This window comes from Mesocricetus auratus, unplaced genomic scaffold (genome assembly GCF_017639785.1).
Source record: "Mesocricetus auratus isolate SY011 unplaced genomic scaffold, BCM_Maur_2.0 Super-Scaffold_100009, whole genome shotgun sequence".
NCBI classification, from domain to species: Eukaryota; Metazoa; Chordata; class Mammalia; order Rodentia; family Cricetidae; genus Mesocricetus; species Mesocricetus auratus.
Genome location: NW_024429193.1, coordinates 7,745,813 through 7,817,901, shown reverse-complemented (window position 1 = coordinate 7,817,901; position 72,089 = coordinate 7,745,813). Strand labels below are relative to the sequence as shown.

The following is a 72,089-nucleotide window of genomic DNA, read 5'->3' as shown; positions in this document are numbered from 1 at the left end:
CATGCCGTTCTTTCATATGGCATGGATGAAGATTTATAATGCAGTTTGGTTACATAAACAGTCCAAATGGAATTATAAAATTGACAGATGCCTTGTATCTGCTCCAACAGAAAACAGAAAACTGCCCTTAACTGACTTGTGCATATCATACGTTAAAACTTTTAATAACTTTAAAAGTTTGTGTGTTTTCAAACAAAAAACAGAGAATAAAACACCAATGAAGACATGTACCTGGTGATCCAGCATCTCAGAATGCCTCTGTTATAGTTTCCTCAAAAATCAGCATCCAGAACAACGTCAAAGAGGCTAGCTAAGATGGTCCAGCCTCACAAACTACTCCAGCCAGAACAGCAGGTAAGCTCTACACTTTCTTGTCACATACAAAATGACAACAAGTGATACTCTCCCAGGACTTGACTGTTATTCCAAATTTCTCAGAGTCCCCTAAAGATGCCATCACCATAAGACAGCAGGAAGTAGTGTTAAGAACACAGTGTCCACATTCCCAAGAAAGGGATTTGGTGAGCTAGAGATATTTGTTATTGTTTAGGGGATTGGTTGCAAGTTGTTGTTAGTAATGGTCAGGGAAGAAACTAAACAAGGAGGTTGGATTAAGATATTCTTTTTCTTCCATTTTCCTCTTCTCTATCCTATCTAATGAAAAAAGGGGGAATATAGGAAAGATATGATAAAAGGGCAGACAATTGAGTCTACTTCTAAACTAAAAACTCATCTTGCATATTTTATATTGATATAGATTTATGTACATTGATACAAATTGAATGTTATTTTTATAACATATACATATATATCCTTGTTTAAGGTACTGTCCCTATGCAGCTATGATTACTAACTGCTTGGGAAAATTCAGAAAGGTGGATTAGTAGTTAGTCATCTATAACAATCAAACTTGTAGTCATGCTATGAATGTTTTCAAGGATAAACAGAGATATTTTAGATGGTAGACAGATGGGCTTCAAACACTTCGGAGATTGATAGAACATGGCATTTAAAATGTTCAAGGACATAAAGTTTTTCATGCCAGTGAGACATACTCTGCTCCTGTCTGTCCAGGAACATGATTTGTAGACCAGGCTGGCCTTGAACTCACTGAGGTCTTCCCGCTCAAGTGCTGGAATTAAAAGTATATGCCACCACTGCCTGGCTTAATTTAAGTTTGAAGAGCTGGTTGACATCCCCTTGCTCGTGACTGGGAAAACCACAAGGACAGCTGACTGACTCAAGCTAGTGAGAGCTCATGGACTCTGAAAGCTGGGGATCCTGCATGGAACCAAAGCCCTCTGAATGTGGGTGAAACTTATGTGGCTCAATCTGTTGGGTGTGTCTGGAAGTGGGTCATGATTTTTTGGAGCCCATTCCCTATGGTGGGATATCTTGCTCAGCTTTGAAACAGGAGTGAGGGGGCTTTGTCCTGCCTCATCGTGGTATACCAGACATTGTTGACCCCCCCAAAGGAGGCCTTACATACTCAAAGGAGTAAGTGGAGGTGGATGGGGGGCAACAGAAGGGGAAGGAGGGGAACTGAGGCTAGTATGTGAAATGAAAAAAAAATCAATTTAAAACTTTGGTTTGCAAAATCGTAAGAGCTAGTTGGGAACAAGCTTAAGCTAAGGCAAAGCTTTCATAATTTAAAAACGAAACAAAAAAAAAACAACTCTGTGTCATTAGGCAGGAACTGGTAGTCCAAAGAAAGTCTAACTACACACTTCTCCTGTAATTCCAGATCCAAGAGATCTGATGGCCACTTTTGATGTTCTTCGGCCCAAACACACATGGCATTCACTCACACACACGCACCACACACACACACACACACACACACACACACACACACACATATTTTTAAAGGGCCTGGAGATATGGCTCATGGTTCAAATGATCTTGCTTCCAAGCCTGTGGACCTTGCTTCCATCCCTGGGATCCACCAGGTAGAAGGATAGAAGCAACCCCCTCAAGTGGTTCTCTTACTGATATGTGTGCACCTTGTTGAGCAATAACAGCAAAAATGTCATTGGTCTCAGAATTTATCTGTGCAAATCGCTGACTGTGCTACAAATAGTGGCAATTTGTACTAGTGTTGCAAATTTTACATAGTTTATCATCAGTTTTTTCACACACTCACTACGTTTATATGGACTTGCATATTTTATGCATGTGTGTGTGTGTGTGTGTGTGTGTGTGTGTGTGTGTACTTGCATGTTTGCTTAAGGAGACCATCCTGATTTGCTTCAAATGTTACAACAGCCACATCCTTACCAATGATCACAGGAAGAGGCTTCTCCATGAGCTCAGCATCGCCATCTGTCTCCCTAGGGTGCTGTAATTATTAAGAGACATAATGTATGAGGGTATTGTGTTCCTGTGTGGCATGATAAATAGTGAGAGTCATGACTGAAATGGCAATGTAGATTCCTTTAAATTAACTCATCTAAATGGGACAAAGTGCACATCAGAATTCTAAAGGAAATCCTCTATCCATGTAGAAATATAACTTGATAGAAAGCTCTTAAAAGTGTCTGTGTGTATTCTTACACATTCAATTTCATCATAATTTTGTAAAATAAGGTATCATTTAGCTGCACATACCACAGAATTTTATTAAGCCAAAAGTTAGATTAAAAAACATAAAAGAAGTTACATATATATTTTTGTGTGTGTTCCAAAAACCCAATTATCAAAGACAAAAATATTTTAATAAGTAGTCAAAGTTGGTGCTCCCGAAAGACCTAGACATAAAAGTGTTTTTCCTTCGAGCCCTGGGAAGTACATTCAGCTATTCTTTCATCCGGTATGTATTTTCACAACCAAGCACAGACAGATGTGTCTACTAATGGCCCTTGTTTCTTCCTTGTTCTCAGAGCATTCATTTTTCCAAGACTGATGAAGTTTTGTTTTACACTTTTGTATTCTATTGACACCCGTGCACATGCACAGTGATTATTCTTTCAGTCAAGCAATGCGTTATATTAAATAGCCACTGGTATATATCACAATTTCATTAGATTCCTTCCTTGTAATAACAACAAAAATATATCTATTGGGGAATATGTGAGCAGCCCTGCCTATGCATCAGTCTCCCCTAAAGGGAGATGTGTGCAACTCTAAGACCTTAAACTACAAAAAGGAAAGAGAATTTTAGCTTCTGAAATGTCAAAAGCTCCTGTAATGTCAGCGTGTGTTTGTGTGTGTGTGTGTGTGTGTGTGTGCATGAGTGCCTGTGCGCACACACACATACACATGCAGGGGTACTTCCAGGCATGTGCATTTGTGTAGATGCATGGGTTGACAGTATCTCCAAGACACTGGGTAAATAACTATAACAGGAATAGAGAGGCTGGCATTTCTCATCACTGATATTAACATTCCACAGCCTACTCCATTCCTGTCTCGTGTCCAAAGCCTAGCAGCAAGCTTCCCCACATGCGTTTTCACTGTCACTCCCACATCAGGCTCCATGATCTGTACATATTGCTACATGTTCTGTGTCCAACTGTAGGTTTCTTGAAACAGCAACTTTGTTCCACATTGAAGACTGCTAGTTTGTTTCTTGTGGACCAAATCCAGACCATTATGTATTAGACCATTGTCTAATGTAGATCAAAGGTAATAGGAACATGGCAATCAAGAGTCATTTGTTTTTTTCCTCTGACTTCTGGTGACTACAAGTCATAACTCAAGAGGGGCCACAAGGAATAATTGGCCCAATAGGTATACATTGTGCGTTTTGGGCATCGTTGCATCAGCACTATACCTAGCTCATGGCTGTTTCTTTGGAGACCTCGTAACTAAAAGTCACGTTGGTTCCTTTCTTCTGCTGCAACCCTTAGACTATAATTACCAGTTGAGTAACAACAGCTAGCTACTTATTTCCTGTGCACTAAAACATTCCCTCCAAGGGAAGCACTGCAAGACTCAAGACAGTAAAATAAACTCACGCAGTAAGCTGCTGAAACTCCTAAGAGTCACGTGGTTCTTCCAGAGCAGTAATACTTTCAGGGAGAGAAGACTTCTGCTGGAAAACTGCCTGTAGGTCCTGCTGGGAGCTCCAGAGATGTAGGTTCCAAGCTGGACTGAGCCTTTTGGGTGATATAGTATCTTTAAATCATCCATAGTACCATAAGTAGTCCCTCACTAAGATTCCAGTAAGTAATACTAATAAACTTGCTGGTTCAATAAGTTAGACTTGAGTGGACACATTTATTTGGTCTGTCATTGTTCACCTGCGTAGGCTGAATAGGCATTGGTTGACATTTCCCCTAGAAAGGTGGCATCCCTCAGTCTCTCTTCCACTCACGTCTTCTGCCTACAGAGTTGATATTCCTTTTGGGATTCACCTGTTGCTAAGGCCTATAGGAATTGTAGAAAAATTTGATGGTGGTTTCTTTGTTGTTTTTTATTACCTTTTTGTTTGAAATTGGTTGGCTGTATGAAAACAGCAGTATAGCATGTGTCCCGGTACACTGGTTGTACGTGCTAGTATCATTATATTTATCTGTCTAATTTTTCCTTAATAAGTCACATTTTTTCTGAGTTAAGACAACAGCTAGTATCCACTCAGTCATGTTACTTTCCCAAAGCAAAAGATATGGAAAATGATGTTCTTTTTAGCAGAATTCTGTCAAGAGAGTAAAGTGGTTTTGGACGGCTGATGGTAAAAGCCCCCAATAAAAGTTGTCTTTTCCTAAGTCCACCCACAGCTCTTCACTCAGGGTGATGTTTAAGTCACTGGAAGATTTGCACAGATCATTTAATACTTATATCAAAACTAAGGATGAACAGACTGAGGTCTGTAAGTTCTCAGAAGTCATCTGTGTTGGTTACATTTTACTTAGGATTCCAGCTTAAAAAATATTTGTTTGATAGAGGAAAGAGGGTTATAAGATGAAAGCAAACTGAGTACACAGTAAGAATCTGTCAAAAGAATTTTTTCAGGTAAATTCACCTTAGTTTGTTGTCTGTACTACTATCCGTAGGAAGATAGTACTATAAGCCTCTGGAAGCTAGGAAACATCTTGCATACACGGTAGGTTTTCAACACTCAGACAGAATTTCCTGAAGGGTACATTTTACAAGTGAAAAGGTCCCATGAGTTTTAAATGGGCTAATAAGTGATTACCCTGACCTCCAAATACAACCCTGATTAATGAATTTCCAAGTAGCCAATCTCTCTTTTCTCTCTCTAGGCATGACATTTACTCCCAGATAACAACTTAACTTAAAAGTTTCTCCTGAACTTAGATGAACAAAAGACAGGACAAGAAAGGACTTTCATTTTCGTATTTATCTTTTTAAAAATAGTTATTGCCAGTTTGTACAATGGCTACTCTGTTTGCCTACCTAGTCCTACTCTAACAGTAGCTCATTCATTATTTATAGCACACATTAGGATACTTTGAGTATGGACAGTGCTAGGAAAACCAATTCTCCTCTTCTTATTGTGTTAATCCTGGATTAAAATTAATGAATTTTATAGCAGAAAGAAAATGAAATAATGCATAAAGCTAATATGACAAATGCAATGGAATTCAGAAAATTAAATTTTAATACTCTGATTTTGTAACTCCTTGCTTGAGTATGATGCAATGTCTGCTTTTATTCTGTTATTTCTACAAACCTTGTGGTTAAAAGTCATTACAGGCTACACTCTGTCTTCACAAACCCAGCAGTAGAGAGGTGTCCAAAAATGAAATGTGAATTTAACCACAGCAGTGAATCATACTGGCTTGGTCTTTGCTGGTCCCCTTGCTCCTGCAGCATCCGTGTTCTTCATATTTCTGTCTGGCAGCTTGATGCTCATGTGCATATAACTAGACATTATTTTACAGCATTGGAGCCACAGCACATGTGACAAAAGTCTGTGTCCATGAAGTCTTGTCTTGTATAGGACATCATGACCAACCATAACAAATTTGCATTAATTTCCAGTATGTTTGCAGCATTTACTAGAATAGAACAATGTCATTTGCAAATAACTCATCAAATTTTAAGATATTCAACACATACAAAGTATGTTCTGTGATTCCTAGAGAAGAATTAGGAGACCAAAACTGGAAAGAATGCCAATAAATACACACAGCCACTTGTTTCCAGCTCTTTGAAAAATAATGTATCTGTGTTAACCACATACAACAATAAAAATCTTCACTTACGAATGCTGGAAACAGCACAAAGCTATAGACTTAGGAAGCAGATTGACAATGTTCTCTCCATAATCTTCATATCCATTGTTTTGGAGCAAATGTACATCAGGCATTAATTCCCTTCTACGGAAAGAGATTTGAATCTAATCAATTTATCCCCATAAACAATCTTCACCATTCAGCAAGAAAGTTCCAGTGATGGAAAAGGGCATTGAAATTTTTGCTCATCTGCTCATACAGCATCTTCAAGCTCTATGTTTGATAATAAGCAATAAGTGGAACTTTTCCAGTCAGTTCAAGACTGACTTCTATATTTCCTTCAAGCAAAGTATATATTTTCTTGAGCAAAAGATCCTTACAATCCACTTATGATGGACCACCAAGACTAGTGAAGACAGCCTGTGTTGCTAAGGACCTTTATAAACAAAACCTATGAATTCTGTGCCTGGTACAAAGATTTGTATTTAATAACCAATCCAAAATTTTCTATGAGGTGTTGGATATGTGCCTCGCTATGAGAAACACTGTACATCCATGAAGGGCACCTCTTTTCAAATTCCATTATTTGTAGTGACTTCTTTCTCTGACTGTAGATTTGAGATACCAGCCTTAGGGTGTGGCTTCCATGTACAGACGTGATCCCTTATAAGGAAGAGGAGGTGCCTCTGTTTCTCTCTTAGGCGACGGTCTGAGCATTCTGGATCACAGCATCCCATGCCTCCAAGGGCAGGAGACCACGACAGCTATTTAACTTTCTTGTGTGAGTGTTCCCTAAATAAATATATGTTATTATTTTATTCAGGTGTTCGTGGACTTCCTCAGTTCTCCCTTCAATTATTTTTTCTGTTTGTTTAACATAAAATTTTTACTCATAAGATATATCATGGCTTTGATTTTCCTTCCCTCTACTTGCCAGGTTACTTTGCCTAGCCCCCATCTCCTCTTCTCTGTCTATAATTGGAGAACAAACAAGCTTCAAAGGAATAATAACAAAACAAAAGATGGTAAAACAAAAACTAATGATTTGAAATAGAACAAGACAATGAAACAGAAGTGAAAAAAGCCAAAGAAATACCACAAGAAACAGATATAGCTACAGAGACCCATCCACTTAGGCATCTGATGAAACAGTAACTGGAAGCCATAATTTATCCTCAACTCCAGAATACAGTACACACATACATACACAATTTGTTATCTGGCCTGTAAAACTGTTAGAAAGCATAGTCAAAAGAATTTTACAACCTGGGATGCTTAGGCAGTTACAAGTGGGTACAGAGAGTAGTGTTGCCATCAGGTTTACACACCTTTAAATATTTTTACCTCAAATTAGTATCTCTCTCTCCCAACTTGCAACCCTTAATTCCCTTCAAACACTTTTTAGTTATTAGGAATCAACTCTACCCGAGGCAGTCCACAAGCATGTCCTAATAACAAAGCCTGAATACAGGTCCCCACCAACAGGTCAGGAATGAAGTCCTAGCATCAAATGACGAATTGGTCTCACACAACAACCAGAGAATCATTTATGAAGAGAGCTCAGAAACAGGCTCTAAGATTTCTGAAACTAGGGCTGAAGAGATGATGACATAGACAAGACAACCCTTCCGAGGGACCTGAGTTCACTCCCAGGTACACACAAGGCAGCTCACAATCACATAAAACTCAACTTCCAGGGGACCTGAAGAACTCTTCAGACATGCACAGTCATTGCATATCCATGGTTATGTGCATAAATGCAAGCAAAACACTTGGACACATAAAACACAAATGGATAAATATTTTAATATCAGTATTAGGTGGCTGCTGAGAAAGACAGAATCCATTTTCCAAGACAGCCTACACTTGAGTATTCCAACACAAACTGAGATATATGAGTGTGAAGAGGAGGAGGAGGAGGAGAGAGAAGGAGAGATTCAAAGACATAGACAGAGACAGAGAGAGGAAGTTTAGTGGATAGGGATACGGGGGAGTATCTGAGTGGAGCTGGGGGAAAGTGAATATGATCAAAATACACTAGATGAAATTCTCAAATAAATAAAAAGATTTTTCTGAAATACATCTGAAATTTCATTTCAATCTCTAGGAACTATGCTGCAAATGAAAATTTATGGTACAAGGGAACTTAATCTTTCCAGTTTCAGGCTTGGGAAACATTGCTTATGACCAATTTCAGACCTACAATTACTCTTACAATAGTATCAAAGAAAAATTCATGGGAGGACTCAACTAACAGATACAGCAGTGTTCACCATGAAATCACAACACATCCACTAGCCATTTATTGTCTTTCCTAAATCATATGGCAAGAACTGTCAAGTCAATCAGAGAACTCCATGCTAATTTCACCTCTCATATCTGAGATGTTTTCTTCTCCTGCATGCCATCACAGTAAAAGCCTCATATTTTGAATGAAGATTATATAGTACACACTTACTTCTATTTTTTCAATGCAAACCACTTTTCAGTCCATCAATATACTTCTTGTCTCTCTGGTTTTGATTCTTGTCTAAGATGGTTTGGGGAAAATAAGCTACCATGCACTTAATCCATAGGGAGTAGGAAGCAGGTACATGTGTTTTTAATGCATTGTGTTCAAACAAGAAGTTTTGCTTAGCACTTGGTCATTTAAGACATTGCCTTAATGGATGGAGATGTGGCTTCAGTGCCATCAGTCACTTAGCAAAACATAAGAGGGTTACAGAGTCCTGGGACAGGTCATATACACAGCCTCCCAGAACCATTTAAACAGCTAACAGTAAATTACTCTGAAAGAAACTAGGATACCAGAGAGACAGCAGAGTATCATTGCTAAGAGAGCAGACTTTAGATTATCTGCTTCGCTAGACATTGTGCCATTCAGTAGCTCATGGCTTTTGCCAAAATGTTTTATCTTCATATAGAGGACAGCATTAGTCACCAACTTAAATTATTAAGATTGTTACATGACGCCACACACATAAAAGGCTCACAGAAATGGCTGTCACATGGCTTGGCTAACATGATTTCATTGAACTAAATAGTACTCTATGTGCAATGGAGAAGGAAGAACATGAATGATAACGGAAGGAAATAACTTGACAAGCTAAATATAACTCAGCATGCCACACACTGACCCTTCATACAATGTTTCTATCCCAGTAATTCAGTGGAAAGGGAACACAATGTGTCAGTAGTGTCAAACTCAAACCAACAAACACAAACAAAATACTAATATTTTGGCTGAGACAACATGGATGAATAATTTTCAACATAAGCACAAAATTTAGATATTTAATCAGACATTTCTTAAAAATGAGGAAAAGGAGATTTTAATGGTGTTGGCATAAGGGCAAAAGGAAATTTAAATGCCCTGTTCACAGAGCAGAACGATCATCTTCTCATAGTTCCTGCTTCCCCCAACTCTTCCTGAAAATCCACTCCAATCACAAGGCAGTCAGCCCCAGGAGCCCACTGCACAACACCCAGCAAACACAAAGTCAGCTAGAACATGGCACCTTCTCTCAAGACAACATTGATGGCTCATCTAGCCCTTTAAGATGGTGTAGGGGGCAACAGGGAAGAAGTTGCTTACTGGTGGAATGAGCTGGAGTGTATAGTGACATAGGACAGATGGATGTGAAAAGAGGAACAGGAAATGACAGATTCCCTCTTCGGCAGAAGACAGATGGTTGGCTTTTGGTTGTTGCAAACTACAGACAGGATCTGGAACAGGTCAAGAAAGACAGGATCTTTCCCCTAGAGCTGACATCATAACACAGATGTCATCTGGAAAGATTAGAAAGACAAAGGAAAGGTCATGCTGTCACTAAGTTCACTTGACTTGATGCTTGAATCTGCAAAATGTAGTTTGAAACCTCCTGGGATCTACAGTTTCCTGTGGGAGAGCTGTTGCTTTAGAATCTATGGAAGTGAAAAATGAGCAGGCTCTCCTTCTGTAGCATACAGCTTCTATTCTGGGTAAATCAGAGGCCTGGGGCATGAATATCCACAAAAAAATCCTGGTGTCACATTTCTGTTCTACATGCCCTGCCTACAATAGGACAGTCACTTTCTCCAATCTGCTTCCCTGTTTATGAGACTAAATAACAAAGCATTCCATTGCCTTCTGCAGGAATTCCCTGTTGTTAACCCTTTCCACTCTTGAAGAAAAAGCATTCCCTGTGGGGTAATGTGGAGGAGGGAGGCAAATCTGTGAGAGAAAGAGGTCCTTACCTTCCAGTGAGTAACGATCTTGATTAAAATGATTAATAAAATAATACATTTTCTTGAATCAATATTCATTGAAGGCTACTTATAAAGAGGAATGTTTCTCTTTAGACAGTGATTGTAGCAATAATCTTTTATCCATTTTCCCAGAAATACCTATTTTCTCAAACATTGATTCTTAAAACACTCACCATGCCTATTTACACTTTTTTAGCTTCACCTTTGCGATTTCAAAAGATACTTCTGCCACAAGACCTGGCCGCTTCATCCTAACAGTGCAGGTGGCCCCTTGAAGTAACACAAAATAAATAGCCGTGTTTGAACAGCAATTACATCTTCTTGGTGAAGAAGGTAACCACAGCGACTAACTTTAAATAGCTTTGAACAAGTCATAATGAAATGCCATGCATTATGTACTTGGAGAGCCCACCCCTGTCCACCATCTAGAAGAGGAATAAAGATTACACTGAGAGGAAAACCCCCAGTAGTGTGGAGAGAGGCAGAAGACTACATCTCCTAGACAAATGTGCTTCCCATGTCAAAGACAGTGCTCATCTTGCCTTATCTAGTGATTTCCACACAAAAGCCCAATCAGTTCAGTCTGTAGTCAGGGTTCAGAATAAGAGTACTTAGAATTTAAAAACCTGCTTTCTTTTAGTTGGTAGCAATTTGAGCTAAGCGTCATATGACAGGTGTTTTTATATCATCAATCATGTGTGTGTGTGTGTGTATGTGTATGTATGTGTATGTCTGTGTGTGTGTGTGTGAGAGAGAGAGAGAGAGAGAGAGAGAGAGAGAGAGAGAGAGAGAGAAAGCTCTGAGGAGAACTTAAGGTTGCACCCATTTAAGCATACATTCTACTGCTACAGTATACACTTAGACCCTAAAGTTGTTTGAATAAAGTTGTTTACATTTGCTATCTACTGGGTAATTGACTGACATTTACAAAGTGATATACAGACCAATCTCTCTTCTAAGATTAACTAATTGAATAAAGTAGGTTTAACAGTGTTGGATTATAGTCCTCTATAATTGAACTTAAGAAAGCCAACCTTTCAAGGCATAGTGCTATATGCTCCTTCAAAGATAGTATTGAAAGTTTCAATTCAAGGAATAATTATGTATAATACGAATGTACTGCATTTTATTTCCTCAAACTTGGATTTACTTTTTGAAATAAATTTTATTGTAAAATCCATATTCTTAAATTATGTTCAGGCTAATTAATAAAGTGTTCTGTTGGAGTTTTAAAGTAGAACTTTAAGTGGCTATACTGTATTTTTTGCAATTCTATAGATGGAAATAATTATTGTTATAGACATTTTATCAAGTTTGAACCTTTTGTATAATTTTTCATGAATAAGGCTGTGGATAGAGACCAGGAAACCAGCATGTTCTAGTTAGTCATTGATCAAGAAGAGTGTGCGGAGTGTAAGAAGCTATGGAATGTTTTATTTATTATAAATTTTAGTTTTTAAGATATCTAACATTATTGTCAGAGCAACACGTTCTCAGTGTGGCTCACAGCAGTCTGTCTCAGGAGTGCAGTGTTTGCTGAATGACCGAATTACTTTTACCCCAGACAAACAATGTGTTTGATGAAGGGACACTAGCTCCCTGGAACATGTGGCCCAGGTAGCCTTTGCCCCTCCCTCCCCCATTGCCCTCTGCCTTGCTAAAAACACTTAGATGACACTCCTGAAGCCAGCCACCAAGGTCCATTTCTTTATTCAGCCACTTCTTCCTCCTGAGGCTGACTACCAAAGTCCAGCAATGAAAGATCCAGTGTAGTTCACCTAATTAGCCTATCCAATTAAAACTAAGCACCTTCACTTACATGGGCTTTCTCCCTTTGCCTTTGTAAACAGACATTTGTCTGTGTGCCTCTCCAGCCAGAGGCAAGTCCTGTGTCCCTCTGGGACAAAGGCTCCTTCCCCTCTTCCCATGTGCGCTTCTTCTCCAGGATCTGCTGTCCTTATCGTCACCACACCCTCATTCATTTTAGCGCAGACATTCTTTTCCTTTTAAAATGCTCCCACAAGGTCATTTGCTGCTGTTTTCTGCCGCAGTCAAAAAGCTACCACTGGAGAAAAGTTTGGGTGTGGTTCGTAACTAATCTAGGGTCCAGGAAGAAGCCCACATATGAGGGGGTCGCCTCCATTTGACGACTTCTGAATGAAAACAACCTTCGCCAGTACATTTGATGTGGCTCCTTGAGGGTAACCCGTTGTTCAGTTGATGCTACTTGGCACATTGATGTTTAAACTGCCTTCTTGCAGTTACTCTGTGGTAGTCTTGTTAATGCCTATTGTTTGTATGCATGTGTATGTGTGTGTCTATCTACATATCTACAGACACATGTGTCGTAGTATGTGTAGAGGCAAGTGACTAGCTTTTGGAGTCATTTCTCTCTTCCCATCTTTATGTGGGTTTTGGAGCTCAAAATCAGATCACCATGCTGGTATAGCAAAGTACCTTTACGGGCTAAACCATCGCACTGGCCCTGTGGCACTTTTATGCAGATAACCTAAAAGACTGTTACTTTGTACCATAGCCCACCACCCACAACACAAAGCAAATGTTTCCTCCTTGATAAAAGGTAAGAATTACACACTGCAAAGGTCAAAGTATTTCTTTCTCCTTTCTCCAAAGGTCAGGCCTTGTTGTATTTATATTGCTACTTTAGAGCTGTGATTAAACATTGTTATTTGTAGTGTCTTAGCTGTTAATCAACATCTGGGTGAAAATGTCAAAATCATTTTCCATCTTCCTGGAGTGTTTTCCTCACTCTCAGCAGCCGGGGTTAACAGTCCATGGAGGAAACAACTCAAGTCCCACCACAAAGTCAGCTCTAGAGGAAGGAGCGCAGGGTGAGCTGAGGGCAGACAGCTTTTGTTCTTCGGGTCCTCTGGACACAGTCTGACCTGAACACACTCTGTCTCACAGCATCCCCTGAAAGCTGGCTCACAAGCACTTCCTCCAAAGACTTAAAATATTTAACACTCCTAAAAAGACCAGTGACATTTAAAGCTCAGAATTTACAAAAAATTTCAGGTTGTTTTTTCAATGCCAGAAGACAGGACGGGATGTGAGAGCAAGCTGCTAGCCTGGACTCAACAGGAAGGGAACAGGCTGCTGAGGGGGAGGGGGGGGTCTCTGACTCACCAGAGACCATGCAAGACCGGCTGTCCACGTGGTTGCTCCTTGATCCTTAGAAGGTGTCATTCTTTCTATGTCTTTTAAAGTGTTTCCAGAGCAAATCAGAGTATTCTTCAATTAATGCTCATGGGATAATTTAAATATTTAAAAAATAAGCTTAGATAAAAGTGCAAGATGGTATAATAATGATCAGGCTGAGTTACAGAGTTAGACTTTGACTTTTGCTGGCTTCCCCCTGCCCTCTGCTAACACTGACTGGTGCATCTCTGGGTCAGCCTCTTAGGACAACAAATGAGCAACTCACTCCCTCGGTGTATGGGTTTAACCATGGGAGCGCATTCACAGTACCAAGTGGGATAATTCCACGGAAGTGCTTCACACTGGACATCTGTGGAGAAATCTGTGTGGGTATGAGGGAAGGCGTCTGCAAGCTTCCGGTCTTGTCAGTTCCTACAGGTTTAAATTGCCGATGTTAAAAGTTGGCATTGAAGTTACTGTCCGATCAAAGTAACCCCTGAGGGTGCTCCACATTTGTGAGACCCACTGAAAGGTTCCAGAGCCTCCCCACCTGGAACCGGGTTTTGTAATACTTTGAACATGAAGAGGTGTTAATGGCCACTTGCTTGCCCTTTAAACCACAGAGGGACATCTGGCCCAGTGACCTTCCCAGCCTGACTTGAGAGAAGGCAGGTAATGAGGACCAAGGCTGGAGGAGGTTCAGATGATGAAATGTCCCTCAGGAAGATAATGAAATGCTTCATCTTATGGTGCCTGGAGATGCCTCTTAAAATGGAAGGAAACAGTTTCTGCTTTAAGATGTTGCTTTCTGAAAACAACAAACTGGGTTTCTTTTCCTGCTGTTTGTCTTTCTGCCTGAATCCTGACATTTTTTTCTCTCATGGATGTCAAATTTTAGCCCAAAGAGGATGAATTATGTTTCTTTTGATAGTCTTGAAACATAAACCAGTGTCTCAAACCCTTTCCAGGTTCACAAAATGTTTCCATAACTTTTGTTTTCCTATTACAAAGTATGGAACTTCAATAATCCTAGGAAATCCATTATCTGCATGAACCCACCAAATTCTCTGTGGTCTCACATTGTTCCCTGTAACTTAGCTGGACATGGAGAGCCTAAATGACTGATGTAACTGGTAGTCTTGGAGGAGTAGGCCTCAACTATCCCAGAGGCTCAGTCTCCACACATCTGGATTCGTTGCACAGTGCGTCCAAACTGACACCGGTTTATTGATGTAGGTCTAAAGACACCCAGGATAACATGTAAGTGTCCCCAAAGCGCTCCGTCTCTTTTCCACCATAAATGAAATTTTTCATAGACTTTTACTGAGCACTGGTGTCTTCTGTTACTTCTGCCTCCCAACTGAGCTTCCCATGCTGGAAACTGAACTGACATGGGAGTGAGGACACGGGAAAAGCAGAAGGATACAGTAGGAGCCCTGGGCTTTGTGGTGTTGTGGAGGACCAGTGATGCCACCTCTTCAAAACACCCGGAGAGGTGAGCTGTCTGAGCTGAACAGGAATGTCCTCTCGGATGTTGCAACAAAGTAGCCAGCATGAGGCTACAGTTAGGGAGTCACTGATACAGCAGGTAAACACTGACCCCCGCCCCTTTTAGACTCCAGAACCAGGGCCTGTCACCCTCACTGTCACTCAGTTAATTTTTACCGGCCACTTATGAGGTAGAGGGGCTGACTCAAGCTCTCTTGGGTTTCTCTTGAAAGCAGTGCTAATTATGTGATACTGAAAGAACCAATAAATAGTTTGTTCACGTGCTAGGTTGAAATTGTCACTTCCTTTCCATTTTCTGTGTTAGTTAATGTTCCCTTGAGATATAGAACTGAGTGGGGGAGCAGAGAGAGAGAGGAGAGAGGGAGGGTAAGTGGACGGGAAAGAGGTAGTACAGAAATTAAAGGACCCATAGACAGATATCAAGGTTCAAGCTTCATGCTGAAGATCAGAAAAGCAAAGCAACTGGTCACTAGCTCTTACCTCTACCTCAGATTGAAATGTGATCCTGGCTCAACCAAACCTCAGACTGTAATTCCAGACTGCTATGCTCTTCTCAATATGACTGGAGAATCCTGAGGCTTCAATGTCTTTCTATCTTCAATTTGGCTGGAGAATGAATACCTCCTATCTTCAAAATAAAAAAATACCTGATACTAAGACCTTGCTCCTGTTTTACATACCTCCCTAATTCTGGGATTAAAGGCGTCTGACCCCAGGTGCTAAGATCATCTTTGTGTAAGCTGTTTCTCTTTAGGACTGGATAAATCTTGTGTATATTTGGGTGGCCTTGGTCTCTTTGTCTCACAGAGATCCGTCTACCTCATAATCCTGAGTCCTAGGATTAAAGGTGTGTACCATCACCTCCTAGCTTCTGGCTGCTGGGATTAAAGGTGTGTGCCTGGCTTCTATGGCTTGTGGCTGACTTTGCTTTCTGAATTCTCAGGCAAGCTTTAATAAATCATAAATAATATATCACTAGAGAGAGAGAAGAGAGAGAGAGAGAGAGAGAGAGAGAGAGAGAGAGAGAGAGAGAGAGAGAGAGAGAAGAGAGAATTTGGGTACTTAGGCATAGTTCTATTAGAATGACTTGTAGTGTTGAAGGCAGGGTAGGTCTTTCCTTGTTAGTTACCTCCCTCATGTCAAGTAGATACAAAGAATCCTAAAGTGCCTCAGTCAGAGAATGGAGATCAATGATGCAATCCTAATCTGAGATTTAGGTCCAGGAATGCCCCCTGGAGACTCATTGGAGTGAGTTTATATTCAAAGCCTAAAGAGGTCTATGTGATCAAGTGGACAGTCACAATTAGCCATCAACAGCCTTTGCATGTGATAATATATTTCAGTCTCCCTCCCATTAACCATATAATGTAGGTAATATTTTGCATCACAAAAAAGAACAGAACACTGAGTTACCCAAGGCCAATTGCATTTTTTTCTTTTTTTTTAATAATATTTTTTTTATTTTCCATTTTAAATTTAGATGAGAAACAAGGTTGCTTCACAAGTCAGTATGAGGTCCCTCTCCCTTTCCCTCCCCTCCTCCCGTGCCCTCCCCCCCATTCCCCCCCCCGTTATCTCCTCATTCTCCCAGGGAGGGTGAGGCCCTCCATGGGGGTGTCCATAGTCTGTCATTTCATATAGGGCAGGGCCTAGACCCTTCCCCAAGAGTTCAGGGTGAGAGTGCACCTCACATTGTTCTATGGGAGTCCAGAGACCGTGTGTATACTTGGGATGGGTACTGATCTGCTGTCCAAGGCTCAATAGATTACCTAGGCCTCCTCACTGACACCCAGATTCAGGGGGTCTTGATCAGTCCCATGCTGGATTCCCAGGCTGATGCCTGGGATTCAAGAGTTAACCTTTGTCTGGTCAGCTGTTTCTGGGGGTTCAACCAGCCCAGTCTTAATCCCTTTGATCATCAGTCCTCCCTCTCTGATACTGGCTTTCTTGAGTTCAGCTCAGTACTTAACCAGCCAGTAAATGAAGTTTCTGTTTCCCAGACTCTCTGGCAATAGGATTGTAGGCTGGCACTCCCCAGATCTATGTCTAAAATCCATATATGAGAGAGTACATGCCATGTTTCTCTTTTTGTGACTGGGTTACCTCACTCAGGATGGTTTCTTCTAGTGTCATCCATTTGCCTGCGAATCTCATGATTCCATTATTTTTTTCTGCTGAATAGTACTCCATTGTGTAGATGTACCACATTTTCTCTATCCATTCTTCGGGTGAGGGACATCTAGGTTGCTTCCAAGTTCTGGCTATTACAAATAAAGCTGCTATGAACATAGTGGAACAGACATCTTTGTTATATGAATGGGCATCTTTTGGATATATGCCTAAGAGTGCAGTTGCTGGGTCTTGTGGTAGGTTTATTCCCATTTTTCTGAGGAATCTCCATACTGCTTTCCAAAGTGGCTGAACCAGTTGGCACTCCCACCAGCAATGGAGGAGTGTCCCCCTTTCACCACATCCTCTCCAGCATAAATTGTCATTGGTGTTTTTGATTTTAGCCATTCTGACAGGAGTGAGATGGTATCTCAGAGTTGCTTTGATTTGCATTTCCTGGATGGCTAAGGATGTTGAGCACTTTCTCAAGTGCCTCTCAGCCATTTTAGACTCCTCTATTGAAAACTCTCTATTTAGTTCTGCAGCCCACTTCTTAATTGGGTCCTTTGCTGTTTTGGAGACTTGCTTCTTGAGTTCTTTGTAAATTTTGGAGATCAACCCTCTGTCAGATGTGGGATTAGTGAATATTTTTTCCCATTCTGTGGGCTGCCTTTTTGTCTTGCTGACTGTGTCCTTTGCCTTACAGAAGCTTCTCAGTTTCAGTAGGTCCCATTTATTAATTGTTGATCTCACTGTCTGTGCTACTGGTGTTATGTTTAGGAAGCTGTCTCCTGTACCAATTCGTTCAAGGGTACCACCCACTTTCTCTTCTAAGAGGTTCAGTGTGGCTGGATTTATGTTGAGGTCTTTGATCCATTTGGACTTAAGTTTTGTGCATGGCGATAAACATGGATCGATCCGCATTCTTCTACATGCCAGTCTCCAATTATGCCAGCACCATTTGTTGAAGATGCTTTCTTTATTCCATTGTATATTTTTAGCTTCTTTGTCAAAGATCAGATGTTCGTACGTGTGTGGGTTAATACCCGGATTTTCAATTCGATTCCATTGGTCTGCCTGTCTATTTTTGTGCCAATACCAAGCTGTTTTCAGGACTATAGCTCTATAATAGAGCTTGAGGTCAGGGATAGTGATGCCTCCGGACGTTGCCTTGTTGAACAGGGTTGTTTTGGCTATCCTGGGTCTTTTGTTTTTCCATACAAAATTGATTATTGTTCTTTCAAGGTCTGTGAAGAATTGTGCTGGGATTTTAATTGGGATAGCATTGAATCTGTAGATTGCTTTTGGCAGGATTGCCATTTTTACTACATTGATCCTACCTATCCAAGAGCATGGGAGATCTTTCCATTTTCTGAGGGCTTCTTTAATTTCTTTCTTTAAAGATTCAAAGTTCTTACGATACAGGTCTTTCACTTGTTTGGTTAGCGTTACCCCAAGGTATTTTATGTTGTTTGTGGCAATTGTAAAGGGTGATGTTTCTCTGATTTCTCTTTCAGCCCTTTTATCATCTGTATATAGTAGGGCTACTGACTTTCTTGAGTTGATCTTGTAACCTGCCACTTTGCTGAAGGTGTTAATCAGCTGTAAGAGTTCCCTGGTAGAGTTCTTTGGGTCATTGATGTAAACTATCATATCGTCTGCAAACAGTGAAAGTTTGAATTCTTCCTTCCCAATTTGTATCCCCTTGATCCCCCTTTGTTGTCGTATGGCTATAGCTAGAATTTCAAGTACCATGTTGAAAAGGTATGGAGAGAGTGGACAGCCTTGTTTTGTTCCTGATTTTAGAGGAATTGCGTTGAGTTTCTGTCCATTTAGTTTGATGTTGGCTGTTGGTTTACTGTATATGGCTTTTATTATGTTTAAGTATGTCCCTGTTATCCCAGATCTCTCCAAGACCTTTATCATGAAGGGGTGTTGGATTTTGTCAAAGGCTTTTTCAGCATCTAGTGAGATGATCATGTGATTTTTGTTTTTCAGCTTGTTTATATGGTGGATTACGTTGATGGATTTTCGTATGTTGAACCATCCCTGCATCCCTGGGATGAAACCTACTTGATCGTGGTGAATGATTGTTTTGATGTGTTCTTGGATCCGATTTGCCAGTATTTTATTGAGTATTTTTGCATCAATGTTCATGAGGGATATTGGTCTGAAGTTCTCTTTCTTGGTTGTATCTTTGTGTGGCTTGGGGATCAAGGTTATTGAAGCCTCGTAGAAAGAGTTTGGCAAAGACCCTTCTGCTTCTATTGTGTGGAACACTTTGAGAAGAATTGGTATAAGCTGTTCTTTGAATTTGTGGTAGAATTCTGCACTGAGGCCATCTGGACCTGGACTTTTTTTGGTTGGGAGACTTTTGATGACAGCTTCTATTTCCATAGGGGTTATAGGTCTATTTAAATTGCTTATCTGTTCTTGATTTAGTTTTGGCAAATGATAGCTGTCCAGGAAGTCATCCATTTCCTTTAAATTTTCGAATTTTGTGGAGTACAGGTTTTCAAAGTATGACCTAATGATTCTCTGGATTTCCTCAGAGTCTGTTGTTATGTCCCCCTTTCCATTTCTGATTTTGTTAATTTGCGTGTTCACTCTCTGCTGTTTGGTAAGTTTGGACAAAGGTTTGTCTATCTTGTTGATTTTCTCAAAGAACCAACTCTTCGTTGCATTGATTCTTTGTATTGTTTTCCTGGTTTCTACTTTGTTGATTTCAGCCCTCAATTTGATTATTTCCTGGCATCTACTCCTCCTGGGGGAGTTTGCTTCTTTGTGTTCTAGAGCTTTTAGCTGTGATGTTAATTCTCTGGTATAACTGTTTTCCTGTTTCTTCATGTGAGCACTTAGTGCTCTGAACTTCCCCCGTAGCACTGCTTTCAAAGTGTCCCATAGGTTTGGGTATGTTGTGTCTTCATTCTCATTGAATTCGAGGAAGTCTTTAATTTCTTTTTTTATTTCCTCTTTGACCCAGGGATGGTGCAGTTGAGCATTATTCAATTTCCATGAGTTTGTAGGTTTTCTGCAATTTGTGTTGTTGTTGAATTCTAATTTTAAGGCATGGTGGTCTGATAAGATGCATGGAGTTATTCCAATTTTTTTGTAGCTGCTGTGGTTTGATATGTTGCCAAGTATGTGGTCGATTTTTGAGAAGGTTCCATGTGGTGGTGAGAAGAAGGTATATTCTTTTTTATGTGGATGAAATGTTCTATAGATATCTGTTAATCCCAGTTGGGTCATTACTTCTATTAGACCTTTTGCTTCTTTGTTGAGTTTCTGTCTGGTATTCTTGTCTAGTGGTGAGAGTGGTGTGTTGAAATCTCCCACTATAACTGTGTGGGGCTTTAGATGAGATTTAAGTTCTAATAATGTTTCTTTAACGAATGTGGATGCCTTTGTATTGGGGGCATAGATGTTCAGGATAGACACTTCATCTTGGTGGGTTTCACCTGTGATGAGTATGTAATGACCTCCTTCATCTCTTTTGATTGATTTTATTTTAAAGTCTAGTTTGTTAGATATTAGGATTGCTACCCCTGCTTGTTTCTTGGGTCCATTTGATTGAAAATTTTTTTCCCAACCTTTAACTCTCAAGTAATGTCTGTCTTTGAGGGTGAGGTGTGTTTCTTGTATGCAGCAGAAGGAAGGGTTCTGTTTTCGAATCCATTCTGCTAGTCTGTGTCTTTTTATGGGTGAGTTAAGGCCGTTAATATTGAGGGATATTAATGACCATTGATTGCTCATCCTTCTTCGATTTGCGATGGTTGTTGTTGGTGGAATTATGGGTGGAATTTCACCCCTTTGTTCTTTTGGCTGTTGGTAGAGAGGGATTCTCTAATGCTTATGTTTTTCTGGTTGTAGTTAGCTTCCTTGGGTTGGAGTTTTCCTTCCAAAATTTTCTGTAGGGCTGGGTTAGTGGACACATATTGGTTGAATCTAGTTTTGTCATGGAATATCTTGTTTTCTCCGTCTATAGTGATTGAGAGCTTTGCCGGGCTATAGTAGTCTGGGCTGGCATCCATGGTCTCTTAGTGTAGGTAGAATATCTATCCAGGACCTTCTGGCTTTCAGAGTTTCCATGGAGAAATCAGGTGTAATTCTGATAGGTCTGCCTTTATATGTTACTTGACCATTTTCCTTGGCTGCTCTTAATATTCTTTCTTTATTCTGTATGTTTGGGGTCTTGATTATTATGTGGCGAGGGATTTTTTTTGTGGTCCACTCTATTTGGTGTTCTGTAGGCTTCTTGTACCTTCATTGGCATGTCTTTCTTAAGGTTGGGAAAGTTTTCTTCTATGATTTTGTTGAATATGCCTTCTGCCCCTTTGAGGTGGATTTCTTCTCCTTCTTCTATACCTATTATTCTTAGGTTTGGTCTTTTCATGGTGTCCCATAATTCCTGGATGTTTTGTGTTAAGGATTTGTTGGATTTAAGGTTTTCTTTGGTTGATAAATCCATTTCTCCTAATGTATCTTCAACACTTGAGATTCTCTCTTCCATCTCTTCTATTCTGTTGGTAATGCTTGTATTGGTAGTGCCTGACTGTTTGTCCAGCTTTTCTATTTTCTGCCTTTCTTCAGATTGTGTTTTTTTTAGTGTCTCTATTTCAGTTTTCAACCCTTGAAGCGTTTGCATTGCTTCTTGCAATTTCCTGTTTATCTGTTTGTCCGTTAGTTGCCTTTTATGAATTTTTTGGTTTGTTCTTTCTTCCATTTCTTGCATTTTTTGGTTTGATTTTTGTTCCATTTCTTGGATTTTGTGCTTTGTTTCTTCTTCCATTTCCTGCCTTTTTTGGTTTGTTTCTTCCTCCATTTTTTTCATTTTTTGCTTTGTTTTTTCTACCATTTCTTGCATTTTTTGCTTTGTTTCTTCTTCCATTTCCTGCCTTATTTGGTATGTTTCTTCTTCTAATTCTTGCATTTTTTGCTTTGCTTTTTCTTCCATTTCTTGCATTTTTTGCTTCATTTCTTCTTCCATTTCGTGCCTTTTTTGGTTTGTTTTTTCTTCCAATTCTTGCATCTTTTGGTTTGTTTTTTCTTCCATTTCTTGCATTTTTTGGTTTGTTTTTTCTTCCATTTCTTTGAGGGATTTTCCAATATCGTCTTTTAGGGCCTCTATCATTTTCATGAAAGTGCTTTTAAGGTCGTTCTCTTCTGCTTCCTTCGCGTTGGAATATTGGGGTCTTGCTGGTGTGGAGTCTCTAGAATCTGGCGGTGTCATATTTGTTTTTCTGTTGCTGACTGTGTTTTTGTATTGTCTCTTTCCCATCTCTTCTTCTAGTGGGTGCAGAAAGAGCCCCTTCCTGGTCTGGGGACCAGAGATCCCTTTTGGTGGGTGCTAGTAAGTCCAGTAATCTGGTGGTTCTTCTATGCCTTGTCCAAATGCTGGTCCGTGGGTAGAGAAGAAGAACAGGAATCTGGGGCGCTTAGCCTCCTACCTGGTCCCCTGGACCCTATGCTGGGTCCTGTTGTACCTGATCCGGAACAGCTACTCCCCTGGTCTCCCTGGCTCCTGTAGTTTCCTGGTCTCTTTGGTGGGAGAGAAGATCTGGAGTCTGGGGTGCTTGGCTCCCGCCGGGATTGGGAGCTCTGTGCAGTTCCCAGGCGATCTGCAGGCTCTGGAACACAGGCCGGGAAGCTGGCCTGTTTACCTGATGATGCCAGAGGGACCCAATTGCATTTTTTAATACATGTCTCTTCTACTGTTAATCTTACCCTTTTAAGCATTACAAGTTATCCCTTCACCTAACTCATGGAAAATACCAGGATCCAAGAGACTCCTCTACTTGAATTATAATCTGTTTTACTGGCTTTGCACAGGGAAGACAATAATGCTGCAAGATTAGAGTGAGCATGGTGAAATGATAGTCCTGAAGCTGATGAGTAGTTTGTCTTAGAGGCTTTCATTTTTAGTTGTGTTTATGTCATTTATTTTTTTATAATTATGTGACATTCCTCCCAGTGGCGGAATAAACCCTACAGGACACCTTCCTGTCTCCTACTCCTGGCTCGTCTGGACTGGATATGAGTCAGTCTGCTGATCTTTGGTTTGTCATTAATCTTCTTAAGGAAAACCTGTTTTGATTAATATTTAAAGCACCCTAGGGATTGCTTCCTGTTTTTCTTAAGCTGACTACCCCTTTACCATTATCTCAGAGATGATTTGTTGGCCATGGGGGTTAGTATTGTTTCTGATCCTCTGAGAAAAATAAATAGAGCAGTGTTTTTCCAGTTGCTCTGCTCAGAAACTTTGGGAGAGGGCTGGGGTTTAATGCCCCACACCTCTGATTATTATTTAAGTTACAGAAAAAAGTTAACACAGTGTTTATTTTTAAAGTATTTGAGTCTTCGAGGTACAAACTTCCATTACTATTACTTACCTTCATGTAGGATATAATTTGGATGTGATATTATTAAAGTAAAATATTAAACTCTCTTCAAAGTTTAGATTACACGAGTTTCATCAATTTATTTTTTAAAAATAGCAAAATAATGAAAATGTGTATTGAGATTATCTATTACATATCACTAGCATTATTATCAATCTTGTACAAAAACTGAAGCAAACATACCCTGGCCATCATGTGTCATTCAGTAATAGGTGATTCAGGAAAGTGCAGGAAATAGGGGATGAACTGGGAAGGGTTAAGATGAGGATGTTATACCCAATTATTGTCTACCACACAGGACACACTGAAATGCTGTAACCCCAAGGGGAAATTACCAAACATGTCAATCAGATGCAAAGTGAACAACCGGTTAAAGGGACCTGGAATCTTCCTTATTTGATTAACTAATAGGAAATCATGGTTTACAAAAATAAAAAAAGTTCCTATACAGGTCCCTAAAGTACATAATGGTGATTTTCACTAAGAAAGATGCAGGAAGAAATATTTGATTGTTCATGAAACCCGCTAAATATTCCCTTCATCACTTAGCATTTAGTATTAACCCTTTACACCAAAGTTATTTTGTTTGAACAATAGGTGATTTCATTCTCTTGGTTTGGACCTTTGCTGATATTTTAGGGTTAAATGAGTATAAATTCAAGTCAAATAAATGAAATGAAATAAAAACAAGTCATAAAATTATAAATATGTAAACAAAAAACTAAAATAAGAAAATTACTTGCTTAAATACATTAAAAATTTCAAATTATCACAAGAAGAAATCAAAGAGAACTATTTTAAGTAACATAGGAAAACTTTCCAAATGTAGGAAAACAAATTCATTACTAAGGAATAAAACTTAGAGCATAACTTAATAAAAAGTGGCAAGGTGATATAAGAAGAGGGGAAATTATAAGGTTAAAGTGAGGCTATTGTTAAATATAACATATAATAAATGGTGACATCAAAAGTTTGTACAATGAACCAGGTAACAAAACTGTGTATTCCTATTTAAGTGAATAGAAAAGAGAGGAGTCATGAATACAATGTTAGGAATAGGTTTAAAGTCATAATTATAGAAAACTGGTATTTGGAAACAGTACATATATAACTTTGTTTCTAAAAGCTTGAGAACCTACATGTAATATGCACATTTCTAGAAATGTATAATTTAATATCCAGTGAGAAAATGATAGCATAAAGAATGGCAATCTTACCAAAAGCAATCTACAGATTCAGTGAAATCCCTATCACAATCCCAGCACAATTCTTCAGAGACATTGAAAGGACAATTCTCTGCTTTATATGCAAAAACAAAAGACCCAGGATAGCCAAAACAGCCCTGTACAGTAAAGAAACTTCCAGAGGCAACACCATCCCTGACTTCAAGCTCTATTATAGTGCTATAGTAATGAAAACAACTTAGTATTGGCACAAAAATAGACAGGTAGACCAATGGAATCCAATTGAAGACCCTGATATTAACTCTCATACCTATGAACAACTGATCTTTGACAAAGAAGCTAAAACTATACAATGGAAAAAAGAAAGCATCTTCAACAAATGGTGCTAGCATAACTGGAGACTGGGCTTTGTAATCAGCTTCATGAGCTCAAAATGTGCTTGAACAAATTTCTACAGAATATCTCTGAAAATGTTGTAAACTCTTTGAGACAGTCTTTTCCTTGAAACTTTGAGGTAAGAATAGTTCCCAACGTCAATGTTTTAAAAACAAAAAACATTTGGAATATTAAATCAGCCTTTTAACTAATGTAAACATCAAATCACTAATTTAAAAATCTTTCTAAACAGGAAAATACTAGCTATAACACAACACATTATTCATAAGTTGTACCACACACAACAGCAAGAATAATTTAAATGTATATATTTTTGAGTCTCATAGGTAACAAAGAAACAAAGACATTTCCAATTCAGAAGTTAAAAGAATATTAGAATGAGAATGGAAAAGTTACACACTAATCAATCTTCTTCACTGTAAAAATACTCAGAAGAATGTTAACAAATTGATTCAGAAATGTAGAAATAGATAAGTTGTCATCATTATAAAATAAAATGACAATATTATTTTGTTACTGAATTAATCCATTTGGAATAAAATCGTAAAACACTAAACAAAATAGCAAACACAATTATTGCAATAAATGTACATAAGTTATGGACTCAGTTCATTAGACTGAAATCGTGAGGGAATATATTTAGAAGAGGAAGGCACATAGTTTTAGATATAGTAAGCCACCGCCATTGTCATATATGCCAAAAATTTAAAACATTTTTCTTAAAACCAGCCAGAGGTAAAAGAAGACTGTTACCTCTGCATTATTACAGGTTCTTGACATCAGTAGAAGAACAAACATAGAAAACATCCAAAGAAAATTAGAAGGGAAAGAAAGAAAGTTATTATCTACCTATTTGTAATTACTTCATTACCTATAAGTAAACCTGAAAACAAATGTCACAGAAAATACAAGAATCTTAAACAAATAATTAAATGAAATAGTGGAATTTAGCAATGTGGTTAGAAATCAATACCAAATGTGTTAGCAAAGTATTAATTTTTACCAGAATCTAAGACACACAGATTTCAGGAGCTCCAAAATGAGGTACCTAGGTATATAAATATGTATGACTCAAACAGTTATGTGACATTATCCAAAGCTGCTAAAGAAAGTTTAAATATATGGGAGTTACCATACTGATGCCTCAAATGTCTCCACATTCATAATGATGTCAATTCTCCCAAAATAATCTATAAATTTAATGTGATTCAAATTAAAATGCCAGCATGTTTATATAGCAGTTGACAGTCTACTTTAAAATTTGGTTGGGAATGTAAAAATGTCAAGGATAGTTAAACATTCTCAAGGGGAAAAATAAGGTAAGGAAGACTTGTTCAAATATTTCTCAAGACTTACAATTAAGTTATGCCAAGAATGATGTTAATATAAAGCTAGAAAAGTTGAACAATTAGAAGAATGTTGGTGTAAAAAATTAGGTTATGACACATGAAAATAGGGGAAAATAAACAAATGGTTGTAAGATAGATAACAGGTAATGTTGAAAATAAATAGGCAATTGATACATTCCAAACAACAAAGCAATCTTAATTTCACCCATATTAACTAAAAATAAATAAATTAAAACACAACAGTCAAAATTAAACTAAAAGGAGAGAACCCCAATGCCATTCCTCTAAAATCAGGAATGAGACAAGGCTGTCCACTCTCTCCATACCTCTTCATTATTGTTCTTGAAGTTCTAGCTAGAGCAATAAGACAACAAAAGAAGATCAAGGGGATACAAATTGGACAAGATACAAATTGCAGATGAATGACCTGAAAAATTCTACAAGGGAACACCTACAGCTAATGAACCTCTTCAGCAAAGTGACAGGACACAAGGTTAACTCAAAAAATTCAGTAGCCCTACTATATACAGGTGATAAATGGTCTGAGAAAGAAATCAGAGAAACACCACCCTTTACAATTGCCACTAACAACATACAATACTTTGGGGTAATGCTAGCTGAACAAATAAGAGACCTCTATAATAAGAACTTTGAGTCTTTAAAGAAAGAAATTAAAGAAGACACCAGAAAATAGAAAATCTCCCATGCTCTTGGATAGGTAGGATCAACACAGTAAAAATGGCAATCTTGACAAAAGCAATCTACAGATTCGATGCAACCATCATCAAAATTCTAGCACAGTTTTTCACAGACTCTGAAAGAACAAGTCTCAACTTTATATGGAAAAACAAAAGACTCAGGATAGCCAAAACAACCCAGTATAATAAAGGAACTTCCAGAGGTATCAACATACCTAACTTCAAGCTCTATTATAGAGCTATACTCCTGAAAACAGCTTGGTACTGGCACAAAAATAAACAGGTACACCAATGAATTGAAAACCCTGATATAGACCCACACACCTAAGAATACCTGATTTTTGACAACGGAAAATTACACAATGGAAAAAAGAAAGCATCTTCAACAAATCCTGCTGGCATAACTGGATGCTGGCATGTAGAAGACTGCAAATAGGTCCATGTCTATCACCATGCACAAAACTTAAGTCCAAATGGATCAAAGACCTCAACATAAATCCAGCCACATTGAACCTCTTTGAAAAATAAGTAGGAATTACCCTTGAACTAATTGGTACACGAGATTGGTTCCTGAACATAACACAAGTAGCACAGACACTGAGATGGACAATGAATAAATGTTACCTATTGAAAATGAGAAGTTTCTGTAAGGCAAAGGATATAGTTAATATGATATAACAGCAACCCACAGAATGGGAAAACGTATTCACCAACCCCACATCTGACAGAGGGCTGGTCTAAAAAATTTACAAAGAACTCAAGAAGCTAGTGTCATAAACACCAAATAATCCAATTAAAAAGTGGAGTACAGAACTAAATAGAGAATTCTCAATAAAGGTTTCTAAAATGGCTGATTGACACTTAAGAAAGTTCTCACCATACTTAGCCATCAGGGAAATGCAAGTCAAAACAAGTATGAGATAGCAACTTAATCCTGTCAGAATGGCTAAAATCAAAAACACCATTGACAGTTTGTGCTTGAGATTATGTGGAGAAAAGACAACACTCCTCCACTGTTGATGGGAATGCCAATTCATACAGTCACTTTGGAAATCAGTATGGAGTTTCCTCAGGAAAATAGGAATCAGTCTACCACATGATCCAGCAATTCCAGTCTTAGGTATATACTCATAAGATGCACATTCAAACAACAAGATCATCTGTTAAACTATGTTTATAGCAGCATTATTTGTAATAGCCAGAACTTGGAAGCAACCCAGATGCTCCTCAACTGAAGAATAGATGGAAAAAAATGTGGTACATTTACACAATGGAGTATACTCAACAGGGAAAAAACAATGGAATCTTGAAATTCTCAAACAAATGGATGGGTCTAGAAGAAACCATCATGAGTGAGGTAAACCAGTCACAAAAGACAAACATGGTATGTACTCACTCATATATGGATTTTAGACACAGAGCAAAGTATTACCACCCTACAGTCCATGCCACCAGAGGAGCTAGGAAACAAGGATGACCCTAAGAGAGACAGACATGGTACCCTGAAGAAGGGGAAAGGGAGAAGATCTCCTGAGCTAAATGGGGGAGGGGAGTGGGAGTTAGGATAAAGAAAAGGGGAGAAGAAGTTGGGAGAGGAGGACATGAGAGAGCAGGAAGATTGAGTCAGTAGAAGAATAGAGGAAAGCAAGAAAGATATACTACAATAGAGCAAGCCATTATAGGTTTAAAGAGAAATCTGACACTAAGGAAATGTCCACAGATCTACAAGGATGACCCCAGCTAACACTTTAAGCAACAGTGAGAGGCTACCTTAGATGCCCTTCTCCAATAATGTGATTGATGACTACCTTATATGCCATCCTAGTGTCTTCATCCAGTGGCTCATAGAAGCAGAAGCAGACACCCACAGCCAAACACTGAGATGAACTCCTGGAATCCAGTTGCAAAGAAAGAGGAGTGATGAGCAAAAGGGACAAGACCAGGATGGAGAAACCTGCAGAAACAGCTGACCTGAACAAGGGGGAGCTCATGAACCCATGACTGATAGCTTGGAAACCAGTACAGGAGTGATCCAAACCCCCTGGACATGGATGTCAGTTTGGAGGTCTGGGCAATCTGTGGGGCCTCTGGTAGTAATCAGTAGTTATCCCTAGTACATTAAAGGATTTTGGGAGCCCACTCCTCATAGGGGGATGGTCTCTCAGCCCAGACACATGGCAGAGAATCTAAACCCTGCTCCAAATGATAGGACTGACTTTGAAGATCCCTCATGGAAGGCCTCACCCTTCCTAGGGAGCAGAAAGGGGATGGGATAGAGGGTTCATGGGGGGCAGGGGAAGAGGGGACAGAGAGGGTACTGTGATTGGCATGTGAAACAAGCTTGTTTCTAATTTAAATTATAAAAAGGAAAAAAAACAGAAAAGCATGTTTGAAGATGTTAGTTGTTGGCCTTAGGACAAAGAACTAAGTTATATGGCATAATCAATGTAAAAACTATGCTGGCTTCCTGAAATATAACCAGGTGTGAACCTTAAGACCCGCAATTCTCATGGAATTTATATATTTTTCCTTATGTCTCTCTCACCCAGCACCCCCACGCCACCCCACCCACACGGTATTGAGTGCTGGGCTTGTTGAATTTGCCGCAGCTTTTTAAAGATAACATTCAAGACAGGGAAACCCGTGTGTGAATGCTGGTAGTGCTTACTTAGAACTTGCGTGGCAGTGGAGACACTGTTTTCACAATACATCCAGTACAGTTCTTCATCCCTTCACTCTGAGTTTCCGGAGAACACGGCACTGGCATGTGTTATGAACCTGTTGGTTGAACTCACAGCCTTGCTATTTTACTGTGTGTATAATCTTAGGTCATCTAGTGCAATCTCCACTGCACATCAAATGGGACACAGGGACTCCCCCCCCTCAGAGCTTTTCCATTATGCCGCAGCTTCACGGCAGTATTTTCCCCACAACATGTAGGACATCAGAAAAATCTTAATTTTCTCAGACAGGTACAGCGGCAAATGCCCATAATCCCTACACTTGAGGAGGCCGATGAAGGGGGATCGTAAGTGGCTGTGTAGCCTAGGCTAAACTATGGGACCCTGAAAAGCACCAAAGCAAGACAGGAGAAAATCAAAAGAGAAGAAAATGAAATTATCTTAATTATGCATAGGCTTACTTCTGGTTCTCCTGATTTTTAACCCTCTGGGAGTCACAGGTGATGGATGAGTCCCTGTTGATACAACTGCACCTTGAGAACAGACTAACACTTCAGACTTAATAACTTGTAAGACTGATAAATAAAAAGCATACAAGCAGATACCTGGTGCAAAGTCTGTGCTGGATACATGATACCTATGGGTGCTTTTGCTTATGTTCAGACAAGGGAGAGTTAGCAATTGTTTGTTTAGTCAAAGTACAGTCTCAGTTGTGTGATTAGATTCCAAGAACTGTCTCCAGAGTCAGCCAGGATCCCACATTATCCATGCTCAGCAATGCCATCCTGTCTCTTTCTCTCCCCAATCACTTGTAACACCCCTTCCTGTTTGTGTCCCGCCTGACAGCCACCTCCAATAGTCCAGCGTGGGTTAGGCTCCTCTGTGTGGAGACTGGCAGGAAAGTTGTTTATCTGCTCCACATTCTTCTTTGTAAACTTCATCCGTGACCCAGAAACAGGGGACAGTAGTAGCTAAGAATGCCTATAATTAAACCAGTCAATTCGATATGCCACCCCACTTTAGGAAAAAACTACTTGAAAGACCTAACGGACTATTTGTCTGAATTAACTGATCAGCTAAGAAAGATCTGGCCATCATATGGGGCCTGAAACACTATAATTTTCAAAACACTTTCACATACATGATTTTAATTAATTCATGGTATTGTGATAAAGAAATAATTCCCAAAGCTGTCGTCACTAGAAATAGCCCAAGTCATCATCTCCTTCAGTTTTTTTCCTACCATAATGATGGTGGTAATGGCACTGAAGTACTGATTTGAATTATCTCATCCCTTTGCAGGAAAATTAATATAGTTTTTAAATTAACTTTAAAATTGACTTTGACCAGACAATGTTTCTGCCTCAGTAATATTGTAACCTGTGTCAATCACCGAGATGCAAGATATTCTATCCTATCTGGGGGTGGATTTTAAAATGATATCCTCTGAATATTGTTTAAATTAAATATGGAAAGAAAATGTAAATTATAAAATGTTAAATACGAAGATGCACTGACATACATTGGCAGTTGTCACCCATGTGTTATCTCCTATCTGGAGACAGGGAAAAGGCACAGATCTTGCACAGTGTTCGGCAAACTCTGATACAAAGCTTGACATGTGCTAAAATGTCAACGCCACCAACGTCAGTCACTAGTTCTCTCCTTGGAAGTGTATTCTGCTCTCATTTTTCAGAGCAGTGTTCTTTCCAGATACAGCTTTGAAAGTTCCAGAAGGTATTCAGAAGCAAAAGAGATATACTAATTTCCCCCAGTAATTTATTGCATGGTTTTGTGGCATAATTTCAGAAAGATAGAGGTAGTTAGATATTTACAGGCACTTTTAAGTTTTCAAGACAGGGTGTTACTATTTAAAGTGTTGGCTGTCCTGGAACTCACTATGTACACGAGGCTGGCCCTGAACTCACAAATGCTGGGATTAAGTATGTGTACTACTTGGCCTGAACTAACAAAAAATCTTTTAGCAATGTGTTACACCAGCAATATTTCCATGAAAGAGGAAACAAGCTTCAGTTAGAGACAAGTCCCAGGTTGAACCATGTAATCTTGGGTGCCTGGAACGTGAATCAGTGGGGTAGCATCTGTGTTCTGTACTGGTCTAAGCTTGTTACCGGGAGCTTCAAGTGGTCTTCAAGATGTCAAGCAATTTCAAACTACTAGTGTTTGAATCATAGATATTAACATAGTAAGAAAGTGTCTATTTTCTCAGATTGTTCCTATCTGGGTGATAAAGTACACCCTCACTTTATTGGTGAATTGCATCACATCTAAGGGTTTAAGTGTTAAAGAATATCACCTGAATAATACAAGTACAAACAGATACCTCTGTTACAGTGGCGTGTTTGCCTGTTCAGTTGTTGCTTATGAGCCTTCCTAGAGCCATGCTGCCTCTGCATGCAAACATGCTCACATGCTCTCTCTCGCTCACAAACACACACAAGACACATGCTCTCAATTGCTCGCATACACACACTCACACACACATGCTCTCCCATTCTTTCTCTCTCTCTCTCTCAAACACACACACACATGCTCTCTCTCCCTCACACACACATTCACACACACATGCTCTCTCACTCACACACACACTAAAACACACATGCTCTCTCTCGCTCACACTCACACATGCTCTCACTTGCTCACACACACACACTCACACATACATGCTCTCTCTCTCTCTCTCTCTCTCTCTCACACACACACACACACACCATATTATAAAGATTTCAGGGATGTCCATGTCCTTTCAATCACTTCTTCATGATACCCTTGCTTGGTACAAAGCACCAGTTCAGTTAGTAGCACTGAAAAACTTAAGAACTATGTGTTATTTTAATTAGAGGGCATGGAATGTGCCAGACACTTTGCATAAAGAGAGGAACATTCATTCATTCACTCACTTTAAAAAATCCGGTGTTAAACTTAAATTTAAAAAAGGGTATTAAGGTAGATTTTACATTGTTTTATGGAGCCCAAACGAGGCTTAACATCTTCATCAGCTTTGTAGCCTATATAAGTGGAATCTGCCAAAATGAACCACAGCGTCTGCAGGAAACATTTCATTTCCTGTGGTTGCATGAGAGGAGCAGCGTCTCTCTGAGCCTGTGTAAGCAGCGCAGCTCACATCAAAAATGAACTCCAGCAGCATTGAACTTCGCCGCCACTGTCATTGTGAAAGGCCTCCAGGTGCTCAGCTCTCAGCTGCTTTCAGGTAGGAAATTGTTGAGGCCTTTCAGACATATTTAGAAACAGAGGGCCAATAAATCCATCTGCAACCTCAAAGACGTATCTGTCTGTTGCAGACTGACAAGCCTTTGTTTTGCTTCTCTCTGCTCTGCATCATCCTGAGGCACTGATGGCTGCTAATAATTGGGACATAGAAATAATCACAGAAGAGACACAAACGGCATTTTATATTAGAGGATCCCCATCACATGGCCCTGGGCGTCATTTTTCTCATCTCCGCTGACACGTGTCACTTTACACAATATGTTGTTTTCAAATACACCTGTCAGAAAGTATCAGACCAAATTGATATTAGTTAGTATTCCGATGGTCCACTTGTTCCATCAAGGGAGAATGGAAACAACATATTAAAAGGGCAAACTCCTAACAAAACCAAACCAAAAAACAAACAAACAACATGTCTTTTTTAATGCATGCTTATTTACCATACTTACATTATTGTATACTTGAACTTTTGAATAGTCTATGAAATTTTGGATAATCATCTGTACAATCAAGTTGGTAGTGATTTCATCTTTCGGGAAAACCAGAGTTTTATCCCTAATTGCAAGTGTGCTGTCTTTCCGGATATAATTATGAAAGAAAGACTGGAAGAGGAGGGAAGGGAGGAGGGGGAGCAGGAAGAGAGGACTTTCTAAAGATTGTCACTGTGAATAGATAATCAGGTCCTTACTCTGTCTTTTCTTTGGTATGTCCTCCAGGTTACACGGACGTTTCACTCTCCGATTGTGTTTTGAAGCACCATGCTCCCAGCACTTTCATGACCTGAGAAATCCACAGAAAAACGCTTATCTTTTGGCTTAAAGGCTATACATTTGTCAAACATCTTGTTCATTTCTTGAGAATCCCTCAGCAACTTAGAATGCCTCATTACAAATCTGGGAAATGGGGCTGCAGGGATGGCTCAGTGGTTGAGAGCACTGGCTGCTCTTCCAGAGGAGCTGGCATTCAATTCCCAGCACCCAGACAATAGCTCCCAACTGTCTGTGACTCCAGTTCCGGGATACCTGATGCCCTCAGGCCGATATACATGCAGCCAAAACATCAATGAACATACATAAAAATATTCTTTTAGAAAATCTGGAAAAAAAACAATAGAGGTTTACCAGTTAAATTTTGTATTGGTGGGCAGTTAAAAAAAAACAACTTTCCATTTAAATAAACATGTAAACAAAGTAGCCCATCTTTGAATTTCTTCTTAGTTATGGCAGATTTATAACATATTAGCTGATCCCAAAACTACAATTAAAGCAAAATAAAAATATCCACTAAAGAGATGCAGAGATCTACCATTTCATTAAAGACAATGACAAGGGATTCAGGACTCAGTGTCTCTCTGATTTATGTTAAGATTTTCTTCTTTATGGTCTGCGCAGAATAAACCAGTGGAATGGGCAAAGTTGGGTGTGATTGGGTTCTGCTTTGAAGTGCTTTTGGAGACAGACCATAATATGTCAGTGAGCTCAACACAGTGCCCACTTTTCTGCAGAGCATACATATGCCTATCCAGGTTTTAGGTTCTCACAGCAGAGTAAGTGTTTATATGTCTGGCTTCATCTGACTACTCATTCAGCATTGACATGAAGAATGCAGTGGCCTACTTTGAGTTCTACTTAGTAGCAAAAGCACACCTACGAACCCACAAGTGGTCAGGATACAGTGTATTTCAGCTAGAAAATAAAGAGCCCCTTTGCAGGACATTTGACTATGAAACACACAGAAAGTCAAAGCACAGAAGGGTGGGAGGTCAAAGGATGCCTGAAGACTCACTTTCAGGACAGCCCGCAGAATGCTACCCACTGTGGTCCCAGTGTGGAGGGAGTAACAAGGAAGTTACATTGTATTACTGGAACCACATTCAAAGCTACAGATGCATTTTTTTCTATGAACAAAGTTCTGACCACGGGTTTGGCTTTAAGTGTAAACCAAGAGTTTCTCCATTTAACAAAATCTGGCATCTCTAGCAAGATGAATAGTTTCTTCTTTACTTTTCCTGCAGCTGGAACAGGAAAATTCCCACAATTTCTGGTGAAGCCTTACTCCCCTCCTGTCTTATTGGTCAGTGTTTAGTTAGATGCCCCTCATAGTCCTAATATCCACAGAGAAGGGAGACTCACCATGAGTACGCTGTTCATAGCAATCATTTGGGGGCAAATCAACCTCAACACACAGTAAAAACAGATACTGAAAGAAAATAAAAACAGAAGACAAGCACTGAGTTAGAACAAAAGCAAACAGAATCATTTTATGTTGAAAATCTATCACCTCTTCAAAGCCTTTTAGAAGGTATATAAATTATTCTATTTTTGAGTCAACTTTTCTGTGCCTCTTTGAAACAAAACTCTGTGAATATGAATTAAATTTAGCATGTTCTTACCAACTTCTAATGATTCCCTCACATCCTGGTTGCTAGGCAGCACTCCAAACTCCAGCCCTTTTCTGATTTTTCACTTTATATTACAACCTGCTAGACCATGTCTGATCTCCTTGAAGCCTTGCCCATTAATATTTAGAATAAAAGCATCAATAGTTATGATAGTCTTTTTCCAGGTTCATGCCATCCTTGATTAATCAGAAATTCAGTAAACATACTAAAGCTATTTACTTTAGGCCAGTAAAAGACGGTTTGTGGTATATATTTCCTCAGACTCCTCTTTTTCTGATTTGCATGCTGATTCCTTCCCCAGGTCAGTAATGCCTGCAAGAAGTCACTCACTACAGTACCTATGATGTTTTTGGTGGTCATTAACTGAGTTTTCCTGCAACTGCTATTATTGCCAGGAACATCTTGAGAGTTCTATGCATTGAAAGCAGTCTTTTATTATTGCAGTTCTCCTAGTGAACTCAGTAAACAAAGGTGTACACTTTAACATTTTTAAAGATAAATTTTATTTGTAGTTTTTGCATAGGTGTGTCTCTGTGTACAGGTGTGGATGGGTACCTGAAAACACCAAAAGAGAGTAGGATTGGCTTGAGCTCTAGCCATAGACAGTTCTGAGCTATTCAATCTGGGTGCTTTTAGCTCATGTACTTTTAAAGTACAGATCTTTATGAAAAATAGACACAGTTTATCACAAGCCAGATGACTAAAACATCATGTTATTTCTTAACTCCATAGTTTCATTTGATTAGCAATAGCAGCACTGTTCTTTGTATGTTCTGGCTTTCACACAACAATAAGTTGGAATCAATTCAGGCCTGAGTTCTCATCTAAGAAACAGGGTAGTTCTATAGACTCACATAGCCATGGGTAAGCCTAATTCTTTGTGACTGTAAGACTCAAAGTTATCTTCTTCAGTAATACTCGAAAAGTGTCTCTGCCTTAAGAAAACCAAGTAACAATGAAAAATTCACATGACTAGGTAATTCCTACCCAGAAAAAGTTCCTTTTACATTAATTTAAACACAACTGTTATGCCAATAATGAAAATGCTATCCCACCCTGTCTATTTCTTGTCACATGTGGTGACATGATAAAAGGTATATATAACAGAGCAAGGGAAACTGGAAAAATCTAGCCTCCCACAAAAGGTATCCCTCATTCTCTCTCTGTTTTAAATCTTTATGTTAGGAAACTGGGATAGGTATCCACTTGTGAACGTTAAATTTGGAAGACATAATTGTAAGGAGATTAGACAAAGACAATATTATGAATAGTAACAACAAAGGGATACAACAACTCAGCAGAGGAGTTGTATCGATCCAGTATGAGAAAGAAAAAGAAATACAGGTCATGCCTTGTAGAATGAGCTATGTATTAGTAACTGAAAGCCTTCAAAAACAAGTAAAAGTTGATGGAATCAAAAGAAAAAATATGGAAGTATTCCAAGTCATGGTGATACACCAAAGCAAGATTTTAAAAGATTTCTGGCAACTTCTCAAGTGTTATAATTTATGACTGAGGACAGAAATACAAACAAGAAGAACTGGAGAGACGTTATGCTGAGAATACGGAATGCCATGCTATAACTGTGAAGGGGAAGAAGCTTGAGAGTCTTAGGAAGGGGGATCAGTATGTTATGTCACCTTGATGGGCATATGAAAGATACCATCGCAAGGAAAGGATGATGTCCCAATGGCATACTATAATACCCAGACCAGCCCTGAAAAAGTGGTGGTCAGAGTATTATCAGACAGAAGAAGAAATCGTAGAGAATCATTATAAATGGGGTAGGGGAATGACAGTTCTCTGTTTGACTGCTGGAATTCTTGGAAGAGTCCAAGTAAGTGCCCCTCTTAATAAGTAGATCCTCAGTGTGTATAAGAAGTTGAAAAGGAGTAAAGGAGATTTACCAGATTAGGGATGGAGGAGAAGTGATTCACTTCATTTTGGAATATGACCTTGAGGTCAGTTTGAAATAAACAACCAACAATACAATAGGTAGTTTTATTTATAAATGAAGGCATGAGCATACACATGCGCGTGCACACACACACACACACACACACACACACACACACACACAATCTGAAGCACTGGAGAGAACCCATGGATCTTAATTTAGAGTCTAAAGCATATAAATATGAGCTAATACACATTAAATTGCCCAAGAATGATACAAGATGCAGCTACTATGATATGGCAATGAGTGAATGAAACGGGCAAGAAGGAACAGGATGCTTCAAAGCCATTAGAAAGGTAATAGTCTAATAATGAGGGAGAGTCAGATAGAGTGGGGTCGCCAGTGTCACAAAGGAACATCAATAGCACTATTAAAGACTACAGTAGAATAAGGTGAAGACCAGAAGTTCTTAGTCATTAGCTATGGTAATTGGGCCATTGAGTGTCTTTATTAAAGTAATTTAATTGCGTATTGGAAAAAGAAAACCACTTAAAGTTGTCTGATCTATGACTGAAAGTGACAAAAGAGAGATATAAACATTGACTCTTCTTCAAGAAACCCACTCAAAGAATAAAGAAGTTTAAATTGTAGATAATACAACAATTTTAAGAAAAATAAGGATTATCATGGAATATGTTTGGTTTTATTTAATGAATATACAGAAAGATACTTTAAGATAGTAAAATGAGAGTTTATGTGAGATATCATTAAAGAATCCAAGTACAACACAAGAATTTGATCTAGAACTGAAAGAAAGATCAAATGAGAGAGTGTTATAGTTATGATTTGTCTTGGATGGTGGAATTCAACCCAAGTTGCTAGAGTTAGTTAAGTTTAATTAAAATTAAAGTAAGATCATGGATACTTGATTAGATATCTTCCAGAAGAATTTAGAGAAAAGCTATGGAGAAGATATGATAATTCTCTGAAGACAATGGTGTCTAAAATAGTTAATGTCTTACAAGTGTGAACAAACAAAAACATATATATTGTTATTAAACATAAGACAGATCAATTGGTCTCGAGTTAGCATTTGAGGCTGCAGACTTAAAATGAATCCTGTCTCAGGGGGTACGTTCTTCTTCAATGGCATGCTGTCTTGTCAGCCTGGGAGTGAAACCTGAACAGGGATGGAGCTGAACTGAGTGGAGACTTCAAGATTCAGTGCACTTCTCTGATTGCACATTCAAATGAAATATTGAAGTTGGCACCAGTTTAGCTGCTAGTATTTGAAAGAATCCAGTTTTAATTGTTAGATACAAAGAAAAAATTTAAGTTGATTACTACCCCTTCATGCATTTGTTTCTCTTATGCATACCTGGGATTTCTCTATTTCACTCAGGCTCCAAACACACCATAGAAGTTCAGAAAACCTTCACTTTCCTTTAATCCAACATATCCATTTCTTAAGGTAAAACTCTTCATATACAATCTCCCTCTTACTTCAGTTATGGGATATCTAATATCTAGAAACTTTGAGGTGGGTTGGTTTCATTGCAGTTCCCACTGAAAAAAGCAGGCTTAAAATACAGCTAAGATCATTATTTAAATATCAAAAACTTCGGGAGCATTGCTTCCTTGCATATTTTAAAAACAAATATTCACTAATTATTCATTACAAATAAAATACATAGAACTAGTTGTGGTGGTGCACATCTATAATCCTAGAATGTATGAGCCAGCCTGCTACACACAGCAAATTCTAGGCAATGCTATAGGGAGATTCTGTATTAGAGCACCAAAGCTAAATTAATTAACGTAGAGTGGTGCCGTATTTTAAAGATAAGTGGTATCATATTTCATAAACTATGCAAGTTTTTTAGTAAAAGTACAATTTAAGTGGCAATAAAATTCAAAAACTTAAATTGCTCAGACAGCAATTTAACAAATTATGTGAAACACAGGCAAGCATTTAAAAAGATCTAAAGACAAACTGATGTGTGAAACCAAAAGATGCATTAAAATTCAAAAGTATTTTTCAAAGGAAAAAGTGCTATATTTCCTGAAGACATAGCTCCAGATTCAATACTTACTGTGTGTGCATAGCTGCTACAATATACAAGAACCAACTGAGCAGAAGACTCACAAAAGGAAACACATTTTTGCTCCATTATTAATTCAAGGGTGATCATAAAGCTAAGAAAAATTGTAAAACCTCCTAGAAGAAATCTTCGCACTCTTGAAGTCAATAAGTATTAATCAGAATATAAATACACATAGCAAAAGAGAAACCATGAGGTAGAATGTATCAAAATTAAAATATTTTTCTCTTTACTTGATAACATTAAGAAACAAAAGGCACGTTACATGTGATGGAAAAGTTTCTCCATAAACTGTCTATTAAAATACGTATATTTGCACCATGCTCTGACCAACTGAAGTTACCAGTTTTGTTTAGTCAAATTCTGGTGTGTTGATTTTTTGTTTGCGTATTTGCTTGCTTTTTTTGTTATATTACCTAATTTCAATGTATTAATATCTCTTAGAAGCCTGTTTATTTTCTAATGAGAGACAGACATGGGGTAGATCTTGATGGAAAGTATCTGGGGAGGGGTTGGGAGTGGATGAAGAAAATCCATAATCAGAATGAATTATGTAAGAAAAAAATATATTTTCAACAAAGAAAAGTAGAAGAAAATATGATCAGTGATTTCACCCAAATGAGGTAAAAAATATATAAACAGATGGATCCTATTACATTGAAAGGACATATACTAAATATATGAATAACAGTCACCTCCTAGGGTTTGCTTTTCCCAGTAAAACAAACAAACAATTTGAATTAGACTGATTAATAACCTGAAGTCATGACTTTATACTTGATAGCAGAGATTTAAGAGATTTGTTACATTAAGTTAGGGAAAGGGTGGAGGGTGATTTTTGACTGCAGGAAGAAAAGAAAAGTGATTTAAGTTACATAGCAAATATGAGATTGCTTGTTGTTGATGGTTAGGAAGCCTACACCCCCGCTGTGGAAAAATCGTTTTGTACACTATGGATATGTATTATTCTCATTGATTAGTAAAGATCTGACTTGCTCATATCTAGGCCGGATTTTGGGGGCAAAGGAATGCTGGGAAGAAGGAGGGCAGTGGAGTCTGAGGTGTTTGAGGACACACTATGACACTAAGAGCTAACAGGATGGGATGTCTGTACAGGAGGTAAATGAGCCTTGGGGCAGCACACAGATTAACAGAAATAGGTTGATTTAAGTTATAAAGAACTGAAAACAAGTTTAAGCTGTCAGTGAGCACTTACAATCAACAATAAGTTCTGAGTGGTTATTCAGGAGTGGCTTCCAGGACACAGAGAAACTGAAACTACAATCATGCACTCTTTAAATTCATGAGGTGTCTAAGTTCTATTGACAAACATTTCTTGTCGGATGTTTCTTTGGGCCACCAGTTCACAAATAGCAGCAAGGAGATTCATTATTAATTAGGAAACCTCGGCCTTAGCTTAGACTCTTATAACTTAAATTAATCTGTTTATTTTAATCTACATTCTGCCATGTGGCTGGTTGTCTCATCTTTCCATGCTGCCCATGCTCCTTCCACCATGCCTGGCTGGTGACTGCCGTCTCCCCAGAGTTCTCTCTCTCTGCCTGGAAGTCCTACTTATACCGCCTGCCAAGCTATTGGCCATTCAGCTTTGTATTACACCCATCATAGCAACACATTTTATACCCTGTACAAATATCACACAGCAAGCATTCTCTAAAACTGCTCTATTAACTGATCAAACTTAGAATGAAAGGCAAAGTTCTTATCAGACTTCACAAGTTCTCTGACTGCTATTTTGTTTGAGCTCCTTCTAGAACAGTCTTTTCATTCCTCCTCATATACCTGGACCTTGGTAGGGAGAGAGCTACGTACCCATAGGCTGAACATGCCCATTTGGGTGTGATCGCAGGTCCCTAGAATTTATGTGGGATAGAAGAGTTAGGGGGAGGAGATTCTTTCTCTTTGGGTTCCAGTTTCAGCCTGGAGAGCAGCATGTGGACCTTTGGTTCTCGGCTCTCTTGGCTTCTCACGTAAGTGATTCTCCCTCAATAGAATATTGTGGGAAATCCCTATGTTGTATAGCTTAGCATTTCTTCATTAGACCTGACTTTCACAAATACCGGAGCCTTCCATTGCACAGACTCAGCATCTTTCCTAATGCAGTTTACAAGAAAGAGGAGCCTGAGCACTGAGCTGTGATGGAGTCCCGCCCTCCCGAGGCGCCAGGTATTCCAGCACTTCAGAAAAGTTGCATAATTCCCATGAAAAATTGGGTTTTGTTTCTGTTTTGAGTAAGAAAAGTCCAACTGGAATCCCCTATAAGCATTTATTCTGCTGTATGTGGAATGCCATGGTTCAAATTCATGGCATTCTCATAGGAATTTCTGCTTTCTTTTCAGCTAAATAAGGCATTTTTCTACCCGTTTGCTACCCAATGCCTTGATCTCCTTCTAAGATATCGCCAAAAACACCTTTATTGGGGGACCTTCTTCTATAACCTCTCCAATTTATCTACAACTATCTTATTCCCTGGCCTTACACCTAGAACATACTGAGACCTCAAGTATTTTAACTAAGATGTGCATCTGATGCAGCTGTATTTTCATGTACAGAACACATCAATGCATTCTAGTGAGAAGTTAGAAAGCATTTTTGAGTGTCATATTGCATTATAACTTTTTTCCACACTGTTTTAACTAGTTGATATTAAAGACATTAAACAACATCGCTTCAGTTTTCTGTAACCTTGTCCGTTATCCTAGCTCTTCCTCTTTCAGTTCCCCCTGGTTAAATGAGAATGGTACCAATAGTTCTTTCATTGAACTGTGCCCACAAATGAATTCACATAGATGAGCAAAGCTTGCAATAGAGCCCTGCAAACAGGAAATGCTCATTAGATATGAAATATATTTATATTAAGTAATTTGCTACAATATAATTGTATCTTTGGGGGAAGAGTTCTTAAATTATAAATAAACTTGTAATATAGTTGTTCTTGAAATGTGATTTCTAAAAACACCATTGGCATAGGAAGGAAAAAACCTTGAATAATTCTTAAATCTCAATTTTCTGTTTTCCTTCTAAAACAGTTAACCAATATTTGGTGTGCTCCAATTTCTTTAAAACTTAAGATAAATGTGTAACAATGAGCCAAATGCTTACTTTTGTTTACTGACTCCTAGCAGTTTGAATTGTGAAGCTATAACAATGTTGGAAGTAAGTAAATACCAAATTTATCTATTAAAAAACCGGCCTACTATTATGGATTTTAATAACACAAAACAGCTTAGGTTTTCATAAAATGAACTTGGAAATGTTACTTATTTACTCTAGTAGCACTTTTCTTGGTTTAATTAAGCATCACAAATACCATCTGTTTTCAAAGTTTGCAGTGATTCATAAATTAATAACGTTAATTATAGCAGGAGAAAAGTAATAATGAAACATTCATAATTATTACAGGCTATATTATGCAGTGCAAAACGCAGCCTCTGTTCTCCTTTGAATGTTGTTCACTCCAGCAACGTCCTTGCCATTGGCTTTTCCTATTCTAAAGCTTAAAGTCTTCATATTTCATTCATCTTCCATTTTATCATTCACTGGTCCCACTAGTCCTGATTCTGTACCCAGACTGTGTGATTCCAATGGAACGTGGGCTCAGAGTCTGTTCAGAAGAACATATGTCTAAGGTGAAGTTTCGATCTGTCAAGTTATCATTGGCAGCCAAATAAGCCACTGAATCATTTAATACATATTGTAACGGTACTTACATTAGACCTAATTTCATGCCCATGCCTGTGACATTCAGTAAGGCGAACAGCCTCTCGTCTGTCCTCTCAACTACCCCATAGCTATAAGCGTAGTTGTTTCTGAGATCAACACAGTCCTGCAAGCAAAGTATTTGTACCTACGCTTCCTTCTGTTCCTATGAAAGGAGATGTTTCTGTGATGCAGCTAAGCCCTGGATGGAGCGACAGCAGAGGTCTGGCTTGCAAGGGACATATGTTTGAGGGCTTTTTTAATGTCACTATAACACATACTCTAAAGTGGGTGTTTGTAAGAGCAGAAATGTCTCCTTTTACAATTCTACCAAGTTAATGTCAAAAATGACAATTTTATTGTATCTGAAGCTACTAGAGGAAACTTGTGTGCATGCAAGCTTATACTTAACTCCTGATTATGCTGGAGACATTTATAAGTTCTTGATTATAGATGCACTATCTTTTTTTCCAGAGTCTGTTTAATTGTAAAAGAAACCTTCCTTTTCATATTATCACCCGTCATATTGGGTACAGCCCAACATAACCTCACTGTAACTAATGGCATATCTGATTTCTCAACAAGGAGAACTTTAGGGTCCCAAGTGGAAGCTAATACGAGGAATGATGAATATTCAGCTAGCAATAAAAACAAATCCACATATAGAGTAATGGAAAATTAAGAGACTATCCTAGTGAGAACATTCTTCTATTTCTTCTAATTAATTCAGGTAACATCAGACAGTCTAAGGATTTATGATAGGATGCTAGAGTGATTCCTTTTAATTTTTTACTCATTTTATTTTGAATTTATGGATATTTTGTCTTCTTGTATGTCTCTGAAACATTCGCATGACTACAGCACATGCAAGACAGAAAGAGGATGTTCAACCCTTAGAACTGAAGTTACAGACAGTTGGGTGAAGTCATATGGGTCACTGATAGTCTATCCCAGGTCTTTTGGAAAAGAATCCATGCCCTTAAGCACTGAGCCATCTCTCCAGCTGAGTAAGGGCTCATTTTGTCACATTGACACAACTAGAGTCACCCAGAGAAAGAATCAGTGAGAGACCATCTGGATCAGGTTGGTCTGCAGTCATGTCTGTGAAGAAATGCCTTGATTGTTTTATTGTTCTATGAAGAACTAGCCTAAAGCTGTAAAACATCCTTTTCTGTATCTAGACTACTGTATGACACTGGAAAACTCGGACTGCATACTCAGCATGCATGCAGGTCTTTTCTTCGCTGTAGACATGTGACTGGCTTCTCCAAATTCTTGACTTTCCTGCAATGGCATACTGTAACCTGGGATTCTAAGCTAAGACAAACCTTTCTTCTCTTAAACTGTTTATTGTCATAGTATTTTATTAAAACAACAGAAATGAAAGGAGGACAAAGTGGATTGAAGTTGGATTCTAGTCCCAGAAAAGCTAAAGTTTAAGGAACAGAAATATTAGATGAATTTTGATTCAAAGGAAAAAATAACCTCTGCTTTTCCTCCCGTGTTTTCATTGCCTTCTTTTTATATTTACAATGTTCACATTTAACAATTTTTATGTTTGAATAAAGAATACAATAGCAAACAATGTCCTTGCCTGTTCCCTTGGTTGTGAACATTTAAACTTTAGTAAGGTTTAGGCTCTATAGTGCTAATTCATAATCACTTGAAACACAAACAAATTATCAAGTTCCAGACCTATGCTAGGAGGTCCAATTCCTATGCCCTAAATGTCTTTGTCAGTAAATTTCTGATTATGTTCTTTTCAAAGCATGATATCTAATCAAAGTATGCTCATAGGGCTCTTCGGGCAAAACAGAAACAGGTGAAAACATGCAACTTCTTTCTAATAGAAATGTCTTGTTTTTTGTTGTTAAAACAGGTGGATTATTGAGTTCTTAGTCACAGTTAGATAAGAAAGAACTCAGGCTGCATTATAGCAGAATAGAAAAACTAGAGAAAGCCATAGTGCACTGAATACCCAAAAAAACATTTTGAAGATTTGAAACATAAATGATTTGCTTATGTTCGGGAGATATGTTCAACCTAACTTAAACATTGGACAATGTGTACAGTTAATAAAACATCATGTTATCTATTAATATGCATGTTTATATTTTATGTATCAATAAAAATACATTTGCTTAAATTTTTAAAAATGTAAGGCTGCTTCTGGGAAAATTATAAGGTCCATGTTGATGACCACTAACTGGGATTTGGAACATTTTTATAAGGGTTTCTGTGAAACTGCTCTTGCTTATATACTTGAATTTCTGTTTTTCATCCTTGATCATATATCTTAAGAAACTCTCTGTGCTATTTAGCTTTTCTGACAACTTGATGAAAGCTAGGATCATCAGGGAAGATGAAACCTTAACTTGGAAAATGCCTCCATCAGGCTGGTCTGTAGTCAATTCTACTGGGCATTTTCTTGATTAATGATTGATGACTTGAGTTTTGGCTACCACTGACAGTTGGTTATGAGTTGTGTAAGAAAATGTTCTAAGCAAACCATGGAGAGCAAGTAAGTAAGTGTGGTCCTTCATGGCCTCTGTTTCTGTTCCTTTCTGAAAGTCTCTCGATGGACTGTAACCAATATGTAATGCATAGAAACCCGTTTCTCACCAAGATCCTTTAGTAAGGGTCTATATCACAGCAACCAAAAGCAAACTAGGAAAGGCTACATACACACCAGTGTACCTGAGGGCTGTGAAATGATGATAGCACTATAAACAGAGGAAAGACAGGGTTTGTTTCTGTGGGCTCCATCTATATGATGATCATTGAAATGATAGCACTATAAACAGAGGAAAGACAGGGTTTGTTTCTGTGGGCTTCATCTACATGATGATCATTTCCTAGTGTCTTATCAAACATGCAGTTTCTAAATGTTCTCAACAGCAATCCAAGAAATGTAAAAATAAGTAAAACTTTAAAATTTTTTAAAAATTAGAATCTTCAGACCAATTTTCAAATTTTCTCTTATCAATTACATATATTATTCAGTACTGTTTCAATGAACTTATTTTGTCCTTTTTTGTTTACTTTTAATTAGAAGCAAGCTTGTTTCACATGTCAACCTCAGTTCCCTCTCCCTCCCCTCCTCCCGTGGCCCCGACTAACCCCCTATCCCGTCCCCTTTCTGCTTCCCAAGGAAGATGAGACCTTCCATGGGTGATCTTCAAAGTCTGTCATATCATTTGGAGGTTGGCCTAGGCCCTCCCCCTTGTGTCTAGGCTGAGAGAGTATCCCCCTATGTGTAATGGGCTCCCAAAATCCATTTGTATGCTAGGGATAAACACTGGTCTACTACCAGAAGAGCCATAGATTGCCGAGGCCTCCTCACTGACACCCATGTTCAAGGAGACTGGATCAGTCCTTTACTGATTTCTGAGGTATCAGTCTGGGGTCCATGTCTCCCCCTTATTCAGGTCAGCTGTTTCTGTGGGTTTCACCAGCCTGGTCTTGACTCCTGTACTCATCACTCCTCCCTCTATGCAACTGGATTTCTAGGAGTTCGGTTAAGTGTTTAGTTGTGGGTGTCTGCTTCTGCTTCCATGAGCTACTGGGTGAAGGTTCTAGGATGGCATATAAGGTAGTCATCAATCTCATTACCAGGGAAGGGCATTTAGGGTAGCCTCTCCACTATTGCTTAGATTGTTAGTTGATGTCATCATTTTAGATCTCTGGAAAATTCCCTAGTGTCAGACTTCTCTTCAAACTCATAATGGCTCCCTCTATTATGATATGTCTTACCTTGCTCTCCTGTATTCTTCCCCCAACTCAGCCTTCCTGCTTCCCCATGTCCTCTTCTCTCCTCCTTTTCTGTAGGAGGAAGTCTGATGCCGCCATTAAACATGTGACTTATTAGAGGCGCATACAGATGAGGTAATAAAAGGGCGGTTTACCACACCGCTAACCACACCCACTTTAGGCAGGACTAAAGACGTATACGGCTGGACTTAAAGATGTATACGTACGTAGGCGGAACTACGTCACTAGCCAGGCCCACTTTTGGGCATGGCTAGGGGCGTTACGGGGGAAGGCATAAAAGACAACACACAGGAAGTCTCGGTCTCTTTTCCTGGAGTTCGGCTTCCGGTCCGGCCGCTAGCTGAGAACTGTTTGGCTCCTCTGGGTTTGGTATCTTGTGAGTAATTTTCTACATTAAATACTTAGCTTTACTGTCAGTAATTGTGTGTCGCGTATCGTTACAGCGTCCATTTAGCCTACACTTTTCCTCCATTTTTTCTCTTTCTCCTAGTTCCCTCTCCCATCTCCTCATGCTCCCAATTTGTTCAGCAGTTTTTCTCCCTTTCCTCTTCTCCAGGGTACCATGTATGTCTCTCTTAGGGTCAGCCTTGTTTCCTAGCTTCTCTGGCAGTTTGGATAGTAGGCTGATAATCCTTTACTCTGTGTTTAACATCCATATATGAGTGAGTATATACCATGATTGTCTTTTTGAAACTGGGTTACCTCACTCACAATGGTTTCTTCTAGTTCCATCATTTGCATGCGAATTTCAATATTCCATTTTTTTCCACTGAATAGTACTCCACTGTGTAAATGTACCACATCTTCACTATCCATTCTTCATCTGAGGAACATCTAGGTTACTTCCAGGTTCTGGCTATTACAAATAATGCTGTTATGAACAGGGTTGAAAAGATATACTTGTTGTATAAATGTGCATCTTATGGGTATATGTCTAAGACTGGAATTGCTGGACTGATTCCACTTTTCCTGAGGAATCTCCATACTGATTTCCAAAGCGGCTGTATGAACTGGCATTCCCACCAGCAGTGGAGGAATGTTCCCCTTTCTCCACATCCTCTTCAGCACAAACTTTGATTGGTGTTTTTATTTTAGCCATTCTGACAGGAGTAAGATGGTATCTCAGAGTTGTTTTGATTTGAATTTTCCTGATGACTAAGCATAGTGAGAACGTTCTTAAGTGTCAATTAGTTATTTAAGAAACCTCTATTGAGAATTCTCTGTTCAATTCTGTACCCCACTTTTTAATTGAGTATAGTTTTTTTAATGTATGACCTGAAGATTCTCTGGATTTCCTCAGTATCTGTTGATATGTCTTCCTTTTCATTTCTGATTTTGTTAATTTGCATATTCTCTCCCTGTCTTTTGGTTAGTTTGGATAAAGGTTTGTCTATCTTATTGATTTTTCTCAAAGAACCAACTCATTGTTACGTTGATCCTTTGTATTGTTTTCTTTGTTTCTACTTTATTGATTTCAGCCCTCAGTTTGAATATATTCTGGCATCTACTCCTCCGGGGTAAGAATGCTTCTTTTTGTTCTAGAGTTTTCAGTTATGTTGTTAATTCTCTAGTGTGACTTTCCTCCAGTTCCTTCATGTGAGCACCTAGTACTATGAATTTTCCTCTTAGCACTGCTTTTAAAGTGTCCCATAAGTTTGGGTATGTTGTGTCTTCATTTTCACTGAAATCTATAAAGTCTTTAATTTCTTTGTTTATTTCTTCCTTGATCCAGGAATGGTGTAATTGTGTGTTCTTCAATTTCAATGAGTTTGTAGGCTTTCTGCAATTGGTGTTGTTGTTGAATTCCAACTTTATAGCATGGTGGTCTGATAAGATACATGGAGTTATTCCAATTTTTTGTACCTGTTGAGGTTTGCTATGTTGTCAAGTATGTGGCCAATTTTAGTGAAGGTCCCATGTGGTGCTGAGAAGAAGGTATATTCTTTTGTGTTTGATGGGATGTTCTATAGATGTCTGTTATACCCAATTGTGTCAAAACTTCTGTTAGTTCCTTTGTTTCTTTACGTTTCTGTCTAATGGTCCTGTCTCGTGGTGAGAGTGGGGTGTTGAAGCCTCCCACTATAACTGGGTCTTATGTGTGATTTGAGTTTTGGTAATGTTTCTTTTACGAACTTGGGTGCCTTTGTATTTGGGGCATAGATGTTCAGAATTGAGACCTCATCCTGATGGATTTTTCCTGTGGTGAATATGAAATGAACTTCCTTCATCTCTTTTGATTGATTTTTGTTTGAAGTCTAATATGTTAGATATTAAGATAGCTACACCGGCTTGTTACTTTTTTCATATATTTTTTATTTAACTTTTTTACACATGTCACTTTCAGTTCCCTCTCCCTCCTCTCCTCCCCCACCCCCAAATCCTCCCAACCCATCACACCCACTTCACCCCCCTCCACTCCCCTGGGAGGGCAAGGGCCTCCATGAGGGATTTTCAGTGTCTATCACATCATCCTGAGAAGGTCCCAGGTTCTTCCTCATGTTTCCAGGCTGAGATAGTATCCCTCCACGTTGTATGGGTTCCCAAAGTCCCTCAGTATGCCAGGAATAAATACTGCTCCACTCTCCCAGGTCCCACAGATTGCCAAGGCCTCCTCTCTGACACCCAGGTTTGGTGGGAGGGTTTCTGGATCAGTCCCATGTTGGCCCTCAGTCTTCAGTCTGGGTCCATGCATTCCGCCTTATTTAGATTAGCTGCCTCTGTGGGTTTGGCAGCCCGATCTTGATTCCTTTTGTCATCACTCTTCTTTACAACTGGGTTCTAGTAGTCCAATTCTGTTCACAGCTGTGGGTGTCTGCCTCTGCCTCCATCAACCATTGGATGAGAGTTCTAGGATGGCATATAAGGTAGTCATCATTCTCATTATCATGGGAGGGCATTTAAGGTAGGTATCCTTAATGCCAGTTGGTGTCATTCTTGTAGATCTGTGAAGATCTCACTAGTGCCAGTCTCTCCTCCAACTTATACTGGCTCTCTCTTTTCTGGTATAACCCATCTTTTTCTCCTCTATTCTTACCCTGGCTCAACCTTCCTGCTCTAGCATGTCCTCCTCTCCCCTCCTCTTTTCTCTCTCTCTTTCTTCTATTTCCTTCTACCCTCCCCTTCTCCCACTCCCAATCCAATTAGGAGATCACATCCCCTAACTCTTCTCTGGGTTACCATGCATATCTCTCTTAGGGTCCTCCCTGCAACCCAGACTCTCTGGCGGTGGGGTTGTGGTCTGGCAATGCCCTGCTCCATGTCTAAAATCCATATATGAGTGAGTACATACCATGCTTGTCTTTTTGTGACTGGGTTACCTCACTCAGGATGACATAACACCAGTAGCACAGACACTGAGATCAACAATTAATACATGGGATCTCCTGAAACTGAGGAGCTTCTGAGGAGCAAAGGACACAGTCAACAAGACAAAACAACAGTCCACAGAATGGCAAAAGATATGCACAAACCCCACATCTGACAGAGAGCTGATCTCCAAAATTTACAAAGAATTCAAGAAGCAAGACTCCAGAACACCAAAGGATCCAACTAAAAAATGGTGTACAGAACTAAATAGAGAATTCTCAATAGAGGAGTCCAAAATGGCCAAGAGACACTTGAGAAGATGCTCAACATCTTTAGCCATTAGGGAAATGCAAATCAAAACAACTCTGAGATACCATCACACTCCCTTCAGAATGGATAAAATCAAAAACACTAATGACAGTTTATGCTGGAGAGGATGTGGAGAAAGGGATACACTCCTCCACTGCTGGTGGGAATGCCAACGAGTGCAGCCATTTTGGAGATCAGTATGGAGATTCCTCAGAAAAATGGAAATCAATACCACGAGATCCAGCAATTCCACTCTTAGGCATACACCCAAAAGATGTACCCTCATACAATAAGGACATCTGCTCAACTATGTTCATAGCAGCATTATTTGTAATTGCCAGAACCTGGAAAGATCCTAGATGACCCTCAACTGAAGACTGGATAGAGAAAATGTAGTACATTTACACAATGGAATACTACTCAGCAGAAAAAAATGGAATCTTGAAATTCACCAGCTTGTTTCTTGAGTCCGTTTGATTGGAAAAAAAATTTAATTTTGGAATTGTTCAATTATTTCTGTTTTTTCCAATATATTTTTATTTAAATTAGAAACATGCTTGCTTCACATATCAATCCCAGCTTTCTCTCCCACACCTCCTCCCTTGCCCCTCCACCAACCCCCAGCCCCCCACCCAATACCCTCACCATTCCCAGGGAGGGTGAGGCCCTCCTTGCAGGATCTCCAGAGTCTGTAATTTCATCCAGGGCAGGATCTAGGCCCTTACCCATGTGTCCAGGCTGCGACAGCATCTCTCCATGTGGAATGGGCTCCCAAAGTTCATTAGTATTCCACGGTAAACACTGATCTACTACCCAAGGCCCAAGAGATTGGGCCTCTTCCCTGACACTACATTCAGGGAGTCTGGATCAGTCCCCTGTTGGCCTCTCAGCCATCAGTCTGTGTTTCAAGAGCTCCCTTTTGTCAGGTCAGCTGTATTTGTGGGTTTCACTAGCACAGTCTTGACCCTTTTGCTCATCACTCCTCCTTTTCTGTCACTGGGTTGCAGGAGTTCAGTTCAGTGTTTAGCTGTGGGTATCTGCCTCTACTTCCATCAATCACTGGATGAAGGTTCTAGGATGGCATGTAAGGCAGTCTTCAATCTCATTATCAGGGAGGGTCTATTAAGGTAGTCTCTCCAATATTGCTTAGTTTGACAATTGATATCTGGAAATCTCACTAGTGTCATCTCTCTCCTCAAACCTATAATGACTCCATCTATTATGGTATCTCTCATCCTGCTCTCCTCTATTCTTCTCCTAACTCAACCTTCCTGTTCCCCCATGTCTTCCTGTCCTCTCCTCTTCTCCCTCTCTCCTTTTCCAGGTTCCCTCTCCCCTCCCTGCATGTTCCAATTGATTGGAAAATCTTATCCCAATCTGATCTAACACCTGTCTTTGAAGTTAAGGTGTGTTTCTCGTATGAAGCAGAAGTTTGAATTCTGTCTTTGTATCCATTCTGTCAGCACGTGTCTTTTTATAGGCGAGTTAAGAACAATGATACTGAGGGAAGTCAAGGACCATTGAGCATTAATTCTTGTGTGTTTTGAATTAGTAGTCAGGGATGATATTGTGTGTGAATTTTCTCTGCTGTTTCTTTTGGCTTTTAGTAAAATGAGATTATCTATTGCCTATGTTTTAATGAATGTAGTTAATTTCTTTAGGTTGGAGTTTTCCTTCCAGTATTTTCTGTAGGATTGGATTAGTGTATATGTATTGTTTAAATCTGGTTTTGTCATGGAATATCTTTTTTTCTCCATCTATAGTGATTGAAAACATTGCTGAGTATAGTAGTCTGGGCTGGTATCTATGGTTTCTTAGTGTTTGTAGAATATCCAGGACCTTCTGATTTGCAGAATTTCCACAGAGAATTCCATTGGCTTTTTTTCCTTTGCCACTCTTAATATTCTTTCTTTATTCTGTAAGTTTTGTGTTTTGATTATTATGTGATGAGGGAAAGTTTTGTGGTCCACTCTATTTGTTGTTTTGTAGGCTTCCTATGCTTTCATTGGCATATCTTTCTTTAGTCTGGGAAAGTTTTCTGCTGTGATTTTGCTGAATATGTTTTCTGCACCTTTGAGTTGGGTTTCTTCACCTTTTCCTATACCTATTATTCTTGAGTTTGGCCTTTTAACAGTGTCCCATATTTCTTGGATTTTTGTGTTAGGGATTTGTTGGACTTAAGATTTTCTTTGATCTATGAATCTATTTCTCCTAGTGTATCTTCAATGGCTGAGATTCTCTCTTCTGTCTCTTGTATTCTGTTGGTTATGTTTATGCTTGTAGTTCCTGATCATTTACCCATCTTTTCTAATTCCAGAATTCCCTCAGTGTTATTTTGTTAATTCTCCCTATTTCAGCTTTCAAACCTTGCACTGTTTGAATTGTTTCTTGCAATTTTTGGTTTCTTCCATTTCTTTAAAGGATTTTCTCATTTCCTCTTTTAGGGTCTCTATAATCTGCATGAAGTTGTTTTAAGGTCATTCTCTTCTGCTTCATCTGTGTTGAGAGTTTATTTCTTGCTGGTGTACAGTCCCTAGACCCTGGTGGCATCATATTGGTTTTTCTGTTGTTGAATGTGTTCTTATATTGTTGTCTTCCCATTCCTTCTTACAGGGTTGCAGTTGGGATCTCTTCCTGTCCTGGTGGATACAGTCCAGGGTTCTCTTCTGGTGAGTGAAAACAGGTCCAATACTCTGATGGGTCTCACAGTTGGTGCAGGCAGGTCTGAAGCAATCCCTCTCCGGTGGATAGAAGCAGGACTATCAGAGTGACATCATCAGACTCACATTGCTTGGTCCCCCAGGGGGTGAGTCCACCTGTCTGCAGTCCCCAGGCCAGGAGATCCCAGAGAGGGAAAGTAGAAGTTGGGCCTGAGACAGGGCCGAAGCTCACCTCTCCCCTGAGTGGGGTTGGTATTAGCCCAGTGCTATCAACAGACTCGTGGTTGCTTCGTCTGCAGAAAGCAACTTAATTTCTCAATGAACTTATTTTGAATATTTCTTCTAGTAACAGGAGAAACAGAAATACTAATAGAAATTAACAAGTTATCCTCTTCAAGCATGTGCCTTTAAGTCGACAAAGAAGTGAGGCAATAAAACCACAATCTTTTGGTTCTCTCAAGCCAATAACTGATTCTAAATATCCACATTTCCAAGGTTCTAAGAATTTAGATGACTGTGTTATGACGGACTCTGTTGGTAAACTTCTGGTTGTCTTAGGGAGAAAGGGACATTTAAATATAACTAAAAGAACAGTTGAGTCATTTTGTTTCACTGTTCAGAGAATTCAGTCTATGGGTTACTGGGTTCAGTACGTTTGGAAATGAAGAAACACCAATAAGGGGGATGTGGTGGAAGAAAGATGCTCTGTCTGTGGTAACCAGGAATAAAAGAGAGATAAGAGAAAACCAACAGCAAAGTAAATCTTTCAAAGGCACAACACTCTTTCCATGGCCCTACTCCTTCCAAACATGCCCATCTCCTACCTCCTAATATCCCATTCAGTATGAACCCACTAATGTCAGCCCCTCAAGGTCAAACCACCAGCCAGCTGATAACTAAGTCTTTCAGGTCATTTGAAGGAACTGTCAGAGCCAAATCATAACACTGATTATGGTTATTTGGTGGCAAACAGAAATAGATTCCGGATAACTTCAGCAACAGTTAAGATACCACAAACAAACTACAATTTCCAAAGAAATTGTATAGTTCACTGAACTGAAGGGTTTCTGATAAAAACAACTGACTGGGGATTAGACAAGACACCAGCAGCATGGTATATTTAACACTGGTTACTCCTAAAACGCTAGGCAAATACAGAGAAATCTTCAGGGTTGTGTCTCTAGGATCTGTACCAATGACTATTAATTACAAATATATAATTACCAATTTGCAAATTAAACCATTACCTTACTTTAAGAACTTTGTAATAAAAGTTCCATTTTCTGCATATGATAAAGGAAAGAATATTTTTATGGAATGGGCTTGAATACATTCCTCTTAATGACATTTGGGTATTTGTGGGGAGAATCTGTGAATATCTCCATTGGCTGTTTTAGACTCTGTGCCTCCAAAAATAAAGATAACATTTAAGTACAGCCAATGTTATTTTGTCTGATCTATAAACAGTTACCTTATTAATAGTATGCCAGAATTCTACCCAAGAATTGATTATTTTGAAGATTTGCTGACTCACTAAATATTGTTTCTTCATTTTACCATTCAAATGAAAACAAGATGGACAGTTACATGAATTGATATATTTAAATATACTCAGAGGGAAAAAATATCTTCAGACATATTAATTCAACACAATTTAAGAATCTACAAATTTGCATTTCTATATGAAAGTCATGCAGTAGATAAATCTAAGCCCTAATTTAAAGCATATTCCATATAGAAAAGCTCAAGTTTTTATCAGTCAAGTGACTCACCTTTCAGAAAGACTATTTTTTAAAGTATGGTCAAATTACTGCCATAAAATTTATAAATCATATTTTTCAGTTTGAATATTGAAGATAATGAAAACCTTGCCCTTTGTGATTTAATTCCCTTAAAACTTCTGATAAAAATTATGCTGATTCCTCTATAGAATGGATTAGCAATTCATAAACTAAAGATTAAACAATGTCCCCTTTCCTAACCTTCACTATATTCAATCTCTTTCAGTGGCTATTTATAAAAAAAAAGTCATCATTGAAAAAGCAAAGTAAAATAGTCATCTATCTGCATTCAAATGATCTGAGTATTTGTTAATGTTGCAGTACAATACTACTTAGCTTCACTTTTGCTATAAAATAGGTTTTAATTTCTGAGGTAGTATAGAAAGAATGCGACTGGATAAAAGGTAGACTCAGTGCTCCTTGATTTTGCAGTTACAAACTTTTCTTCTGGGGTCTTTTAAGATAAAAAGGAGTGATTTAAAGGCTGTTTTGATTACATGCTCTTCCAAGTGCTGTAAATGCTGATAAGACTACTGATAGCATGTAATTCATTTTAGGCCATGATTTGGATATATGCAATTCCCAGTTAAAATTCAAGTTATTTGATTCTAATTTTACATTCAGTAAGTAGCCAGACACTCAGTGTAACATTAGAACTTTGTTTCAGATGCTAATCTAGGTCTTGAGGTGTCAAATATCTTTAAAGATACCAACAAGAAATAATGTTGAATATTTGGAAATTAGTGCCAACTGATTCTTTGTCTCATAAATCAACTCCTTAATGGCTCTCTCCTTGAGTTCCAACAAGGACTCAGAAATAAGCATATAGGTGTCTTCTTTTGATGTTACAATTAAGCATTATTTTAAAATGTAAGACTAGAGGAGTTCAGATTAAAACTTAAGTATGTCTTTATTTATTCTTCTTTAGCACAAGTGATATGCACAGACATTAACAGTCTGAGTAAGTCATTGTATGCAGTGTGACAGTAACATCTGATCAGTTGGTCTACTTTGTGTCTTTGCCATAAAGCAATGAGCACAAAAATAGGTTTTTTGCAATGTATAAATTATTTAAAATTTTGTGCTAAAATTGATGTGTTTTGAAATGTATAAACATATATATTATAACTTAACAAGTTAAAGTATCAACCCCACTATTTCAGAGCAGCTTATTTGCATTTGGCATGCTAGAAAATCATAGGGAAAAATTTAGAAGAATCTCAAATGCTCATACATGTCAAAATTGTAAAGAAAAATAATTATTTGTGAAGTTCAATGAAGAAACAAAATCTACTAACTTGTGAGCATTTCAGACATAGAACTTGTCAAATGCAGAAAGTGAGATACATTGAAATTCACATGTAAATTCCTAACACTTTTGGTTACCAAGGGAGAAATAAGCTGTACTTAGGACACTGGAGCCCAGTTTAATCAGCTTGAAAGCATTTCATTTCTTCCTGTTATGACTCCATGGCCCTAAGACTGGCTGACTCAAACTCCTATGCTAGCTGTAGTCAAAACCACCATCATGGCCTCAGAATTTACAACACATCCCTTGTTTGTTTTTGCCTTGGGCATCAGGAAATTTCCATCACTCACTGTACCAAAGAGCTCTAATTTTGTAACATGGGAGAGGAAAGGCACATAGTGTTCATTAGCAAACTCAAGGTTACAAAGATGAGGCTACAGAAAATCCTTTTCAGAAAAATGGCCAGCAAATCTCTTGGGAAAATTGATGAAGGTAATTTGGAGTGAATCCAGTTCTCTGTGTAGCCAGCATTGAAACTAGCTAGTAAAACAAGACACAAAAGAGAGGGAAAAATGACTATAGCTAGGTGTTTTGTTTTTTTCTTTTTTTGTTTGCTTTTTTTTTTTTTAAGTAGCCAGAGAAGCAATGCACCAGACTGGAAATGCTAACTGCTAGTGAGGAAAATTCCTTTAAAAATTGTGTAGTCCATTTGCACAATAGAAAGTTGTAATGATAATGGAGAGATTGGTGAAGACCAAAGGGTCACCATGCCATGGGACACAGTTTCATGAAATACAACTTCATCTTCATGAGCATTAATTTAATGCCATTTCGGTCTTTTAAAAAATGTTTTACAGTTTTATACATCTAGATGAAAGCGTTTACTCGTTTTCACCCACCATTCCCATCTCATCCTCTTTTCCCTCCCCTGAGACCTTTCTTTTCAGTAGTGGGTGTGGCCCACTGAGTTTAATTAAGTCTCTGCCAGTTGAGGGAGAGAGACTGTCTACTGAGGTGGGTGCAGCTTAGCCTTGGCTCTGCCCTAGGAGAAACAACCACCCTTGTCGAGAAGCCATTGATTGCCCGCAGTTTTCCTTTGTCTTTAACCTTTGGGTAATATCTTCAATAATTTCAAGAAACATTCACAGCTGTGCTTTAATACATTTCACATGTACCGTGCAAAACAAAACTTCTCTCATTCACGCTTGTCTCTATATTTTCTTTTCCTGAATCCCATTTTTGAAATTTTCTTCTTGTTAAATCTATTCTAAGCTGAGTGCTGAAGCCACCCGTTCCCTGAGGAAGTGTGTCCTGTGGATGCTCAGTGTGTCCCCTTTGCCACCCAGAGCACTCATGCCTTGACTTCTAATGCTCTAATGAGAGCTGCCTCTCACTTTGGAACCTCTGAACTCACTGCTCCCTCACCTGATTTCCCTTCAGAGGCTCTGCAGAACATTCTTTTGGGGGTGTCCAGGCAAAGGAATGGACAACAGAATAAAAACTCCCAACAGTGTGCCATCTACAAATTTTTCCTTTCTAATTCTGTCATGTCTTATATTTCTAGAACTTTGCAGGGAAGTATGCTGAGATCTTGAAATCTCATATTTCAGGCATTTTTAAATGCTGCAACTGGTAGCTGTTTTTCCCCTCAGAGAACAATGATGCTTAGAACTGGAGATTGTTTATAGCTTAAAAATAATCTTAAATTCATATTTCCATATAAGTACATGCCTGTGATTTCAAGCTGAGTATAAAGAAACATAATTCTTTAGCAAATGAGGTATAATTCTGAAGCATATGTTCCAGTGCTCTTGATAGTTAGGATGTCCTACTCTGAGAATCAATGTTCTGTCAAACAATAGACTCCTAGTGTGGACACCACAACCTGGGTGTGGTACCAAGCTGATTACTCATCTGAGTAGCACACTCTGAAAATAGCAAGCCAACACCGTCTGCTGGCTCTGGATTTTTATTGTTTAGTGACTACAGGAAATCAACTCTGCCCTAATTTCCTATGTGATTCAGTAGGGTAAAACCCAAGAATACAGAGACAAATGTGACCCTTCAACACATCCCCAGGATATAGTGACCGTAATGAAAAGCTTTTTTAGCATAGGTGCAACGCCTGTTAGTATGAGGAATTTATTCATTGCTTGTATTAGTAAATAAAACTTAGATGTTCTGAAGCTATGGATTTTAGCATGAAAAACAGCTTAAAATGTGCGAAATATGTTGTTGAAAATTTTGTAAAGCTTAAAATGAAAAAAAAATCTCTTCAAAATGCTATACAGATATCTAATATCAGTAAAATCTATTTACAGTCTAAAAATCCTTTTCTAATTTTTTAGTTATTTATGAACTTCTTAATTTTTGAACAGATTTATGGAAATGCTTACAGTAAGCATGGGCTTTTCAACTGTAGTTCATAAATTTGATATATATTCACCTAACTTGCAAGTACTTCTTAGTAAGAATGTAAGGATTCTAAAATACAGATGCATTTTCTAAGAAAACACTGATCATATTGATAGATGGACGCCACTAGCAATGTGACTGTCCCTGTGAAAAATCAAACAAAAAAAAATATTGAAGCCACCCCATCAGTTGTACAGCTCTCAGGCGCAGCTGGAAATATAGCTAAACACGCTAGATTTAAACATCCTCCTTCTAAACACAAGGAAATAATAACAGGTTTTTCCTATCCCAATATGTTCACAGAGCAGTAATCACACAGTTCATGTATCCTAAAAAATACATTGTTAGGGTGGACCTACATAACTGTTTAATCCTGTCAAAATCTGGGATATATACACTTTTCCACAATTTACCCCTGCCCCCCCCACACACATCATCATCATCATCATCATCATCATCCTAATAGACAATACCTGGAAGGTCCAGAAGATTTTGCTATAGTAAAATGAGGAGATACATAATGAGAACCAAACACACAGAGTCACACACTGACACACAGTTACACACATGAAGACACATACACCCACACACATTAACACAACACCTAAAAAGTCATACTCTGAATACAGTCATATACATTCAATCACACACACACACACACACACACACACACACACATTAAAAGTAGCACATATTTAGCCACACGGGCCCACATGAAGATACATGCAGAGACAGTCACAGACACAGAAACATAACATGTACATAATCATGCTGTGACACTGTCATATACATTCCCACACACGTATAACAACACATAAAAAACTCACTCTGACACTTATTATACCCATGAAGATACACACACACAATCATACACATCATAGCACACACATAGTTGTACACTACATACAGTCACATACATGCTTACACACACACACACACACACACACTGACTCACACATTCACACACTCCTCTGTGCCAAAGCATCAAGTCAATTTCAAGAATGTTGGTTGTTCATTCAGTTATCTTTAGTTCTTTGAGATTCTGCAGATGTCCAAAGAGCAAAGTCAGCACAAGTGTTATCAATGGAAAATTCCTAGTGACTTCATTGAGATAAACTTTGTCATTGATACTAAGGCAAAAAAAAAAAACCCTTCTGGTTTTGCATACTATCTGCTGACTTCTGCAGGAAATGAGATTTCTGCTGAAGTTTATAACAAGGATCCCTGTTTGTGCTGGCTGTGATTTTCTGTGCTTAAGCTTTTTGTTTATTAGATGTCTTCCTAGACTCTCCCTCACAGGTTCTGTAAGACTTCACTTATATGCTGCCAGACTTGTAGGTCAGATATCTTTTTTAAATGTCTGTAACATCCTCAAAATCGACTACCACCCTGGTTTTTACCTAAAAAATGTCATGTCACTGGAACATGAAAAACAAAGTGAGAGAGCTTTCTAAACTTTAACAAATTTCACCATGGTTATATTTCTCTTGATACAAAAAACCCTCTAATTTTGGATGTCAAATATTTCCTTTTCAAAAGGAATTCCTTTTCAAAAGGAAACAATCACAGGTGAAAAGAAAATGTCAATAAAAGAAGACAAAGCAAGACGTGGATGAACCCGCTGTGATGGGGTGATGATGCCCACACCTTCTCCCAGGTCTTTGGATCCAGCCGGTTCTGTGACACTTAAGACTTCTGAAATTTTATCTTCAGTACACTGTCCACTGCCTCTCTGTCTTCACTTCAAGCACAGCCCAATGTGGAGGAACATATACCAGCGTATCCTTTGTGGTATTTCTACCTCATAAATCATTTAAAAATCTGACAGTGTCTTGGACATCTTTGCCAAGATAAGGTACCAAAAATGCAATGGGGACAGAAGGAAACTTGGGGATACTGGAAGTAGTCTTCCTGTGTTCTGATCCACTCTGATTCTCAAGTTTTCCTTCAACCATGCAGGCTCCAGATGTATATAGTGGTCCCATTGAAAGTTTGCATTCTTCGGGCATCTGTCACTCCACTACAGCCATCAAAATACTACCACAAATCTGCGAGTTTTACTCCTCTGTAACACTTTTTAAAACCCACTTCCTTTCTCATGTTACCTAAGAGCATAATTAACCAAACTACTGCATTTCTTGATGGTGATGCCAGAAGAGTCCAGTTGTCTCTATCACTTTCAAAATCAAACTAAACCCCTTTGGCATTTGCCCATTGGATTTGCATTATTTCCTCCCCCCACAGACCTATCATGCTCCCCTTTCAAATTCCTGACTTCTTGTTCTTTAATTAACACTACATGAATGTATAAATACAGCCTGCTGAGTTGACTTATCTTTGCTCACAGGTATGTGCTTTCCAGAATGCTTCCTTGGTATTAGATAACCATGTGGGAGACTCAACCCTGGAGACAACTTATTTTCCCATTCTAAGGACTCATTAATTGTCCCATTCATCATCTTGGAGTGGGGCCTTGTGAGACTTCCCCCAAACACACTGGCATGTCAACTGACATTGACATTCAGGTCTTGTTTTGGTGAGCTTACTGTTAAGATTTCATGGTTAGAGTCCTTTGTTGTATATTGAAACCACAAATTTTCATCAGACATCCTGGTCCTCTGGCCCTTATAATCTTTCTGTCCCTTCTTTGGAAGTGTTCCCTAAGCCTCAGGTGTATGCCTTTTGTTACAGATGTATAATTGAGGCTGGGTACTTCGTATGAAGCAAGAACGTTTTTTAAAGCTGGGGTCTAGATGCTTTCTAATTACTGACCCTTGTTCGACCATCGCAGATACCCTCAGGCATATTGATCAGACCTCCACAATTTCTTTCATCTCATAACAATATTCTTATGAAAAAAATTAATGAAATGTTTTCTTCTAATCTTTTTTTCCTAAGGTCCTTCCGAAATGTAAGTTTTTTCTTATTCTCAATTTATGATTTAGTTTTCTGGATGAACAACTGACATGCATCTTTCCTAGAAATGATGTCTCCATTTAACTGTTTCTTCAATCCTCTGCTGTTTGTTGCATTTCTAGTTGTGCAGTTAGCTCCTATTGCACAACAGCTTCCTCTTAATTAGTTTATTATTTTTTCTTTAAAATAGGAGTGGAATATACTACTCTAACCATACAGGATTGAGACAAATGTTAGAATTTTACAGCTTGTAAAATAGTTATTCTTCATACCAAGCAAACTTAGATGAGGATGGTAATAGATACTGGAACTTTAAAATCCAGACCCCAACAACATAAAGCATATGTTGATAATTAAGGGACTGCATTTATACTTTTAAGTTGGTTATATTTGTGCATTCATCGAGAGACAAAAAACAAAAGAGAAGGATACACAGGAATAGTTGTGTATCAGTGACAACTACATAAACTCAAAAAAAATGTAATGGCTATATACATTCCCAAAAAAATAAATTACCAGCCACGACTTATTTGAATGCCTTTAGCTTCTTCTCAGGCAATCCTAGAAGTGTCTGTTGCTAGCTATGACATGAGTGAAACAAAAATGGCAGTACACTGATGTTATTGGACCCCCACCAACACTTCCTACCCTGCCAGCCTGCGCCTCAACCTACAGATGGTTCCACAGAATCAAGGTCACATGTGAGCACATTTCTCACTCTCACCTTGAGATGACAGACAAATCTGGATTTAGCATTGCTGGGGAGCTAGAATGCTACAGCTTACATTTAGGTTCTAATCCTCCCCTTAATAATTCAGTACGTTTCCAAACCGTTACCCACTATTGAAAAGAAAGTTATGATTGCAAAATGTTCCTTCGCTTCCTTCTACATGGATCATCTTTAAACTTTTATATTAATAAATGATCTTCTATACATTTTTTAAAAACTGAAATTTTATATATTCCAGTCTGTTTTCCCTCAGCATTTAGATTTTATTCGCTTTTCAAAAAATATTAAATTAACATACTGAATAATATAAGAGTCAATAAGATATTTTTTACGAACTTTACATATACATCCAGGGGAAGGTCTGTAGAAGAGCTGACAGACTGAAGGCATTTCACACTTAATAGATGCACATCGTGAGAGAAACTACGTTGTTTATGGAAATCTGTAACAAGTAATCTCAGAAGACCACTTCTCTTCATTGGGAAAAGGATGAGAATAGATTATAAAATACAACAGTAACAACAACAAAAAACGACTTCTGGGTTATTCTTAAATTAGAGTTCAGATAGAACTTTTAAAGTAAACCCAAAGTCAAAATGAAATGCAAAAAAACAAAATAATGTACTTTACTCATCTTTGGTTCCAAAGAGCTTGCTGTACTTGAGTTACCCTTGAATTGCAGTGCCTTTTCTTACTGTAGTTAGGGTGCCTTTTACTTACAGAGATTAATCTTCGCTTTTGCTAAGTGCATAGGAAATCAGGAGCACTAACTATGTAAATGATGCTAGGAAATACATCCTTAAAGTATGAAATAAAGCTCTAACTAGATAATGCTAATAAATATTAATATATGGAGGAGCAAAGGAATATTAAATGATTAAGCTGCCCAAAATAAGAATAATAATATACTTTAAGTCCTCCAGGCAGTCATTCGGTATTTTAAGACTCCACAAATATTAACAAAAGCAAAACCTGCAGAGGCCAGTATGTCCTAAAGCTTTCTGACTTCTGTTGAAATGGGAAGGGAATTGGGCAGTGCCTACAACCTGATGAAAGAATGATCTCGTTGGCTACAGCTGGTAAATCAGTGATTCTATAACCCATAGTCTAATCCCATCATCCCATATTCCAATAAACATAGTTTCTTCTACAACTATGAGCACTTTAAGGTCCTTTTCTTTAAAAACTGAAAATCAAAATATGGCTCTTCGAAGTATTCACGTCTAAACAAACCACTGTTCTGTGGTTTTTTTTTTTTTGGTTTGGTTGTTATTGCTATTCTTGTTGTTGCTGTTATTTAGTGTTATTATTTAGATAACTATATAAAGACTAGAGCAAAGGCTGTAGGTGGTGTTCAGAAGAATACAGAATTCCCTGCTACCTGGAAGCAGAAATGGCAATGTGCCATGCAACGAGAGTCATGCCACGGAAGTGTTCTGCTTCTGCGGCTTCATACTGCAAAGGAGGAACTCAATGAATGACCCAGCACTAGGCAGCGCATAAGCCCAGCCTTGTGTTTATTTTTAATTGGTTCCTGTATTAGAAGAATATCGTGCTCAGGTCATGGAATAATGCCGGTGCAAGTGAGTATTCTCCTGGGTACTGGCTTCGGCGTGGCGATCAGAGTCGTCTAACACCACCCTCAAAAGGCTTCTCTGAAGATATGTCAGTGGTTCTAGGCCATAGGTTTCCATTTGCCTAGTTCAATTTGTTGGGAGTGGTGGGTCTTTACATGACAAAAGTGAAGAGAGTGGACAATGCAATATTGATTGATTGCCACACAAAACCTCAAGCTCCCCATAGCACCCTTCATCACCAGTCCCCATCCAAGGTCCACCAAGGAAAAGATACATTGCACTATAATATATAGCAATGGACTAAAACCTCTACCTATTACACTGAGATTATTTTGCTTTCTTGCAGGATGTAAGCACTGGAGGCTGCACCAAATTCCATACTGTACATCCGGAAGCCAAATTGGCAGTATGGACAGTAGAGATTCTAGTCACAAACTAATGTTGGAATTTAAGTTTTACTTCTCACTTATGGGGATTATGCAAAACTGACAAGGAAATGACCTGGAAACAAATGGGTGTCTGTAGTCTAACTGCTATTGTCCTTGCAAAAATCAGAGGGACACCAACAAAAGAGAAAGAGGGAATAGTCAATGAGGCAACACAAAGCAGATAGTATAAAACAAAGAGCCTATAGATGTGATTTCAAATAATTCAGTGACTTTCTATAGTGTGCATAGCTTTCAACCTCAGTAGAAACCAATCCTTAATCCTACAATTACCCAGCCTTATCGCTTCTGCCCACACATGCTGACGATGGCTACAGTTCTAGATGACATTCTTTTCATTAGAGTGACCAATGTGAAATTTAATTAGAGTTACATTTCTTGAATGGACAAGGGAACATATAAGGATTAACAAGTTAATTCTATCATTTAATTACATTCAAATGTTTACCATGCTGTATAGAAAATACTGACACAATAGGCTAAGCCTCTTTGTATCTATTCTCTCTTATGTAACGATGAAAAACACTGTTTTTTGAAGAGGAGGAAAAGTGGAATTTTCTTCCTGCTAGCTTACATACTGACTAAATGGTAAGAAATAATCACCCTTGTTTCTTCTGGATCCTATCAGTTCCTGGCCACATTCTGTAAATGCAGGCATTTGGAAGAAAGCAAACAGATCTGCAGGTAACAGAAACCAGAATAGGCCCTGATGGAGAGATAAGGAACTGTAACTAAATGGATCCAGGTAGGATTTAAATAGAGTCATGGAAAGAAACCTGGTGGGATATTTAGAGAGATAGACACGCTTGTCCCCAAACCTCCATTAGACAAGCCAACAACTAAATTCCTTCCTCTTAAAATAACGTAATGGCTGCCTATGTATTCGCCTGCCTACCTTCCTCCCAAATGGCCTCCTCCTTAAGATGGATGCCTTCATAGGTACAATATCTTCCTTCTGCGGTTTATTCCTCGGCCAGCTACAACTGGGGCCCAGCTCCGAAGCCTTTACAAAACCACCAGAAACCTTCCCACATATGTGCTATAACTTGCCTGTTATTGTTTTGACATTTAGGAAACAGATGCAGGTTTTTTCCTTTAACTTTGAAAGGCAGACATCTGTTCCTCGGGATTCACTCAAGAAGCTGGAGTCGTCTGGCAGAGCACATTAAATGAAAGACACACTTTATGGCCTTACCTGCATTCATACTCCTCAGGTCAAGATATCTGAAGGAAACAGCAAAAGGGGGATCTATGAATATGCTCACAAGCATGAAAACCCTGCTGACATTGATTAAATAAGTCCACACAATGTTCACTGCAAAGTAATCTATGCTAATGCAATTTACTAGGAAGGAAGAAGAAGGGAGCTGGGCTCTGAGCTGTGATTGATGGAGCATTGCCGCAGGAACCAGGTAGCCCAGCACTTCAGAAAAATCACATAATCCCCATGAAAAATAAATTCTGTCTGTTTTTATTAGGAAAAATCTAACTTAAAATGCATAAAATCATTTGTGTCTGGTTCTGGCATGTTGAATGCCATGGTTAGAGGGAAGAAAAATATTCACAAAACATGCATAGAAGGAATTCTCTTTTGTGTATTGTTTTGCTTGGACTTTATTTTTGGGAGGTGTCTCTGTTCTGATTTTACTCTGAAAAATGTGGGTTGCCAGTTCCATCAAAGGGGAATTTGTGAAATACAAAATTGCAAAACCCTCAGAACATGTCTCCTTCATCTGGAATTTGTTAATATATTAACTCAATATTCTCCAGGGGGAAAATGGTATGTTTTAGATGAATTTTGGATGTAAATTCTAAACAGGTGGACGGAGCAGCAGGAGGGTGATATCGGGCTTCCCACAGGGGAGCCACACCATATAGTTGTAGAAAATGAATCACAGGGATTGGTGGTAACGGAAATCAGATTTGTCGAGCCGAGTATTTATACATGAAAGGAGCGTGAGTGCTCAGTAAATTACAGATTGGGGATTCAAAGCCACACATACACAACTTTCCGTCGTGCAGACTCACTGCAGGCTACTAACCGTCCTTTGCAAGAACAATGCACATATTTTTAATTTAATTTTTAAAATCTTGGGCATTCATCTCTGCACTCCCATGGCGAAGAACATTTCTTTCTACATACAATATCGCACGTGTTTCCGAGCATGGAGTTGCTTTTTAATTACAAACAGCATTTGTGAGCTTCCTGCTGGTAACACCATTTGTGACATTGGCAGGAACTGAGCCCAAATGGAGAGAAGATGAACTATCTACCCGCCTGGTGAAATAAAACACAAGAGAGTAACGTTTTTTGGAAACAAGGTACACATTGTCCCTGAAAATAAATAACGGATGTTGTTTTGGGTGCATATTCCCAATGGAGAAGGGAGTGTCTTTTGTCAGATTTCATTGCTGGTATTGCAAAAAAAAAAAAACATGGTTGGGTTTGCGTTGTTGGTCTCTTCCATAGCTGACAATTTACAGAAAACCTGGGACTACTAACTAAAAGTATAATTTCAGCATTCTCCCAAACTTTGTAAACCTGGTTTGCCAATGGCCTTAATTTACAATGCCATTTTTATTTTGTGGCTGAGAAATAGTATTAGAGATTAAATTCGGGGCACTGTCCATGAAATGCCCTCTACACCACCCAGCCACATCACAGCCACGCAAAGCTTCTTGCTGGTTCCTCAGCTCTGAGATCATCTATATTTCCCAGAGACCAAGGAGGAAGGGTCTGCAGTAATATTAGCCCGGCCTTCTCTCGGCCACAGAGACTGATCCAGCCATCTCACAACACACAGACACACCAATTTTCCCTGGTGTCTTTCTCTGCATGACAAGGTATATAATGATCATAATGTAATTAAGATTTATGGAGCATTCACTACTTAAGAGACACTGGATTAAATGTTTTACATTCATTATCTCACGTAATCCTGACTCTAACTCAGGGGGCTAAGTAGCCCTGTTATCCCCCTCACAAAATGGGGAAGGAAGCTGCAGTTGGAAATGTTTAATTAAAATATCAAATAATACTCATTCTACCCATTGCCGGAGCCAGACTCTGATTTCCAACTCTCTGACAACAATACTGCAGAATAGCTCTCCTTGGGAGGTGTGCTGACTGCTCTCCAAGAGGACTATCCCAATTTTTACTAACTTTAGTTATAGAGAACCCACCGCCAACAGCATTCTGTTCAGCCAGGAAGGAGTCTAGTGCATATCAACAGTTGGGGCAGTTTATTTCTCAAACCAGAGAAAGTAACCCAAAGACGGAGGAAGGTTATCTGTGTCAAAGTTGAGAAGATTTGTGGGTCATATGTCTCTCATTAGGATTCTAAAGATGTTTTAAAAAATTTGTCAAGTGAATGTATATGTAGGTGGTAGTGTGATTCCCTCTGCCCTGCTGAAGCACAGTGGACCATAGCACCCTTTCTGGGCATTTCTGCCCATGACTATCTATGAAAGGCAACAAGTATGGTCAGTACAGGATGCCTCTGCTATTGCAACAAAACTGAGTCTTTCAAGACCCTTGTTTGTGCACATGTGTGGTGAACTGGAGGAATGAGCTATCTGCAGCCTGTAAGACTGTTCACCACAAAGGCAGACAGATTCCCAGATTTAGCTGCAGTTTTCTGTGATGACTCAAGTCTAACTCTTTTTGGAATTCGGGCATGTAAATGGAGTTCTTAATTGGTCTAAGTAATAGAAAACCAGACTCAGATATAGAGGGAAGCACTGAGAGATCAGAGAGAAGCAGCAAGCCACGGCACCCCTTACCTCCTGAGCATCTCAGCAGACAAGAGAGCGATTTCCCGTTTCTCGCTACTTATATTCTGTTTCCACCCAGCTACCTCACTTCCTGTCTGTATGTACAGCTCCATTTTCTGATCTTCAGAGAGGCTATATTTGTACAAGCAAGATATCACTACTGTTGATCTCTGAAGTGTTTGAAAATGTCCTGTCTTCTTAAAATATCTGTTTGACCTTGTGAACATACTTAATGTGACTACAAGTATGAATGTAATAGTTGAATAATTACTAAAGTACATTTCCTTATTATTCCATCATTCCAATAGTTGATAACAATAACTTTCAAGTACTAGAGTCATATAACATTGCAAAATGAACTGTAAAGTACTGTACCTTGAGCAATATTAGAAACATATGTATAGTATGTCTTAACAAAATTAGTCTCAAAATACAATATACGACATTTGTCTATAACATGTAAATTGAATCCAACGCAAAATATTTAAACCTAGTAGTTGATTTTTAAGAGTATTTTCAATAATCTACCTTTACATCTCATCATGGGGGCAGCTCGTGAGTATCCCTCTCCAGCCCTTGTTTCTCATGGAGGACAGAATCTGTGAATCTCCAGGTAGATCATTGAATATTCTCCTCCTTCACTGCCTACTTTGCCTCCTGTTTCTGTTCTCTATTTTTTCCTGAAGTATGCAGAACTCATTCTGCTGGAGTTATTAATGTGTCACCATTTCCATCCTTTCTGAGAGGTTTATAAATCAGTCGTAAAATATGTGAGCCTGCAGTAAGCTTGGCATGTATTCTTAGCCCAAAAGCACTTTTTTTCACTTTTTAAAAATGAAATACTTCTATTCTATGAACTTACAAAGGGGTGATATCTGAATGTTTCTTGACTTTGTGTTTGAGAAAAAACAACAACAACAAAAAAAAAACTACAGGATTTTCAGAGACAGTTCAAGATTATAGCTTCAGGGAAGTCATGGCAATCTTGCCCTATCAAAGATCACCCTGTTAAGAGCTCCATGTATACATCAACACTTACATAATAATGACTTCAGAATACTCTCAACCTCCACTTAGCAGCAATCTGCACACAGTGTAGGAAACACTTTTATGAGAGAGAGAGAACAGAATAGCAGCAGAGTTATTTGCGTGTACATAATACCTATGGAAAGTCTTCCCTTTTTGCCTGCATTTTCATAATGGAACCTCACTGAAAAATAACAGCGAAAGCAGATCACGCTACCAGGAAGGAAGAGTGTGCACGGCCGCTGAGTACTCAGACAACTCTCCACACTGTGTCCTAGACAGCTGCTTGAGGACCAAGGAGGAGCAAAGATCTACTATTGTTTGGTAGTTTACATATTCCAACAGCACAAAATTCCTGGTATTTATCTCATTCCGTCATCTTAAAAAGTCGAAATCATTATGTAAATAAATATTAAGGGGAGCTTCCTTGCTTTCTATTTGTCCTTCGCGTGTCTTTTTTGAAGGTGTTCTGGGACTGTGGACATAGGTCTCTTCGTAAGGCACTTACCATGCAAGCATAAGATCATCTGTCTGGTAACCAGCACCCATGTAAACTCCCTGCGTGGGGCTGGAAAGATGCCTCAGAGGTCAGGAAAACTTGCTATTCTGAGAGGAAGTGGGTACTGCTCCCACGATCCACCCGGGGGCTCAGGCCCATTTGTAACTTCCCTTAACAGGGAATCTGATGTCCTCTTATGACCTCTGAGGGCAAGACAACACTTAAGCACCAAAGTGCATGCAAGTAAAATGCCCATACGTGTAAAATAAAAAACTTGAGTGTAGTGGCACACTCTGAAACCCCACTGACGGAGGCCTCTGGGATTTGCTGGACAGGTGATCCAGCCGATGCCCCGTATCCAAAATAAGGTTTACAGTGACAGAGAAAAACACTCAATATCAGCTTGTGTGTGCACATGCATGCACAAACACACAGAGAGAGAGAGAGAGAGAGAGAGAGAGAGACAGAGACAGAGAGAGAGGGAGAGAGACAGAGACAGAGACAGAGACAGAGACAGAGAGAGAGAGAAGCTTTCAGGTTTATTTTATGGCTCACTATCAGGAAATCCCAGGAAGGGGCGTGATGGAAGCCTGTTCGTCTCTCAGTGCATCATGAAGCATAGAGTACTCAGGGTTGATCAAGGGGAGAACTGTCACCTCTAAGGCCCAATCAGCAGCAGAGACCCATTACGCCCCACTTCCTAAAGTCTACCACCCTCCTAAAACTGACCGACTCAAGAACACATGAGAGCCCCAGGATGTTTGGTGAACTGGTCATGTTCAAATCATAACACTTTCTACTCCTGAACCAAGGATGCCCAAAGATTAATGAATAAGAGGGAACTTAGTACTGTTACTATGTAGCTGAGAATTAAGTTACTAATAATCAATTCATAGCAATAGGAGAATCCAAAATATGCTTCATCCATCCCTAACTTTTTAAAAGGGATAAAGGGATGAGTGTAAGCAGCAATCATATCTCCAAGGGATTCTCTTTCTCAGTAAAATGCTTATTTTCTGTGGGAAAATCATCACAGGGTGCCTTGAAACAGTTGGGAACCCTTGAAACAGTTCACTAAGTTCATGAAGATCATACTTCATTTACAAACCCTGCTGCCAGTTCATGAAGAAAATTTTCCAACAAATACACAATCTTATATTTCCACTTTAGACAATGCCTTCCTATTAAAAATACAGAGAATGGAAAGGAAATCTCAGTGAAAGGTAATATTACATAAAGACAGAGGGAAATAAGTTTGCGAGGATAATGAATTATTACCCTGTTCTCTGTATCTCTGAGGACAGGTAACGTATTTTTCAAACTTTTCCAGATGGTTTTAAGGCTTATTCTCATTTCGTAGTGAGTCAACCATCTCAGAGTTGCAGGAATGTATTCCCTGATGAAAATTATTCATCACCACACTCCTACCACCAATTCTGCAATATATAGTATTCTTCACATAAGCTATTTTTATTTAATTCATTGTTGTGATCCATGAAATGCCTGACAATCAATTTCAGTAGGATACCCATTCTGTCATTTCCTCATCCCCATTTCCTCATTGAAAAAAATTTAAAGTGTAGAGTACCAAAAATGTTCAATTCAAATTTCATTTAATTTTACAAGTGAAGATCATATCAAGACTCTTCAGTTTTGAAAATCCATTTCAACTTTGTAGGTTTGAATGAGAAAATTTTATTCAAGGGTGTCAAATCTGTGGCACATCAGCTGCATTTGCTTTCCAACCCAACAACTATTATTTCTAAGACTATAAAATGAGGGAACCAATATCTGTCTACCCCTATACCATAAAGCAATGTATGTACACCTATGAATTGCTGAATGAACATATTTTATGGTATATATAAGGTCTTAGTTGAGAAGAAAGGTAGTATAACTGTGGTAGGAGCCCTGAGTGTATGCAGATTTCTCCATCTAACTTGATTGCTTTTCAAGACGAATCCAATCTTGCTCGTGGCTCATTACCCTTTGTCTAAGGAATTCTATCGTGTAATCTCAGCTTTATCACCTGTGGCGTCTCAAAACACCCAGATCACAATGGAAGACTTAGATTGCATTGTTATCAGGGAACATGACTTCAGCTTTTAGTCTCTAACAATATTCAATGGAAAAGACCCCACCTGCTTCTCAAAGTAAAGGAGAAACCCACCCCAAAGCATCGATGCCCCAGGGTCTGCACAGCAATGCCAGTCATAGTGATCAGCACAAGGCTCTGTGCAGCCTCTACCAAATACTCTGGGTGTCACTGGACGATGGAATCATATTAGTGATGTCTCGGAGCCCTCTGCACAGTAGAGTCTTCTCTAACCCTGGCTTTCTCTCAAACTTCGGAAACCTGGTAGAGCAAAACAGAGAGAGGAGGGATA

General features: G+C 38.8%; 2 long non-coding RNA genes across 2 annotated transcripts; one reads left to right on the top strand and one right to left on the bottom strand.

Annotated features, from left to right (window-relative positions):
- Nucleotides 1–33,098: 33,098 nt before the first annotated feature.
- LOC121142169 lies at nucleotides 33,099–47,037 on the bottom strand. Its single transcript, XR_005879144.1, has 4 exons — nucleotides 46,997–47,037; nucleotides 35,256–35,322; nucleotides 33,812–33,903; nucleotides 33,099–33,400 (listed from the first exon to the last, which is right to left on the bottom strand). It is a non-coding gene; the product is annotated as an uncharacterized LOC121142169 (long non-coding RNA).
- Nucleotides 47,038–47,363: 326 nt separating this feature from the next.
- On the top strand, nucleotides 47,364–66,070 carry LOC121142284. Its single transcript, XR_005879262.1, has 4 exons — nucleotides 47,364–47,390; nucleotides 53,243–53,298; nucleotides 60,274–60,513; nucleotides 65,512–66,070. It is a non-coding gene; the product is annotated as an uncharacterized LOC121142284 (long non-coding RNA).
- Nucleotides 66,071–72,089: the final 6,019 nt, after the last annotated feature.